Genomic DNA, 72,089 nt, shown 5'->3' on the forward strand with positions numbered 1-72,089 from the left:
ACTGGTACAGTTATGTCTCAGCCTCAAAAATTGGCTGAACGGTATGCCATCCTTCTGACTGGGAGGGTGAAAGCTCTGGTATTGTAAAAGCTTGTTTCGAGCAGTGGGTTTAACGTAGAGTGAAACTTCAAGCACTCCATTTGTGGCTTGGATCCAAATGTCCAAAAATTCAAAGCAGCTTTTGCTGGTGTTAGTGCTAAATTTGAGATGGGGGTCACATAAATTGAGCCATAGAGTGAATTCCTCAAGCTGTTTTTCCGGTCCCCTCCAAATAAAGAAAATATTGTCAATAAAACGATACCAATGAAAGATGTTTTAAAAAAAAAGGGGCAATCTTGTTGAAAATAAACCTATTCTAAAATTCCCCCATGTAAATGTTAGCCACATTTGGGGCGCAGGCTGCGCCCATGCTTACACCCTGGATTGTTTGAAGATAGATTTGTTGAACTCAAAATAATTCTCTTGTAGGACTGTCCCTAGACATTCCAGGATAAACAGATTATGCAAGGAGCCACCGCACCGTTCAAGAGCTTTTTTGGTAGATTCTAGTGCGCCCCTTTGGGGGATCGCAGTATACAGTGCCTCTATGTCCATGGAGACAAGAATGTCTGACTGATGATTAAATGGGAGTCCCTCAATGATGCTAATTAAGTGCCCAGTATCCCTGATGTAAGCCGGGAGTGCCTGAGCAATGGGTCCAAGAAATTTGTCCCCAAACTTCGAAAATGGTTCAGTGATCGAACCAATTGTCAAGACAATGGGCTGATAAAGAGGATGTAAGAGACTCCTGTGTGTTTTCGGGAGACCGTAAAACACAGGTATACTCGTGTAGGGCTTATTAAGATAATCAAATTCCTATTGACAAATACCCTCTATGCAATGCTTCTCGTGTAAAATGAAGTATATCTTTTTTAATTCTTTTCCCTGGATATGATGTTACTCGATGGTAATGTTCTTGAATGCAAAGCATCAAGTCAATTTGGGTTACATAATCCTCAGTGTTGAGTGCCACAATGCCCCCTCCCTTAACGCAGGGCTTAATAGTAATCGACTGATTACTGTGTAAGGTTTTAAGGGCCTTATATTCTTCGAACTCTAGGTTGAAAATAGGTTTGGGCACAAACTTGGTAAGGTTCTGAATCTTGGAACAGACCACCCTCTCAAAGATTCCAACCTCAGGGCCCACCTCATCTAGAGTGGGAGTGAAGCTAGAATCTGGACGAAGGCCGGAGGAATTAGGAACTGATGGAGGGTCACGATTATCAAAGTATTTCTTGAGTCTAATTTTTCTGAAGAAAAACTGAATGTCCCGATTGAGTTCAAATTTATCTAGGCCCGTACTCGGAACAAATGATAAACCTTTCGACAGAAGGCTCAGAGTATATGAATCAAAAGTGGATTTAGATAGATTAAAAATAGGAACAAGGTCCTGTTTTTCAATGACCGTCATAGTCTCAGTGATCAAATCAGCCGGACCAAAACTACCTGGTCTATTCAGGGTTGAAGATTCTACCCTAGCTGAAGTCGAGGGAAGCTCTTAGGGTAATATAGTTTCCCCGTGAGTGGGTGTCGGTCTTCTTCCGAGTTCAGAAGAGATACATGGTTCCATTATAGGGATCAATGTCTCCAGTGTTAATTCCTCCTGTCTGGATAGAATTGATCCTCGGTGTGTTGATACTGGCCTCTGGCCTGAGTTCTGAACCTGATTCTTGGGGTGAACTGTCTGTTCCCTAAAAAAAGATTGCCTCTAGGGTACTGGTCAAAAGCTGGTCTCCTATGGTTGTTTCCCCTATAGTAACTAGGCCAAGCCTCTCCCTCGGAGTCAGAAGAGTCTGAGAAGGTCAGAATCTTCTTATTAGGCCATTAGGGATACTCGCCCTGATATCCTTGATCTCTGGGAGTATTATAATATTGAGCCTCCAAATACGGGTAGACTCTCTCTTCAGAGAAAAACCGGATGTCCTTCTTGAGTTTCTCAGTTTTTTTCTTTATCAGATAATCACTAAAGGAAGAAAGATCTACATTAACTTCCTCTAAGTTTTTCTTTGCCTCTTCTACTGGATTATCGTTACTAAGTTTTGCCTCAATATCTGCTAACTCCTTCAAGAGAGAGTCAACCATCTCACGGGCAGTTTCAATAATCAAGATCATCAGGTCTCTCGAACACCGGTTGGCGATGAGAGACCACTTCTCCAGGAATTTTCTAATCTCAATAAAGAGCCCTGGAATATTTCTCACAAGGAGTCTGTTAGGGATAACCTTCGCTTTCAGATAGGCTAGCATAAACTCCGCATGGGACTCAGTTCTTCTTGCTTTCTTTTTGAGATTCAATAGTTTAATCCATTCCTCATTATCTGTTTTATTTAAAGAAAGGGGTCGTTCCGCAGATATATTCAATCCAAGAAGTTTAGAGAATTCCTCATCAGAGAAACCAAAGGTTTTGATGTTATCCATAGAGCCCCCAACAGTCAAGGGAAGGAGGAGAAAGGTGATCAAGTGAAGGAAAATAGAAGACCACAAATCAAGTAAATAAAGTGGAGATATTTCAAGACAGGGGGCAGAAAGGGGGGGGGGGGAATCACCAGCTGAATTTATAACATGTGCATTCCCGGAGTTGTGAGTTGCATGATTGTGGAGTTGGGGTTTGTGATGTGTTCATTTGCTACTTACGAAGGAGCAGTACATTTCCGTAGGTGTCATCCTGGAGGAGCCGGATTATGATGGATTGTCGGAAGATCTGCGGATTCATGCACACATCCCGGGAAGTTGGCAACGACATTGTTGCAGAGGCCCCAGTGGTCCACTATTGCCTGCACATTGATGGAATGCATGTGCTTTCTGTTGCGGTAATTGTGTGCAGTGTCGGCAGGGGGCACAAGTAGGACATGTGTGCAGTCAATTGCCCCCAACACGTGCAGGAAGCCAGCTATGGCGTAGAAGCCTGGGTTGGTCTCCAGCTGTTCCTGCGCAATATGGGGGTAGTGAAGGTGCTGGGGTACCAAGCTGATGATGGCATTCAAAACAGTTGTGATGAACTTTGATGGCCTAGCTGTGAGACTCCTCTGACTCAGGCAGTTGTTGGTTGGAAGGTACCAAAGGCCAACAAATGCAGCACAGCCAGCAGCTTTATCTGAGGTGGGATGTTGGTTGTCCACTGTTTTGTGCCATCAGCTTGTGGGCTATGATATTCAGGATGCGGACGATGGTTGTCCTTTTGAGCTTGTGGTAGGCAATGACATCCTCTGGTGTTAGGTCTGTGAGTCTGGTGCGTTTTCTGAAGGTCCGCTATCTTTGTCTGTGCTGCCTCTGTGGTACTCCGATTGGGGGGAAGAGAAGAGGGGAGTCCTGGGGGGCGGCTGTGGGTGTGGTGGTGTTGGGCTTTGTGGCCCTCTTGGGTGTCCAAACTGCATGTTTGTTGGCTCCATGGCATCTGTGGTTTTTCATGTGTGGCTCTGGGCTGGGCTCCCTTTTGTGGTGCAGGTTGTCGTCCAACTTTACACCTGGTCAGAAACGTCGACGCTTTTTCTAGGTCAAGTGCCCCCCGGATTCTATACTAGGATAGATAGGAATCTTTGGAATGAACTTAATATCTGACCTATTCCAACACCTGTATATATATGGAAATGTGTTTACTGTATATATTGTTCACCACTTGAGCACCTTGCACAATCGTCACCCATTCACACTGCACATTGATGTTTTTGGTTTTGACAGTCTACATATGGAATGTATATATCATTGAATGAAGTAATTCTGATATAAAAATAACATCATCATATATTTTTGATCTCATGTCTTATTCATTAAGTGCTAAGACTCTGTTTGTTGTGTATTAGAGAGCCTTCCCTTGATAGCATTAGAAGCACCATAAATTAATCTTGTTCTACCCAACAGAAACACTTTTTTCTTAAACTAAAATTACCCTTGCCAGGCCAAAACCCCCCTGCACACCCTAATCCCTAAAATGACCCTTGCCAGCCCAAAACCCTACCAACCCTTAATCCTAAAATTACTCTTGCCACTCCAAAACCGCCACTTCAAAACCCCTACCCACCATAAAACCCAAAATTACCTTTGCCACCCCAAAACTCATACCCTCCCTAAACCCTAAAATTACCCTTGCCAGCACAAAATCCCTACCCACCCTAAACTCCAAAATTACCCTTGCCACATCAAAACCCATACCCACCCTGAACCCTAAAATTACCCTTGCCTCCCCAAAACCCATACCCACCCTAAAGCCTTAAATTACCCTGGTCACCCCAAACCCATATCCACCCCGATCCCTAAAATTACACTGGCCACCCCAAACCCATACCTTCCCTGAACCCTAAACTTTCCCTTGGGACCGCAATACCCATACCCACCCTGTACCATAAAATTACCCTTGCCATCCCAAAACCTATACCCACCCTGAATCCTAAAATTACCCTTTCCACCCCAAATCCCATACCCTCCCTAAACCATAAATACGTACCTCATACTTACATGTAAAACACATATGCCTTTACCATTCATGCTTTCACAGTGAAATGTGTTGTAAAGGCTTGTGTGGTAAAGGCATGAGCGTTGTAATGGCATGTGTTGTGATGGCATTGCATTGAAATGCCACCTGCATTGTAATGGCGTGCTATCTAATAGCATGCTTTGTGATGGATTCTTTGTAATGGATGTTTCCCACAGAAATACACTTGGGCTCAATCCCAACAGACAAATAACCCAGAAAATGGTAATACGTGTTCCAGGTTACACTGTCTACATTCTACTACAGTGTGATCCAGTTTTAGCTGCTATTTAATACAGATATCTTAACTTGAGCCAGGTTCATCATAGTGTTTTTTGCCATGAAAATACGAAGTGAGCTAAAGAATGATGATGGATTCTACCCAGACCTTTGACTGGGGGTGAGTGTCTGAAAAGTTTCAGGGCTCCGGCCCTCATCTAATTACGATTGCTTTGTTCGCCCTAAGTTGGCAGGGTATGCCCAGACATGGGTCCCCTGCTCACTTTGCCACTGGATTCAAGCTAGCCTGGCTGATGAGGGCTGTTAGCCCAAACCAGTCCCAGGATGCTTGCTTCTGGTCCAGGGAAGACATGGCTTGGCAGTTTGGGCTGGCCTGTTCCCATGAGGCACAGGGCCAAGACTGATTTGCATATATCTGTGTCTAAACTGGGGTGGCGAAGTGAGCTAAAGAATGATGATGGATTCTACCCAGATCTGTCACTAGAGGTGAGTGTCTGAAAAGTGTCAGCGCTCCGTCCATCATCTTGTGTTTACTAAGAAAATACTAATGGCAGTATTAGAGCTTCCCAAAATATCTCTACAGCTCTACCTAAAGTCCACCCAACCGCAGTTTGCTATTGATGCCGAAATCCCTCATCTCCGAGGTACACATGTTCCCTACTCCATGTGGGAAAAGATTCTCCCAACTGAAAAAAATACTTATGCTCTAAGAGAACAAATCTCGTAACTGAAATTAACAGGGTAGGAAGGGTGGTGTGTTTGACAGTTCTTTCCTGAGGCATCTTGTGCTCTCACGTTTGGACCCTCATCACCGGGATTTGGCATAGGAAAGCCAGTAAGTCATCCTTGCTGTGCTGCCGTATGCCGAAGTGAAAGAGCAGCAATCATATATGTTGCATTCCTGTCCTTTCCCCCTTCGCTGGTGACATTTTGGCAGCCAAGTGCCAAAGCAGGCCCCCTTGCACCATGGTGCATGGGTGCCTCTGTTGTTGGAATGATTGTGTTTGTGTAGTAAGGTATACCTTCCTGCACAAAAACAATCCTAAAAGGCATTTTTCTCTTTCTATGGGTGCTGCAGATTGCAGCACACATAAAAAGAGGAAAACATTGGAGAAATAAAGTTATTTCTCCTTGTTATACCTCACCTCAGGAGGCATAAGGATTTGGTGCTTCCCCAGGTTTACATGATCTTGTAAATCTGGGACAGCATCAAGTTCCATGGGTGTTGTGTGGGAAAATTCACTGCAACGCCCATGGAAAGCTTTTCAACCACAGAGTAAGACTTGCCTTTCTCCATATCTATGAGACCCTCTTATGTCACAAATAGTGTTGCGTGGCCTCATAGACATGATTTTTTAATCTGCGCCGCCAGAGCATCACAAGCAGTGAAGCTCTGGAGGAGCTGAGGGCGCATAAACAGGCCCCTTGGTGTTTAGCAATTGGCTACAATGCTACATAGATGACATACAGCTGTTTGGCTATGCACAATAAGCACGTAATATGATAGACCAGGGATACTCAAAGTACGGTCGGGGGGCCGCATGCAGCCCTCCTGACCTCTAATTGCAGCCCCTTGGTGACTTGCAGCACTGGGCTATTGTTCACTTGACAGAGCAGGAACATTCAGGAAGCTGTTAAGGGCAGACTTCACAGCTTTATTTTGTTTACATCTTTCTATTAATTTTCAATGTTTCATTTCAATCGGTGTATAACACATTATTGACATTCAAGCACTCTGTGTGCATTATCTGCTTATCGTCAAGAGGGTTTCCGGCTATCAAATCTAGAGGGTACATTCAATTGTCGAACGTAACCATTTTGCGCCTGCAATAACTGTTTGTGATGGATGTCTTTCTGCATACTAACCACATGCATATCATACATTTCTTCATGTTGCTGCAACACGTTGTTATTTCCAATAATAAAAATAAACAGGGGGAACTTTTCTGTGTTCATATCATTTACGTCTAGTTTTGTCTATACATCTTATTTCGCAGTCTTTAAATCTTGCACTGCATCGGGTCATTCATTGCCTTGGTCATGCGTCTTTAACTGCAGCATTGACTTTCTTTCTGCTTCTTACGCTGTGTAATTGCTTTATGCGTATGTTGGCCCTGGTGTGTCCCTTAACTGTGGACGGGGATTAATATCGAAACTGTGGCAAAATAATTCCCAATGGGTACTGGGTCTGAACTGTGGGGCTGGCGCTTAAGAACCCTGGGAGCCACTGTGGTGGCGCTGGTGTCTATTGTGTATGCACTGGCACTGGCTTCTAGTTGGGCCTGTGGCGTGCTCATGGCTGCTTCCATGTGGTGGCTGTTACCTTGTACCTCACTGCTTTTCTGATTCTTACTTCAGTTAGTTCCCCTCTGTGGTGAGCGCTCTTGCAGATCGACTGCTGGAGCTTGAGAGCGGTTGGTGTTCTCTTGTGCCTGGATCAGTGCGGCTAGAATTGCATCCCAGCTGGCATACAGGGGGATCTTGTGGAACTCAAGTGTGTCCTCTCGCCTGAGTGCTGTGCTTTCTGCTTTGGCCCAATTGAGCATGGTGGGTCGGGTTCTTTCCATCTTGTTGTGATTAGCCTTTGCGCTAATGCCATTCCCAGCTCTAAGAATATAGATGTGATTCTATTGTTGCGGCTTCTGCCTGTGTAAATGCAGAAGGTATATATGCCTTTCAGAGGGGAGCGTGCGGCCTGTACTTTATGCTAGCGCATCTGCCACTGCCAAATAGTAGTCTGTCAATGTGGGGCACCCCCACAGCATGCGTATTAGATCTATGTCTGGGTGCATGAATCTGGGGCACTCACTATCCTGGCGTTTGAGTCCGGTGGCTTGGTTCTAGAGCATGGGTGAAATATCGCCGCTAGCTCAGCGGAATGTAGGGGTGTTGTGTAGTTGCCGTATCTCATCTGTGTCGGTCTGCTAATAGTCTGGCAACCCATTGTATATGGGCCACCAAGTAGTATTGCTCCAAGTGAGATACCGCCAGGCCACCCTGGTCCACAGGTAAGTAGAGCCTGCTGATCGCCACACTGTGCCTAGAGTTTCCCCATATGACATTTTTTACCAGTTTTTCAAGGGGCTGAAAGAAAGCCGGGGGAATGTACTGGGGGAGATTCGTAAAATAGTACAAAATCCTGGGTAACATCACCATCTTTACTATAGCCACTTTACTTGTTACTGATAGTGGGAATGTGTCCCAGAACGCCATCTGGGAGCGGATTGCAGTCAGTGCCCTACCCAGATTGCCATCTTTTATGGCCTGTGGGCTTCTGCATATGCAGATGCCCAGATAGCGGAATGTGTCTGCGCACCAACTGACTCGCGTCCCGCCTAGTGCATACTGTGGGTCTCCACACTGTGCAGTGAAGGGATACAGGCAGGATTTTGCGATATTTATTCGCAGTCCTGATATGGAGGTGAAGTGCTCCAACATGTTTGCTAATCTCCGTGGAATAGAGTGAATGTCTCTTATGTATAACAGGGGATCATCCGTGTACAGATATATTGTGTGCGTTTCGTCTCTGAGCGGGATGCCTTTTGATATCTCCGTGTGTATTGCTTCTGCTAGTGGCTCAATTGCTAGTGCAAGCAGCAGTGGGGATAGGGGGCATCCCTGCCTAGTCCCTCTATGCACTTCGACTATTTGGATATGTAGGGGCCCGTTTTAACCCTCACAGAAGGGGCGCTGTATAGTAGCTCCACCTTTTGATGAAAGAGTCTCCCAGATGATATTTATCTAATGCTGCAAATAGGAATCCCCACTCCAGCGAACCGAATGCCTTCTCTAGATCTAATATAAGGCAGCCCAGCGAACCGAATGCCTTCTCTAGATCTAATATAAGGCAGCCCGCTCTTGGCCATTGGGTTTGTGAGTATTCGCCAATCCTGAAAAAACGTCTGAGGTTTAAGGAGTTGTTTCTCAAGGGTACAACCCCATTTTGGTCGCGGTGGACCAGGGTGGGGACCGCTTGTGCCACTGTGTCCACTAGAAGCTTTGCTAGCACTTTGTAATCTACATGAAGTAGGATGAGTGGCCTGTATGAGCCCAGTACTGTGGGGTCTTTACCAGGTTTAGGCAGGGACACCAGATTAGCCTCATTCATGGTTGGGGGGAGGAGCTGCGTGTATATGGCTGCTGTGTACAGTTTGTGTAGGTGGGGAGTGAGGATTGTGGCATACGCTTTATAGAACTCTGATGGAAATCATTCTGGGCCTGGAGTTTGCCCTCTCACCTGCTCCATGATTGCACTACCGATTTCCTCAGGCGTGAGGGGCTCATTAAGCGCCTCTCTCTGCTCTGGCGTGGCTACTGGCAGGTGTATTAACTCCAAGAATGCAGCAGTTTGGCTCTCTCTCTGGGGCGCCCTGGATTGGTACAGCCTGGCATAGGGTTGGATCATTACTTAGTGTATTTTGGGTTGCGTGTACACCATTGAGCCTGTTTTTAGGGCAGTTATTGATTGATATGTCTGGTCTTGGCGTAGTAACCATGCTAACATTCTGCCTGGTTGATCTGCGGTGGAATGTTTGCGAGCGGATTGTGCCGCATAATTATGGCATCGGAGTTGCTCTAGCAGGTCTGCGTGTTCCGCTCTCAGAGTGTCCACTGCACTTGTTTTTCTACTTCCCTGCGAATTTTGTGTTTCTTATCTCAATAGTCATATTTATTTTCATACTGCACAACAAGGAACTTTAAATTTTCCATAACTAAATTAACACCACAGAAGTTAGAGAAAAATGTTGCACTTTAAAAAACATCCTCTGCAGAAAGCAAGGGCAGTTGTCTATGTTACCTTTTTGATACAAGTACTGAACACTAAGCAGCTGTGCAAAATGTTTTGTTACACATTTACAGCTGAATTACACAATGTTAAATTTTTACTCCTCATTTATACGGTGAAATTATCTGCTGCCAGTTGACATCTGAGAATAGATCTTTGGGCTACTTGAGTCACTTAGGTGCACTTGAAGCTGACCCATCAACATGTCACATATGGCAATTTAATCCCAAATAATTTTGCCATCATTTTTATGGGGTGTCCCGCCCATTGGACACCCCGCTCTTGCCTCCCAGCTTCTCCTCCCTCTCACTTCACCATTAATGGAGGTCGCCGCACGGGAGCCCAGCGGACTTTCACAGCGGGCGCGCCGATTGTGCGCCAAAGGCGCGCCAAAGGCAAGCCCGTCTGCACCCGTCCTCGCCTGGACCGCGCCCAGCGCCAGGACCCCTGGCCCCCGAGGACACCAGCCCACACGACGGACCTATAATGCCACCACCCTCTACGCACTCAACCCCGGCCGGAACCCCGCCTGCTACCGAGCTGCCCCAAAACGCACCCACGCACCCTTCACCTGCCAAGCATGCAAGTTCACCTGCTCCTGGACCTGCACCTCACCCGACAAGCCAAGCACCAGCAGCAAACACCTCAAGTTCATCCTGCTCAACACCCACTCCATCCACAGACACACCATCGAACTCTGGAACCTGCTCGACACAACATCACCAGACGTTGCCTTCCTTACAGAAACCTGGATGCCTCCTCGGCACCTGACATCGCCATAGCCATCCGGGATGGATACAAGATCACCCGGAAGGACCGTGTCAACCAGACTGGAGGAGGCATCGCCATCGTACACAAGAACACCATCCACATCACGACCAACCCTGACGACACCTTCACCGCCGCTGAACACCTCCACTTCCAGATACACACCGACCCCAAGACCACCCTCAGAGGCACCCTCATCTACTGACCCCCGGGACCACGCACACAATTCAACGAAGACATTGCAGACTTCATCAGCCCGAACGCACTCCCCTCCGCTGACTACATCCTCCTAGGGGACCTCAACTTCCACCTGGAGAACAACAAGGACAGCAACACCACCACCCTATTGGACAACCTCGCCAACCTCAGACTCAAGCAACTGGTGAACACCCCCACCCACTACGCTGGCCACACGCTTGACCCCGTCTTCTCCTCCAGCGAGCACTTCTCCTTCAGCCACTCCACCGGACTCCACTGGACTGACCACCGCTGCATCCACTTCAGCTTCAGAAGAACCACAACCCACCACCACCCGCATCAGATTCCTCGCAGAAGCTGGAGCAAGATCACCACCGAGCAGCTCGCCACCTCCCTCCGCCAGAACCCTCCCGCCAGCACAACGGACCCAAACGAAGCAGCCAGCAACCTCACGCAGTGGCTCACCAACTGCTCAAATGACCTTGCACCACTGAAGAACCCTCCCAGCAGACCCGGCAGCAGAAAAGCCTCCTGGTTCACCGACGAACTCAAGAACTCCAAGAAGAACTGCTGCACCCTCGAGAAAGCCTGGCGCCACGACCAGACCAAAGACAACATGACTGCCCTCAAGCACGCCACCCGCAAACACCACGAGCTGATCCGCACCACCAAGAAGACAGTATTCACAGAACGACTTGACAACAACGCCCACAACAGCAAGGAACTCTTCAACATCGTCAAAGAGTTCTCCAACCCCAGCGCTGGAAACAAAAACATCACCCCCTCGCAAGACCTCTGCGACTCACTCGCCTCATTCTTCCACCGCAAGATCACCGATATACACAACAGCTTCGGCGCACCTACCACGCAACCAACCACCGAACCAACGCCACCCACCACCACCCTCTGCGCTTGGACCCCGGTCAGCACTGAAGACACAACCCGCACGATGAACACCATCCACTCCGGATCACCAACCGACCCCTACCCCCACCACGTCTTCAACAAGGCCGACTCCATCATCGCACCCCACCTCCGGGACGTCATCAACACCTCCCTCAACACGGCCACCTTCCCGGAGACCTGGAAGCACGCCAAGCTCAGCGTCCTCCTGAAGAAACAAACTGCAGACCCCACCGACCTCAAGAACTACCTCCCCATCTTGCTCCTCCCTTTTCCTGCCAAAGTTATCGGGAAGACCGTCAATAGCTTGCCGCCTTCCTCGAGATGAACAGATCCCTCGACCCCTCTCAGTCCGGTTTCTTAGCCAACCACAGCACCGAGACCATCCTCATCGCAGCCACTGACTACTTCAGATCCCTGCTCGACAACGGGGAAACAGCGGCCCTCATCCTCCTGGACCTCTCTGCAGCGTTCGACACTGTCTGCCACCGCACCCTAGCGCAGTGCCTCAACAACATCGGAGTCCAAGAGAAGGCACTGGATTGGATCATCTCGTGCCTCGCCGGAAGAACCCAGAGAGTCCGCCTCCCCCGTTCAGATCCGAGGCCACCGAAGTCATCTGCGGAATACCACAAGCAGAAGCACTCAGCCCAACCCTCTTCAACATCTACATGAGCCCTCTCGCAGCCATCGCACGAAAACACAACCTCAACATCATCTCCTACACCGCCCACACCCAGCTGATCCTGTCCCTCACCAACCAACCCGCCATCGCCAGAAACAGCCTGCACGAAGGGATGAAAGACGTCGCCGAGTGGATGAAGAACAGCCGCCTGAAACTGAACTCAGACAAGGCGGAAGTCCTCATCCTGAGATCATCACCCTCCACCTGGGACGACACCTGCTGGCCCTCTGCCCTGGGCACAACTCCCAAACCAACGGACCATGCACGCAACCTGGGCTTCATCCTGGACTCCTAACTCTCGATGACCAGACAAGTCAACGCTGTCTCATCATCATGCTTTAACACCCTGCGCATGCTCCGTAAGATCTTCAGATGGATCCCCACTGAAACCAGAAAGACGGTCACCCAAGCACTCGTCACCAGCAGACTGAACTACGGAAACACCCTCTACGCCGGAACCACAGCCGACGGTCACCCAAGCACTCGTCACCAGCCGACTGAACTACGGAAACACCCTCTACGCCGGAACCACAGCCAAACTTCAGAAAAGACTCCAGCGCATTAAAAATGCCTCCGCACGACTCGTCCTGGACATCCCCCGACACAGCCACATCTCCGGCCACCTGTGAGACCTGCACTGGCTCCCCGTCAGCAAGAGGAGCATGTTCAGGCTCCTCACCCACGCACACAAGGCCCTCCATGACCTGGGCCTCAAGTACCTCAACAACAGCCTGACCTTCTACGTGCCCACCCGACAGCTCCGGTCGACCAGCCACGCCCTCACCACCGTACCTCGCATCCGCAAAGCCACAGCCGGGGGAAGATCCTTTTCCTACCAAGCAGCCAAGACATGGAACGCCCTCCCCATCCACCTTCGGCTGATCCAGGATCACCTTTCCTTCAGGATGCTCCTCAAGACCTGGCTCTTCGAGCAGTAGCGAACCCCTCCCCCCCAGCGCCTTGAGACCCTACCGGGTGAGTAGCGCGCTATAAAAATGCCCATGATTGATTGATTGATTGATAGAGAAGACCGAATGCTCCTGCAACCTATTTAGTCGATCTAAGCTGCTTAGTTGCCCAAATTCCAGCTATCCAGAGTTCTATTATGATACTAAAAATCAGTGAAAAAAGATGACATTCTGGAGTGTAAGGTAAACATTACACCTTCCCTGAGGTCCTTTTTCAAGGTGTTTTCCCCCATAGTGACTCTGCAAGAGTAACAGCAAGTTGTGGTAGGGAAAGCTGGAAATAATTTATATACAACAATAGAGGTGGGAGAGGTACACCTCAGTGCAGAGGGGCTTAGTCAGGAAAAAGCCTTAAAAGTTGCTGATACCTTAGAAACTGAGTACCAGGCATGCACTACTATACAAGATAAGGATGGGGGGCACACCTACCGGATATGGCATTAAAAAACTCAGGAGAAGGAAAAAACAACATCGAGACCTTAGTTACCTCCCTAGAGTCTATGCTCTTGTCACTCACTATGGATATTGAGAAAGGGTTTGCAGTATCAGAAGCAAACCAGGAGGGAAATACATGGCTTCTGTGAGGCATTGGAGAAAAAGATGGACACTCTGTCTAAAAGGATGCAAACACTTGAAACTAAAGTGGAGGAGTTTTTCAAAAGATTTAAACAAGAGCAAAATGGAGCTTCAGGTGCTGTGTCAGGATGAGCAGGGGTGGCAGGAGAAATTGGAACAGCTGGAAAATAACTCCAGAAGGAACAACTTGAGGGGTTTGAATATTCCTGAGGGGACGGAGGGGGATAACTTGAAAACTTATGTGGTGTCATTGATAAAGGCATCAGTTCATTTCAAAGAGAGTAAGGCTGACATTGCGAAAGACATCCAAAGAGTACACAGAGATCCCTTTAGGAAAAACCCAAATAGAGCTAAGCCAAGGAAGAGTCTCATTACCTTTCAGACATATGCCTTAAAGGAAAAAATCCTCCTATGTGCATTAAGATTAAAAACTCTAAGGGGGGACGATTTCCTACTTGAAATTAGATCAGTTGGGAAAGCATCTGGGTGAATTTAAAAAAGTAGGAGCAACTGTGCAGCTCAAATTCCCTGCATCCCTAAGAGTAATGCATAACAACAAAATGAATATGATAAGAAGCCCAAGAGAGGCAGATGATTTAATAGAAGCCATTTAGAAGGGGAGGAGCAGGTAGCTGAATGAGGTGCAAATAAAAAGAATCTATAGCTTAGGATGATCTTTACTTCCTCTCCAATGCTTTCTTTTATTCTTAAGGGGTACTGCAGAGATGTGGAGGGGATATACATGGACATGTAGTTATTCTTGGCGCTGGGAGCCCGATGGTGCAGGAAAAGAAATGAGGACTAACATCAGGTCCAGGAAGAAGTACGGGAGGGTTCTCAGGGAAGTGTGGTGGGAGGGAGCATGTGGGAAAAAATTATAAAAACTTCCTCGAAAACCTCAGAGAGACATAAAGGAATTAGTAGGGTAGGGACACATCTATCCAGATTTTAACTTGGAATGTTATTGAGCTACGCACAAAGGGGAGGAGTGACAAGATATTACAATACGTTATAGATTCTCCTGTGCAGATCCTGATCTTACAAGAGACACATTTGATAAAAAAGGAATGTGTGGAGTTATTTAGAAAACAAAGATGGGTACAACAGATAATAAGTACAGATCAGAGTGAAAACATAAGAGAGGTTACAATAGTGGTGAAAAAACAAGCAAAAATATGGATATCAGATATTAGAGCGGATAAAGGGGGTAGGTGGATCCTAGCAAATATAAAAATAAGGGATATGCTACTAAGATTGGTAGGATATTTTGGCCCAAACCATGAAGATTGTGAGCCACTTAAAAACATGTGTTCAAATTTGTTAGAGTTTTCGGGTCCGGTAAGTGTGGTAGGAGACTTTAAGGTAGTAATGGGCCTAAAATTAGATAAGTGAAATAAAAGTAGAGCTGTAACTACGCCTAAATCATGAGCCTTTTTGAAAGCAATGATGAACCAACACACTCTGTGTGATCTTTGGAGAGCGAGAGTTGGAAATCTGCAAGGTACCTCATTCTATAATAAGAAATATGGGCACAGATGAAGGATAGACTATTTTTTATTTGGAGACTTAGGGGTCTGCTATTACAATGGCGTGTGGATAGCTGCTGCCGGTCCGGCGGTGGTAACCGCCGGAGCGGTGGCGGCCATCCACCCACAATCAAAACCCGGAAAACTGCAGGTCCGATTAGCGTTGTGGTCGTGACCGCGGCGGTGTGATTTTCCACCCCCCACTTTTCCACCAGTTGCAGCCCGCCCGCTTGCCTGGCGGGCAGAGCTGGACCGCTACAATTGTTGCGGATCAGTTCCAAACATGGCTGACACGATTATGCTGTCGGCGGTAGCCAGCCTTTATGCGGCGGTGGAACCGCCATGGAAAGGCATGCAGAGACATGTTCGGGGAGCCCATTGTTTGTGGGCCCCCAATGCATTAGAGGGGTGTGGGTGTACTGGGGGGTACCCATGATACCCCCTTACATTTCCCTGTGCAAGGTGGCAGGCACTGTGCAATGCCTGCCAATCAGTGCAGGGAGATGTAGGACATGCTCCTTTTAACTAACCCTGGGCAAAGCACTATGCTACGCTTGTGTAGTTTGTGAAGTTTGCACTACTTCGCACTACTCGAACTGCACGTAGCACAATGAAAACATGTGTAGCGTAGTGCAGCAGTCATGTTTTCCTTGTTCGTGGTCCTCAACTTCAAGTTGGCGACCTCGAGCAAGCAAAATGACATCCCGGCGAGACTTTTTCCTTGTTCCCGACCAGCAACATCAAGTTGCCGACCGCGAGCATGGAAAAGAAACCTCCCGGCGAGATTCTCAACGCGGGAAGGACAGGTTTCTCATTGCGAGGGGTCGCGTCTGCTTGGGACTGCTCGTGATGAGAAACTACCAGTCCACGTTGAAAAAGCTGCTGCTCGAGTAAAAATCGACTCGAGCAGCAGAAAACTACAGCTCGCACTGTGCAAGATTCCGTTTTCAATGATTGCACAGTGCCGGATGCTTGTCCGCACTGGGCAATCATTGAAAACGGCATCAAGCACAGTGCGAACAGGGTACTATGCATTTCGCTTAGTGCTACGCGTAGCTCACATAGTGCGAAGTGCACTTCACGTAGCTAGGCGTAGCGCTACTTCGCGAACTACGTCCAGCTCTACTTTTAACATCGCAGCGGTGCTGCTGGCAGCAGCGACCGCCGCAATGTTAATGACCAGAATTTGTCCACCGCGGTCGGATTCGACGGTTGAGCATCCTAATGGGGCCATCAGTTTTGCTGCAGTCCTTGCGGGCGACATTCTACAGCTATCATGTTGGTCTGGTGAGGTTTTCCGTCCGCCATTGTAATAGGCCCCTTAGAGAGGTTATCCTAGATATTGGGTATATGGCTGCCCATTTATTCGATCATTCGGCAGTATAATGGCAATTAAAGACACCAGTAAGTGTATAGAAAGGAAGTGGACATTAGATTGTACCATACTGGCAGATATGGAAATAATGGAAAGTTTAAAGGTAGAAGTTAGTGAATTTATCAAGATTAACAGTGGCTCTTCTCCTACCGGTATAGTTTGGGACACATTAAAAATATTTATTATAGGTAAGATCCCGAGTGCAGTTTGCTACAGAAATAAATGGTATAGGAATGAAATCTCTAACCCCGGGCATCGTACTCTGCTCCGCCAGAGGAGTTTGCGGAGATTTACCAACTCTGCGCTCTGACGGGAATGCAAGATTGGGCAAAACCCTACCCCTGTGGTGGAGCGGAGTACGAGGCCAGCCCCATAACACTTTTTTTTTAAACACCACTTACCTTTTCTTCTGCCTTCCCTCCTCGCCGTAGTGTCACCCTTCTTACAGCGTCCTCCTCCTCACATCCCTGCAGGTATTACGCCATGCGTGAACTGTGCATGCACAGTTCACAGAAGCCGTAATACCTACAGGGACGTCAGGAGGAGGACACAGGAAGAAGGGAGACACCGCAGCGAGGAGCAGGGCAGGCAGAAGACAAGGTAAGTGGTGTTTTAAAAAAAAAGTTATACAGCTTTATGTGGTTCCGAGGCGGAGCGAGCTTGAGCTCCGCATAGTTCCACAGAGGTTTTTTTTACTACGGGAACTACGCGGAGCACCACTACGCATACTCCACCCAGGCCTGGATATCTCCAGATAAGAGAATGAAATGGAAAAAATTGAAATTGAAATAAAGAGAACGCTAACAGATGATGCTAGGATTTGGTTAGAAGAAAAATAGCTCATTTTGAAGAAGCAAATGAAGGAAATATTACAAACTCGGATAAAAAAAGATGGAATGCTAGTAAGCTAGGACACTTCGAGAATGGGAAGGGGGCAGGGAAGCTTTTAGCTTGGAAAACCAAGATTGACCTGAAAAGGAACCGGATTAAGGAGATAAAGGAGGAATATTTTGGGGATATTCTGAGGAGTGAGACTGAGATAGAAGAAGAATTTAAGGAATATTTTTGGGCTTTATACACTGAGGAGGAGATAACTTCAGAAAATGAGATTGAGGGATGGTTAGCAGACTCTATCCAACCCTTAGTTGCTAATCAGCAAAATATCTTAAATTAGGATATCACACAGGAAGAAGTAACTATGGCCATTAGTCAAGTAAGGGGGGTAAAGCTGCTGGGATGGATGGTATACCAGTGGAGCTGTATAAAATCTTAGGAGAGGTGCTAAACCCATTTATGACAGTGATGATAGGAGAGATATTAGATCAATGGGTGCAACTACAGAACTCCTAGAATATGGCTATTATCACTCTAATTTTGAAATCAGGAAAGGCCCCTGCTAGATGTGAATCATATAGACCAATTTCGCTCCTGAATTTGTATTATAAAATATTTACAAAAATCTTGGCAGGGAGATTAAGTAAAATAGCTGCAGAAGTGATACATAAAGATCAGAGGGGGTTTGTTAAAGGAAGGTATCTACATAAGCTAACATATGGGTTAATAGGAGCTATTGATTTTGCAACAACCTATGCGTCCCCTTTAGCAATAACAACATTAAATGCCTCCAAAGCCTTTTATAGGGTGAGGTCGTCTTAGTTGTTCTCTGCTTTAAAACGGTATGAGCAGGCAGGTAAGTTTTGTAGAGCAGTACAACTATTATATCAAGACCACTAATCAAGAGTTTTGGTGAATAGGAACTTATCTTCATCTTATAAAATACTCAGAGGTGTAAGACAGGGATGTTCCCTATCCCCAGAAGTAAACTTGTGAAAAATATTAAGAGAGATTATGCAAATAATGAAGGGATGGGCACATCTTCCCCTAGCGGTTCTAGGGAGGGTTAATGTGGTTAAGATGGCGATATTGCTAAAAATCATTTTCCTATTTAACACTATACCCCTGCATTTCAAGAAATCTACCACAGATAAAATTCAGTAGGCAATAAATGCCTTTATTTCGGCATGTATGGGGATCAGGATCTCTTGGAAAAAGCTAATGAGAAAAGGAAAGAAAGGAGGATTAACCCTACCAAATAAACAATATTCTGGCAGATGCATTAAAGTAATGTTTTACGAGTCCTTAATAGCGAATTTTAAGGAATCGCTATTAAAGACTCGCAAAACGGGATGCATGTAGGAATCGCAAAGTTATTAGCGATTCCTTAAGATTCCTTATTAGCGATTCGGTAATAGCTAATCGCTAATAAGGAATGGCTTCCCCATTCATTCCTAGGGGCCTAAAGGCCCATAGGAATGAATGGGAAAGCCATTCCTTATTAGCGATTAGCTATTACCGAATCGCTAATGTTCCGCTATTTCAAGGGTGCCAGGGTGTCCAAAGGACACCCTGTTGCACCCCTGAAATGGACCTGTGCACAAATGTTACACACACACATGCCCTAAGGGCATGTGTGCCCGCAACATGTAACTTTGAAAAATGCACAAAAGTGCATTTTTCAAAGTTTTAGCAAATTACCACGAAGTTCAACTTCATGGTAATTTGCTCCCCCTATTAGCGAAATCGCAATTTTTTTGGGTTTCATGCATTGCATTTAAGGAATCTCATTTTGGGATTCCTTAAATGCAAGAGCAATTTAAGGAATCTCTATTTAGAGATTCCTTAAATTGCGATTTCTGCATTTGGGATGATGCATCCCAAATGCAAAAATACCGGGAGCAAACGGGCAGATTCTGAGAATCTGCCCGTTTGCTCCAGGTATTTTCTTTGATGCATCTGCCTGTACATGCTTGGGCCTTCCAATTGTCAAACTCTAGAATGCTTGTGAAAACTCCAGTGGAATCAGAAATAGGAATTATGTTCTTGGTAATGCTCAAAGAAAGTAAGGTGGATGTAAATGGTCTCTTTTAATCTCAGGAACCCAAAGTACTTTAAAACAATTAAATTAAAGGCCCTACAACCAATGGCGAGAAAATGGCACTACATCAGACAACGTTCAAAATTAGATTGCTATTCCCATTATGCCCTTTTTAGGGAATTAACAGGGACCAGGAGTGTCTCAAAGACAAATTGGAATTACCTATAAGAAATGCAGGCGTGAGGGTCTGGGGAGATCTGACATGAGACAATAGTCTTATTCCCTGGTGAGAGCTAAATGTGATGATGGAAGGTAATCTTTCAAAGTTTAAATATATACTACTAAAAAGTTGGGAACGAAGCTGAAAATTGCCATTGGGAGTGGGAAACGGTTGAGAGGAGCAACTGGTTGTAAAACCATCAGGAAACAAGGAAGTCCCATTCTGGTACTGGGAAGTACAAGACATCATGGATGGAGATTTTACTCTGGCAGAAGATCTGTGGGGAAGATACTTGCCGAGGAAGCAGTTACAAAATATATGGCAACTATCGATGAGTACATATAACACCTGAAAAGCTGTCAAAGATGGGAAAAGGAAGACCTACCATATGTGCAAAATGTGGCATTAAAAAAGCGAGAGATGTCCATATGTTTTACCAATGCCCTGAAATCAGAAGGTTTTGGGATGAAGTAGAAATAACAACATCAGGTAATTTGGGTCTGCAAATCAAGGTAAGCCTACCACTGATTTTTTTGGCTGTAGTGGAAGGCCTAATGGGCATTCTTAGAGACCTGTTGTTCTATGCAATTCTACTGGCCAGAAGAGAAATTATTTGCAAGTGGGTGAGAGGTATCTCACCTCAGCATTTGGAGTGGTTGGAGTCTCTCTTCTATATGTCTAGGATTGACTTATCGGGGAAAGACTCTAAGAGGGAAAGATTCTGGAAACGTTTGCAAGTTTGGGATGTTGGTCCTTGTAGGGTGTTGCGAGGTGGAAGGGGTAATGAGGATGCATGAAATATAGATCCGTCTAATGATTTCACATGTAAAACTCTCTGGTCTGGCTGCAGGGCCCCCCGTTTGTACTTAAGGCAGTTGCTGGTGTGAAACAAACACCTTGAGAGAGATATCTCCAGGGAAGGAAATGCTTATTGCTGGATGCCTGCAGGTTGTTGGTCTCACTTTCGTAAAAGGGCTAAAGTAATGGATATTGATCCTGAGGTGAATGAGGACAAAAAAATTCTACAAAGAAAAAAAAATCAATGCCTAGCAAAGTCATGAATCAGAGTGGCGATATCCAGTGTCTCTTTTTTCCTTCTTATCCAATCGCCTTTCCCCAGGTCTACTGTCAACCAGAATATTTCTGTTAGGTATGATTGTCCTTGGTGTCAGAGAGGCAATGAAATATTTGTCTATAGTGGTGGATCCTGACTACAAGATTAGTGTTTTCTGACAAAATGAGGAAGAGGTGGCCAGGGAAACATCAAAACAATAAAATCTCACTTTGAGATGATTGTAAATAGTGTCTTTAAGCACAGTCTTGTATTTCAAAATATTGTGGAGGCAATTGACGCAGGCTCAATTATAAAGATTTGTTTTATTTGACTGCCACAAATAGGGTTCAAAATGGTAATATGCTGATGATTTTTAAAATGAGATACTACATACCCATAGAAATCGAATATATGACAGCACAACGTATCCCATCACAATGCATGCCAATATAACACGTTTGTAACATCGCAAGTGCTGTTACAATGCATTACCATCACAACGCAAACTTTTACCATACATATGCTTTCACAACGCATGCCTTTACAATGAATTTTGATAGTAATAGCATGATTGGTAAATGCATATGTTGGACCAAAAGTGACACATTTCTGGAGTTGTGTTGCAAGCAGGACACAACTCCAGCAATGCATGGGGAGGCCTATACTCATTGTACTGAGTCACTCCTTGCGCCTTCTTCAAGCAGGCGTAAGGTTTTGATGCAGTGGCATCCTAGAAGTGGTGCAGTGAAATTGTGTAGATTTCACTGTGTCATTGCTACAAAGCTTTCCTGCATGGGAACGCCCAGCCTGCATACATTATACCTGATGCAGGTATAATGTGATGCAGGGCTTTGCAGCGTGTCGCATCTCCCTAGATGCGTCACGTTGTAAATTAGACTTATAGTTTACACTGTTGCTGCATCACTGAAAGTGACGCATTGACAGGGAAAAAGTGTAGCAAGGGCGTATAAGTATGCCCCTGCATACTTACATTTTCATACTAAAGCATATAAATTGCAATTACCTACTGGCGGTCGCCAGTAGGTAGTTATAGTTAGGACCTATTTTCCATAGGAAATCCGCAGTATTCTATTTGGAATAACTTTGGCGCCGGTGACAAATCTTTGTGAAATTTCCAAAACTGGTGGGGTGCTCCTGTCCGCTCCTATCCTGAAAGTCTTTGGGTGATTCGTCAAGCGGGGGCTGAGAAAAAAGGGGGTCCCAAAACGTGTTTTCCCCATGCAGTTTTCCATAGGTACTGTTCATCGCGGCTACAGCCTGAACTGCTGAATGGAATTACACCAAATTTGGCAAAGTTGGAGTCCTTGGTTCAGACTCGTGCCTATTGCTTATATGGTGTAAATCTGTTCCGTAGTTCCTGAGAAAATGACAATTAAAAGTACATATATATCCATGGCCTCGGTGGATCCGCGCATCTTGCGTGGATTATAAGCGCACCGTCCCGATCACATGCAGAATGCTGATTGGCTATTAAGTGGCTGTCAACATTCGAAACCAGGAAGTGTTGGCAGCCTATCTGTGCCTCTGTAGAAGCGAGCATCTAGAAATTAGTTGGACAAAGGGGCAGGTAAGAAATATGTTGACCCTCTAGACCTGCTTAGGGGGTCCCGCAAGCACCCCTAGGGCCCAAAAAACAGTTTTTTTGGGGGGGGACTAAGAAATGTGCCCTGGGTGCATGGATCCGCCGTAAAAAAATAAAAACGAAGCGTGGGCTACTGTGCTTGTTTAAAAATTAGCTACGTGGAAAGGAGAAATCCCGGGGTCTAAAATATTGCATTTGAAGTGAGGGCGGAGAAAAATGGGGTGTCCCAAAACATTTTTCCCCATGCAATTTTCCATAGGAACCGTTCGTCGAGGCTACAGCCCGAACGGCTGAACTGAATTACACCAAATTTGGCAAAGTGGTAGTCTTTGGTTCAGACTCGTGCCTTTTGCCTAAATGGTGTTATTCTGTTCAGAAGTTCATGAGAAAATTGCAATTAAAAGTTCATATATATCTATGGCCTCGGTGGATCCGCGCATCTTCCGAGCACTCTAAGTGCAACATCCCGATCACGCGCTAATTGACTGTCAAGTGGTTGTCAACATTCGAAACCAGGAATTGTTGACAGCCATTTTGTGCCTCGGTAGAAGCGAGGACAAGTGTTCAACACATATAAAGGAGGCAAAATATCTTGATCATCTAGACCTGCTTAGGGGGTCCAATTTTATTTTTATTTTTTGGCGGGAAAAAACTGAGAAATGTGCGTTGGGTGCATGGATCCGCTGTAATAAAAATAAAAATAAAAATAAAAACAAAGCTGGGGCGCCTGTGCTTGTTTAAAAATTAGCTAACTGGGAGGAACAAATCCCGGGGTCTAAAATATTACATTTGATGGGGGTCCAGAGGGGCCCTGTAGCCCGGGGACCTCCATTCCTCAGTGCAACAAAATAAATGGGTGAAGGAGTTCAAATGTCCGTCTAAGCCCAGGGGATTACCACCCTCTGGGGCTTTTTATATTTTGAGAGTAGGGTTGTGTGGTCTCCATTCTGGAGCAGTCGAAAGCCTTGGGAAACACCACCCCCCAGGAGCGGCTGCTGCTGTGTCTCGGGGTGTCTATCCCCGGGACACTGATGGTTGCTATGGCAGGGAGGAGTCGAGGTTTCCGCTGTGTCATAGCAAACTTGAGGGCATATTAACAAGTGGCATTTCGCCGCAATTTTTTTTAAAAGCCAAAAATACAGTGAAAAATATATTGCCCTATTTACTAGGTGACGCTAAGATGCATTAATGCATGTTAGCAGCCGGTTTGCTAAGTGCTTGCCTCCTATCTCCAATGAGTTGCAATGTAGGTGTTCTCAGTGGAAAAGTAGGTGTTTCTATAAGTATATAAAAAGGAAGAGGGAGGTATGACAATAGCAATGTATTTACAAGGCGTCCCTGGATTTGTGGACCAATAGCAAAACTCTTGGTAATTGCGGTTTATGTCAGATCCTAACATCTGTTCTGAAGTAGACTTAAGCATGTTTAATATGCGAGGTGGATTGATATGTTAAGTCCACAGTCTTATATTAACAAGCTTTTCACTTGCGAACATAAATTATCGCTGTATTTCTTGTGATATTGGGGACAGTGTTAAAATTATCGTTGTTTTAGTGTTAGGAAAGTGTTGTTAAAGCGGCCATAATGGCTTTATAATAGGCTTTTGAGAATTTGTGAGAAATCCAATAGAAGCCCAAGTTTACACCAGAACATTTTAATGCTGTCCTTAATAATATGCCTCCAAGTTTGCTATGGCAGGGCGATAGCCTCAGCTCTCACTCTTGCATAGCAAACAGCAATGTTGAATTTTTTTTCCGGTAAGATAACAAAGGATTTTGAAGTCCATTATCGCCATTTTAGTTGTAGTTTGCTGCCGTTAAAGCGGCGTCAATTTTAACGCTGTCCTTGTAAATATGTCCCTAGGTTTTGTAATGTCGATAATCCTGTCTCCCATTTAAATAAGCGCAAAGTATTTAGTGAAGTGCATTGTGAATCATGAAGCAACACTGTCTAATTGTGATTGATAAAAATTCGAAGAGTTGTGTACTTTTTTTGCTCGTAATGTACATAGGGGCAGACTTACAAGACCCTTGCGCCACAATTGCATCACTTTTAAAATGGGAAAAGTGACGTGAAAGTGGCGCAAGGGGCTTTTAAATCTGCTACACAGTATTCTGTCTTAGTTTGCTTTCCTCTCTGTCATGTAGAGGATCCTGGGTAAATATAACAGTTTCTGTACAGCCTGCACCTTTCAACACTACCCCAAACTGCTTACTGCCTATTACCATAGTAACAGTTCATGGAACACTTAAGTGAGCACACAGGTTACAAGTTCACCACACAATGTTGCTAATCCAAACAGTTACTGTGCTGGAGTTCTTAAAAGTTTCCATAGGAACCGTTAATCACAGCTACAAACTCTGGTAAATAGCTGGTAAAGAGTTAGCCTCAGTAATATACTTCTATTTATAAACATCATTTCTATTTTAAATTGTTTCATGTTTTCTAAGCATACGATTATCACATTAAATAATAGTGAAATGATGTCAGAAAAAGAAGACATATATATATATTTTTGTATTAACTTTTATTAAAATAACAATAAATAACTAGAAATGTAACTTTAAGATAACAATATAATAAATAACTAGAAACATAACTTTCACATAACAATATAATAAACAAAATGTGAGATGGACTCCAATGGAAGGAGGGTAGGTAACTTCCAAAACAAAAATGAAAATAAGTGTTTCAAATTAGATTGATGTGACTGAATGGGGTCAAAGATCACAAATTAAGGTAACACCTGGCAATATTTGGTTATTTGCATGTCTGCAGTGTACGTGATACATTCCACCTCTCTTATAGGCTTGCATTGAAGAGGTGTCTGTAGGGAAGTGCCTACTGCGTCAGATTTACTGTATGGACCAACAGGTCTTTAAAATGATTCAGAGATGAGACAGAATTAGGTGAGAGATCTCGTCATTATGCAGGACTATATTGTTTATTTCGAACGCATTTAATTGGAGGCATTGTGCATTTAGGCTGCTCTGCTAACCTTGTGTAAACACTTTGGCGAACAGAGTTCACAACTTGAATTTTTCTTTGGTTCTACACTGCAGACTGAATTAAATTCAGCCTTGATTTGTTTATCAGAAGAGTGGACAGCAGCGTCCATAACTTTAAAAGAAAAAGAGAAACAATGTGAGAGAGAGTGAGATAGAAAGAGAGATGAGGGGGGATCTCTCTCAATCTCATTCACGCTGAAGTGTAATGTTGCGTACCTCGTGGCAGTATAAGTCGTGCTAGATCGTCAATCAGTGTATTGAAGAGTCCCAGGCTGCCCCGATGAAGTACGAATCTTAAAAAACCGAGGTACGCAACATTACACTTGAGCCTGAATGAGATTGAGAGAGATTCCCCCCGCATTTCTGTACATAGTACAATAAGTACCAACTCAGGAATCATGTTAAAACACCATAATCCTAGTAAGAACCTAAGACCCGATTGATCTTAGATCACAGAGATACACTGATCTCCAGCACATATACCCCCATTTCCCTTCTTTTGTATACCAGGTCCTGAAAAAAGCCCACCTGACCCACAAGGGCAACTATAGGGGCTTAAACATGTCGACCTTTTCATGGACATTTTTAAAGTGTGGTTAATCCCTAATATATCTCCCTACGCACAGAACATATTTTAACATTTACTCTGAGGCCAGATGAATTAAAGTTAGTTGTGTTTCTAGATATATGAGTTTTTATAGGAACTTTTTTTTGTGAGATCCAAAAAATGTCCAATCACTACTGCCCTAACTAACTGTTACCTCCGGGTGGAGGAAGCATAACCACTAACCCGATGATGATGATGCTATCACCTCCCTAAGGGGTTTGGCGGAGAACCAACATATACCGCCACCACCAACCTCCGTACGTGAATGAGGGTTTTTTATTTCCACAGAGCACGATAATGATACCCTAAGTTATGCAGGACAAGTGATCCACCACCCCATTGATTTCTTGATATTTGAATAAAGAAGCCGTGTGGATCACAATTCTTCCTTCTCCTCCCTCTGATTAAAAAGACAATTAGTTTAGAGTAATGTTTTCCATCCGGTTGTGAAAGCAAGTAGTGTACAGTGATACATGTGGTTTCAATCATCACGATCCACCACCATTTGACCGATTATAAAAACATTCCTGCTATTGGAAAAAAAAATACAACTGCAACAAGATACGGTATATAGGACTGCGTACGCCTAAATCGCTGCTTCACCTTTTTGTACGCAGTCTGCTGCACCCCATCTACCCCTCTGCTGCGCACCCAGGCCTCACTGCTCACCTTTTCATGGACAGGGCACCTTCTACAACATGCAGTCTCGCTCTGCCACCAAGAAGTCTCACATATGGTGCTGAGTCTTGATATCGCTTTGGCTAAGGACATACTCGTGCTCCCATCATCATCGCAGGTTACTCACCCGCTCAGTCCTTGTGGTACCACTAACTCAGTGACCAAAGAGGCTATGCATGTAGTGGTGGGCCCCCCTGCTCGGTGGTTTGGGCCTACATGAGGCATCCGAACTACTAGGATGGGCCATCACAGCGCTTGCGATAGGAGCAACTCTAAAATGGCATAGAACACGTGCACCATGTCTTTTTTATTTGTAGGGTCACATGTGTAGTGACGTATGTGCTGGATGGGTGTGGTGTGGGTGTATACCAGCCATGAGGGAGTGTGTGTGTGCTGTTCTGACATCTAGACCTGGAAGTAAGAAATCCCTACAATGGAAATCTGGGCCATGTAGCGTTCTTGTGTTTTCCTAGAAGCTTAAGCGGAGTAGGCTTGACCTGCATATGCCAGTGCTGCGCGAGGCTGTGAATGATGACTCCGGAGCTATGGGCATGGTTCCATCGTGAGCTATAGGAGAAACAGGTGTCCGTGTTGTAGTGCTGCTGTCACCCGAGTCTTATACACAAATGTGTCTTTATGTCTTTAATATCCCACAATATGGCTAACATAGAAGGTACAGGGCATCATTGACCTTATATTCATCCATAGTTGCACACATAAAAGATGGTGGACATGACTCATTTCTGAGAATATGAATGTTTGTTGTACATTCAGTGGAGTGTTGTAGCTGTAGTAATACAGGGCTGTGAAAAGTTTAGGTTGCAGTTTTAGGCACATGAAGGGCAGATAATATATATATGCATGTGGTCATTCAGGTATACTGTCGAACTTGGTACTCGAAATCAGTGTTCGAGGCTCGGAGTCGCGTCCACATCCTGGTATTGTAGAGTAATGAAGTAATCTACGCCTGCCTGAAAATGTACTGTAAATACGGTGCTCATGTAAATTGTTGATATAGTTTTGGGTCTACTCCTTGCTATATAAATATGCAAAAAAAAATTTAAACAAGAAATAGCACACACTTATAAATTGACTATACAGTTTCTTAGTTGTATTGTAATGATCCACTGTGTACATTCGTATTTGTAGAATGAGCGAGAGAAAGTTATATAATCAAATTTTTTGTTATTGGCAGAGGTAAGATGGTTGCATACGCTGTTTACAGCACAATTTAAAGTGGTAGGGTGCAGGAGCAGCATTTTACAAACATAATAAGTACACAGACACAGATAGATAGTTGAAGTGGGTACGGGCACGTGTGCTCAACTCCATTTTATTACGTTGCTGTTGGTAACAAGTAGAATAGTAATTATGATATCATACACAGATATTCAATCATAAACGGTTTATGACTTCTGCTGTACATAGGTAGGAGCACTATATGTGAAATATTATACAGAAGATTCTATCGTAAAGGGTTCATGAGTTGTGGTGCACTAAGGTAGGATCGGTTTCTGTGGAGCCTGCGATGATGCGTGGTTCAGGCAGAGCGAACTGGTGAGAATGTCTTTTGGCAACTGAATTTTGCCTTAATAAGGCCACTTGGCGATTATTTATGGTGCACCAATTTATTGGTACATCTGGTGTAGGAAGGTGGATACCTGACTATGGTTACCCCAGATTTGTTGCCTAGTGTTTTAGCTGGTTTTTGACTTAGTTGGCCTGGGATCCTGCTAATCAGGACCCCAGGCTATCTGCTCTCTCTGTAAAATGGACTCCATATACCTTAGGTACATCTCCAATTGGATATTGGGTTACCTTATGAGCCCCTGTACAGTGTACTATAGGTACCCAGGGCATAGGTGCATCCAAGCCCTACCAGGGGCTGCAGCATATATTTTACCACCCCTGGCTGGCCATCCAAATTGACAAAACTTGCTGATCACTCAGCTGGGGCAAGGTGGTGTAATCACCCCTTGTTTAGATATAGTATTCCTATATCTAACCTTATATCTAGACACATATATACCTATAAGTCACTCCTATGGCAGGCCTTAACAATCCAGGAGGCAGAGTGCTTGGTTTTATGTGAGATGGTGCTCTAGCATGAGCTGCGCCTGTCTGCAGCTTTCGGAACCATGTCCTTATGGCTGTTCTAGGATATTGCCATACCATATACTCTTAAGTGCATTATGAACCTCGCAGTTAAATGCTAATTCTGGTTTGGCTTTATCAAAACATGTCGAGTAAGGTGTCATATCATTTGGAATACCACCCCCTCACCAGTTCTGGCAATGGGGGTAGCATTCCACCCTTCTAAAGGGAGAAGACGTGTTGTTCCTACTATTCCCGGTTAAAGTTAACCAGAGCCTCAGCATCACAAAATGGATGCTGCTGCCACAGACACAAGTCTAACCTCCTGCTGCTGTGAGTCCATCCAGCGAGGGAGGCTTGGACAAAAGGTTACCTACCTTGGGAGGTGCTAGCACCACCCGAGACAGGATTTTGTGTATTGGGACAGGGAGGGCTGAAAGGAATGAGGCACTGCCTGGGGCACACATGGTGTCCCATGCATAGTCCAGTTCAAACCGGTGCTAGGACACTCCAGCCCCAGCTCTGGTGTGAAACTGGACAAAGGGAAAGGGGTGTAACCACCCCTTCCCTGGTCCCACCCATAGGAGGGACCTAGTAGGTAATCCAGTCCCTAGATTTGGTATAAAGGTAGGAGCTGAGTCTAGAGACTTTAGATTAATCCTGACTGAAACTTTGAAACAAAACTCTGGACCTTCGACGATCTACTTGAAGAAGACGACTGAAGAATCTCCCATGTGGTCAAGGAGTGACCATCTTGCACAAGCAGGCACCATCCAGTGATCAATGGCTTGCTTTGTTGCCACCTCCCAGTGGAGCTCGAGTGCAGAGCCTGACAAGAACCAGATTCCCAGACATCCATCAGCCCAATCCATAGTCCCTGCAAAGCTGAGACCCATGGAGGCGACGAGAGTCGTGGGATCGGCCATCTTGAAAAGTCTGCGACCTGCTAACTGTGCAGCCCCCGAGGCCTCCTTGAAGCTGTGCATTGGGGATTGAAAAGCCCCAGCCCAGAGCAGCATCTGCATCAAAGACCAGCTCTGCACCCTCCCCGAGTTCTGCGTGGGGCCCTCATGCATTTTCCTGCTCGACGCGTCTGCCCGGTCATTTGCCCATTGGCTAGTGGCCATCTTGGCAACGATCCTATGAAACTACACTGCTGGTCTGGTTGCTCTAGACTGGCCCTTGCTTCCCTCAAAAAAAGCAGCTCCTCAGACCTTGCTGGTCTGAGTAAGAAGCCTACTTCGTATCCTGTGTGGGTTGCCTTTGCCAAGGCTTGTTGACTCCAATCCTGAAGCCTACACCTCCGACAGCGAGAGCCTTTGTGGGACAGTCCGAGCCTGCCTCCTGGTTGTCATTGACGCCTCCCGGTCCACGTGGCTGTAGAGACGAGCTCCCCATCAGCACCTGATTGCTTCGCGACATCAGCTGGTTCCGTCCTGGTTCATTCCTGGTCACTGACTAGTGACCCAGACTCTGTCCCCTCTGCTTTCAGGTCCTCTACATCTTCGATCCACCCTTGGATCCACCCGGACTTCTCTTCTGGCCGCCTGCAGCATCTTCTCTTCAAGGCTCCATAGAACTCGAAATACACTTTGGGACCTATGCACCCGTTTCCTGTGGGTTAGGTAACGAGAGTACTGCGGTGCTTCTGTAAAGAGTAACACTCCTAGTGTGCTAGTATCAAGTGGTTAGCTTGTAGTCCAGTCGGAATACTCCCAAACCTTTAACTTTCCATTTTTATGCACCCATTGACAGTGTGCCTTTAGACACTGCACACGCATCCTGTGGGCCTCCTGCTCCCTAACCATTGTTAGCCCAGTGTAGCCCCAGCGACATTGGGATAACAATGGCCCTAGGCCTTATCATTGTTCGTGACGTGGTACTTATACCACTTTTTTAGTATATGGTTTAGCGGGCCACCCGGCCCTATCCATAATTGTGCAACTTTCGTATGTTATATTAAGTTACTTGTTTTGCGCGTGTGCTTCTGTGCTCATAAAGAGTTCAGGGGATTGAATTAGAAATAAATACATATATATATATTTTGAATATATATCCTGTGTGGTGTCCTTTCATTTGGTATTAAAGGGATTGCATATGGCAAAAAACAGCTGGCTTCACATGCCCTCTTCAGTTTAGCCTAAGACTGCTTTTTCCATGCTACCACTAGGATAGCTGGTCTATAAGATTGACTTTACAACCATCACCATAAGGGTTGTTTGGACTGGTGCAAGGTGCTCACTAGAATAGTGAACATCATATACCAGGCCAACTTCTCACATTGGTGTGCAGCGGTTGGGATTTGAGCTTGCTGTTGTTTTACCAACTGTAATCTTTGCAATATCATTTGAAAGATCATACAGGTACCTATAGGTACATATAACAAGACTTAGAATACTTAAGTTCTACTGAACTTAGTTGTTGTAGAGCAAAGGGCCTAGCATACCCTGACTACAACTCCTAGAGAGGTCCAGTAGGAAAACACTTAGTGTAAGTAGGTGCATCACATCCACCTCACTAGAGAATGTCTGGCACAAGAGAGCCCAGTGGACTCCAACATGTGGAGAGTAACCCTCCCAAGGTACCCTTCAGATTTTCTATCCTCAGTTTCAAGGAACTGAGACACTTATGTACAACAAGAAAGCTGAAACAAGGGGCTAACCCTACCCTTCAGCAACTCCTAGACCTCTTAGATGAGTCTGAAGCTCTAAAAACCTCAGGTACAGGCCCTACAGGGAATGCAGATGAGGTCCTACCCTGTTCAGATGATGCCACTGACCTCCCTGTCATAGAAGATGATGAGGATGAGGTTGAGGAAGAATCTGAGGAAGAGGTAGGCAGTCAGGTACAAGTCAGAAGACTTAGCCAGGCTAACCTAAGCCAGTTTGGGGCTGAGGATGGGACTGCCCCATTCAGGCCTCCAAGTAGGTTTAATCAGAGGTACAGGAGATAGAGATCCCACTCAGGAGATTCTCATCACTCCAATGCTCCTAGGGGTTCTAAGAGGGGAATGACTTCTCCTCAGAGGAGAGAACATCAGGCTAGGATGAGTGAAGTAAATCTCAGAATTGAGAGAGAGCAATTTACCCTAGCAAAGGAAAAACTTGCTTTTGAGAAAGAAAAGAAGTTAGGTGGGCTAGAGCCCACTGGTTGCAGCAATATCCCTAAGGATAAAGACAGGCCCTATGACAATAGACACCTGAGTAAGATTGTGCCCCCCTACAAAGAAGGGGATGACATCCACTAGTTGATAACTGCTTTGGAGAGGGCCTGCAAAGTACAGCAGGTACCCCAACGTCAGTGGGCAGCAATCTTTATGGCTCTCCTTTTCAGAAAAAGGTAGAGATAAGCTCCTCACAGTTAGTGATGGGGATGCTGATAACTACAAAGTCCTGAAGAGTGCTCTGATTGATGGGTTTGGCTTAACCACTGAACAGTACAGGTTGATGTTCAGGGATACCCAGAAGACACAGTCTCAGGACTGGACTGATTTTGTAGATTGTGCTACTAAAGCTCTGGAGGGTTGGTTGTTGGGCAGCAAAGTACATGACCATACAGGATTGTATAATTTGATTATGAGGGAGCAGATCCTTAGTAATTGTCAAAACCAGCTTCTACACCAGCACCTGGTGGACTCAGATCTGACCTCTCCACAAGAATTGGGTAAGACAAATGGGTCAGAACCAGGATTAGGCCTAGAAATCAAGGTGGTGATCAGAAGAAAGATTCTACCAAGCCTCATGAAAAAGGTGGGGATGAATCTAAAGACAAAACTTCCCCAGGGCCCCAAAACGCCAATGATGGGGGTGGGTCCCAAAACACTTCCCCTAACCAGAAACAACCTTATTGCCATGACTGTAAAAAGCCTGGCCACTGGAAGACTGACAGCAGTTCCCCAAAGGCCAACAATACGGAGAACATACCCCCAAGTAATACTCCCAGGGCTCCTGTTACTATTAGTAGTAATCCCTCAGGTGGTGGGAGTACCCCCAAGAATTTGGCTGGGTTTACTTTGGGAGATCAGGTGGACTCTGGCCTAACCAGGTTCCCTAACTTAGCTACTCTTGTCTGTGAAAATGGCATGGGTTTTGCCAACTTCACTGCTTGCCCCAACACTTTGGCCAAGTAAAGGGAGGAGCCCCGCATCAATGGCCAGAAAGTTGAAGCCTACAGAGATACAGGGGCTAGCATCACTATGGTGACTGACCATCTAGTTCCCTCAGGACAACTTTTACCTGGGTTCACCTATCAATTGATCAACATTGATGGAGTGCAGAAAGATCATCCCATGGCAGTAGTAAATCTCAGCTGGGGAGGTGTCACCGGCCCAAGAGAGTGGCAATGTCTACAAACTTGCCTGTTGATTGTCTACTGGGGAATGATCTAGAGATCTCAGCCTGGGCTGAGGTAGAACAGGAAATCCATTCCAAAATGGTAGGCCTTCCAAAAGAGGTTATCGGGGCTGTGATAGCCACATCTCCAGCCTAAGCAGAATTCCTTCATAAAGAGGTTAGAAGGGCTGTGATGGTCACAGCCCAAGCTCAGGTAGACTCCCCTTTAAAGGTTAGCAGGGCTGTGATGGTCACATCCCAAACTCAAACAGATTTTAGTGTTGTGAAGCCTGAAACTATGGATCACTCCAACCAGACAGAGAGCATTGGGGAGGAAGAGAAGTCTCCCTCCCATCAGACATTAGGTGAGAGTCAGCCTCCTCAGGGAACTGACCCTACCCCTTGTGAAGGAACTGCCCCAGAGGTAGTCAGTCCTAGCCTGGCAGAGCCTCTGATGTCAGTGGACCCTTCCAAGGTGGGACCCAGTCTGGAGCAGGTAACCTGCCCCTCTCTACCCTGCCTCAGTCAGCCCAAGGCGCGGAGGTCAGGGAGGCCAGTGGTGGACCCCAAAGGGCCCCCTGTCCACAAGAACCAACCCATCAGCAGATTTGGGGAACCAAAGCTAGCAGCCCTAGCAAGGTGAACATTTAAAAAACTCCTGAGTGATCTCCCTTACACTTAGTTAGGAACCTCCCCCAGATGGATTCTGTTGGGCACAGCCAAACCTGGGACCCAAAGGCCCCAAACCTGACCTGTCCCTCCAGTAAGCCAACAACATGGACCCAGCCTCCAGCTTTAGGTAGCCAGAGGTTGACCCTGAGAGCACAGTGCAACTCAGTCAAGGAAAGAAAGACCTATATGGTGGAAAGTGATTGGAGGAAGCTGAGCCCTACATTAGAGGAGCCTCACTTCAGTACTCCATCTCAACACTAGCCTTTTACTTTGCCAAAACACACCAAAGATAGAGATTCCCTATGGTGGAGACCCTATGATACCCTTAGGGTCAGGGATTGCTTAGTGGACCATGAGACAGGGGGTAACCATGCTAGTGCAGGTACTTCCTTATATGGCCACTTAGGCAATATAGGCTTACCTGGTCAAGGATAGCCTTATCTCCTTTCGTTTGGGGGTGTGTGTAGGAAGGTGGATACCTGACTATTGTTACGCCAGATTTTTTGCCTAGTGTTTAGCTGGTTTTCGACTTAGTTGGCCTGGGATCCTGCTAATCAGGACCCCAGGCTATCTGCCCTCTCTCTGTAAAATGGACTCCATGTACCTTAGGTACATCTCCAATTGGATATTGGGTTACCTTATGAGCCCCTGTACATTGTACTATAGGTACCCAGGGCATAGGTGCATCCAAGGCCTACCAGGGGCTGCAGCATATCTTTTGCCACCCCTGGCTGGCCCTCCAAATTGACACAACTGGCTGATCACTCAGCTGGGGCAAGGTGGTGTATCACCCCTTGTTTAGATATAGTATGCCTATATATAATCTTATATCTAGACACATATATACCTATAAGTCACTTCTATGACAGGCCTTAACAATCCTGGAGACAGAGTGCTTGGTTTTATGTGAGATGGTGCTCTAGCATGAGCTGAGCCTGTCTGCAGCTTTCAGAACCATGTCCTTATAGCTGTTGAAGGATATTGCCATACCATATACTCTTAAGTGCATTATAAACCTCGTGGTTAAATGCTAACTCTGGTTTGGCTTTATCAAATCATGTCGAGTACGGTGTCATATGATTTGGAATACTACTCTCTCACAAGTTCTGGCAATGGGGGTAGCATTCTACCCTTCTAGAGGGAGAAGACATGTTGTTCCTACTATTCCCAGTTAAAGTTACCCAGAGCCTCAGCATCACAAAAAGGATGTTGCTGCCACAAACACAAGTCTGACCTCCTGCTGCTGGGAGTCCATCCAGCGAGGGAGGCTTGGACCATAGTTTTCCTGCCTTGGGAGGTGCTAGCACCACCCCAGACAGGATTTTGTATATTGGGACAGGGAGGGCTGAAAGGAATGAGACGCTGCTTGGGGCACACATGGTGTCCCATGCATAGTCCAGTTCAAACCGGTGCTGGGGCTCTCGAGCCCCAGCTCTGGTGTGAAACTGGACAAAGGGAAAGAGGTGTAAACACCCCCTTCCCTGGTCCCACCCATAGGAGGGACCTAGTAGGTAATCCAGCCGCTAGATTTGGTATATAGGTAGGTGCTGAGTCTAGAGACTTTAGATTAATCCTGACTGAAACTTTGAAATGAAACTCTGGACCTTCGACGATATACTTGAAGAAGACGACTGAAGAATCTCCCTTGTGGTCAAGGAGTAACCACCCTGCACAGCTAGGCACCATCCAGTGATCAATGGCTTGCTTTGTCACCACCTCCTGCCAGAGACTGAACCCAGCGCCTGACAAGAACCAGATTCCCAGACTTCCAACAGCCCAATCTACAGTCCCTGAAAAGCTGAGACCTGTGGAGGATACGAGAGACATGGGACCGGCCATCTTGAAAAGTCTGCGAGCTGCTAACTGTGCAGCCCCCAAGGCCTCCTCGAAGCTGTGCATTGAGGATTGAGAAGCCCTAGCCCCGAGACGCATCTGCACCAAAGATTAGCCCTGCACCTTCCCCGAGCTCTGCGTGGGGCCCTTTTGCATTATCCTGCTTGACGCGTCTGCCCGGTCACCTGCCTGTTGGCTAGTGGCCATCTTGGCGACGATCCTTCAAATCTACACTGCTGGTCTTGTTGCTCCAGACTGGCCCTTGCTTCCATCAAAAGAAGCAGCCCCTCAGACCTTGCTGGTCTGAGTAAGAAGCCTACTTCGTATCCTGCGTGGGTTGCATTTGCCAAGGCTTGTTGACTCCAATCCTGAAGCCGACACCGCCGACAAAGAGAACCTTTGAGACCCAGTCCCTGCCTGCCTCCTGGTTGTCTTTGATGCCTCCTGGTCCACGTGGCTGCAGAGACAATCTTCCCATCAGCACCTGATTGCTTTGCGACATCGCCTGGTTCCTTCCTGGTCACTGGCTAGTGACCCAGATTCTGTCTCCTATGCTTTCAGGTCCTCTACATCTTCGATCCACCCTTGGATCCACCCAGACTCTTCTCTTCTGGCCACCTTCAGCATCTTCTCTCCAAGGCTCCATAGAACTCCACGACAAAACCCGACAGACTTTGGGACCGATGCACCCTCTTCCTGTGGGTTAGGTAACACGAGTACTGCAGTGCTCCTGTAAAGAGTAACACTCCTAGAGTCCTAGGCTCTTATTTATGAGGCCTTGCATCAGTTTTGCGCCGCCGGTGCGTCACTATTTGTGACGCACCAGCGGTGTAAAATATGCGCCTTATTGCGCCATATTTAAAAAGTGACGCATCTAGGTAGATGCGTCACTTTATAAACCCCTGCACCACATTATACCTGCGTCAGGTATCATTTATGCAGAGGGGGCGTTCCCCCGCAAAAAGCCTCGTAATAGTGACGCAGTGAAATCAATGAGATTTCACTGCGTCACTTTTAGGATGCTGTTGCGTCAAAATCTTGCGCCTGCCTCACAGCAGGCGTAAGACTGATGCAAGCCCTTTCACATGGGGCTTTCCCCATGTGAAAGGACGCATTGCTGGAGTTGCGTCACTTTTGTGACACACTCCAGCAATGCGTCACTTTTGCGCTTACAGATACGTCAGAAATACTGACGTATCTGTTAGTCCTTGCGACATGATGCGTCATACATTAAATATGACGCATCATTGGTGTCGCAAGGAGTGCGCAGTGAAAAGTGACTCATCGCTGTTTTCATGTAGCGATGCGTCACTTTTCATAAATGAGGCCCCAAATTTTGAGTGGTTAGCTTCTAGTTCAGTCGGAAGACTCCCAAACCTTTAACTTTCCATGTTTACCCACCCATTGACTTCTATGTGTGCACACGTGTGCCTTTAGACACTGCACAAGCATCCTGTGGGCCTCCTGCTCCCTAACCATTGTTATCCCAGTGTAGCCCCAGCCATTCCCAAGGCCCTAGGCCTTACCATTGTTCGTGACATGGTACTTATACCACTTTTTTAGTGTATGGTTTAGCGGGCCACCCAGCCCTATCCATAATTGTGCAACTTTTGTATGTTATATTAAGTTACTTGTTTTGTGCTTGTGCTTCTGTGCTCAGGGGATTGAATCAGAAATAAATACATATATATTTTGAATATATATCCTGTGTGGTGTCCTTTCATTTGGTATTAAAGGGATTGCATATGGTAAAACAGCTGGCTTCACATGCCCTCTTGAGTTTAGCCTAAGACTGCTTTGTCCATGCTACCTCTAGGATAGCTGGTCTATAAGGTTGACTTTACAACCAACACCATAAGGGTTGTTTGGACTGGTGCAATGTGCTCACTAAAATAGTGAACATCATATACCAGGCCAACTTCTCACATCTGGTGCTCAGCTTGTGCTCACCCTGCGATGATGCAAGATTCGAGTGGTCTGTACTGAAAGCATTGAGTGTTGCATACTAGACTGCATGAACTTTGAGGGGAAAAAAACTACCATCAATGGTTAACAATTGCTCTGCAAACTAGGTCTACTGATTGTTCCTTATAACAAACTAAACTATTGCATTTCACGCAGTGCATTTTACCTTTCTCAAAATGGGGACGTATGTCTGGTGGGGATGTTAAAGGTGATGCTTGGTATTGCTGTTGGTGGAGGTACATTTTGGCACTGTGTTCTACATTCTTTGTGACCATAGTTCACAGGATGCAGGGATTAAAGGTGCTTGCGCATACTAGCAGTGCCACACGAGTATTTTTTATCTCTGCCTTAAATAAATCAAGGCTAAATTCCCTACTGTCTATAGTGTAGATTCAAAGCAGAATTCAAGTTGTAAACCCTGCTGTTCGCAGTGTAGATCTTAGGCTGGACTGCATTATCTGTAATCACAATTGGAATAAATGATGTAACATGTATGGAATACATTGTTGAAATGTGTATGTTTCAGGGACATTATAGTTCAAGTTGTGTCCTGTGCTGTTCATAGTGTAGACTGCCATTGAGTGTGACTTTGTCATCAGTGATGTCACTGACTATGTCATGAATGATGTAATATGTGACATCATCACCAGTGGATTGTGAGCGCGAGAGTTACAGTTAGTACAACTAACTATAATGGAGGAATGTCAATGGTTTTGTATGAGTGAAATGTCCAGCTAACTATAACACCCCTGAAATCTATGGTTTTTTTTTCAATGAATTTCTAAGGTTTTTTAAATGATAATTCTTAACTATAACCTGCTTGAAACCTATGGTTTTTTCAGCGAATATGTATATATATATATTTATTTATACACTGTTAGAAATGGGGGTCTCTAGTTGGCAGAGGTAGGTACCACTGTCCAAATAGGGACCCTTGATTCTAGTCAGGGTAAGGAGGAAACCCTCTGGGATAACCCCTGCTCACCCTCTAGGTAGCTCGGCACGAGCAGACAAGGCTAATCAGAAGGCAATGTGTAAAGTATTTGTACCAACACTCACAGTAACACAGTGAAAACACCACAAACCGACTCCACAACAGTTTTAGTAAAATAAAGGTATTTAAACTAAACTACACAAGACCAAAACGACAAAAATCCAACATACACACTTCAAGAATATGGTTTCAAAAGAGTTCTTACGGTTGCGATAAAAGCTCTTTAGGTTGCGATAAAATAATCCACAGATGCGTGAAAAGTTCACAGTTGCGTCACGTTTCAGACACAGTAGCTTTAGTTGTGACAAAGTTCCAAAAGCAGAAGCTGGTGCTGTGGAAAACAAGCGATGCGTTGCTCCTGAGACCCTGGGGAGGAGTTTGCGACAGTCCCGCTGCAGCTGCGGGCGTGTTGCGATGAATCCGGTCTGTATGGGGAGGAAGGCCACTTGTATGGATTCGGGTGCGTATGTTCCGTAGGAGTTTGTTCTCGCAAAGGCATGATGGGACGATCTTTAGTGTTGCGACGATCTCCGGGGCGACTATGCACGGACCAGCGGTGATCTTTTCTCTCGCAGCTCCTCGATGCGATGGCTTCAGCGATGACTCTCGCAGCAACGTGATGCAGTCCGCAAGCAGGCAGTGCCGTGATCTCACCCTGCGACGATAGGCTCTGCAACGACACTCACAGCGATGTTAGACTTCTCGGGTGTGTCCTGCAAACGAAGGATGCAACTGCTCTGACAGCGGCAACAGGCGCTGCGACGATCTCGACCTTCGTAGCGGCAGAAATTTCCTTGCATTGTCGGGGATGCGCTCCGCAGCGAGCGATGCAATAACTTTTCTGTAGCAAAGTTCTTTAAATCGTGATTTCCAGCTTCCCAGCATAGGTACAACTTCCAGAGGCACCACACATGGGCCACGCACTTCAGGAAGGACAGAACTCTCTCAGTAGAGCTCAGGGGAAGCTGGGGGTGAAGTCCTTTTGTTCCTGGGACTTCAGAAAAAGGAGCCAGCTCTTCTCAGGCCCTTGAGACTCCTTCAAGCAAGGGGACACAGCACAAAGCAAAGTCTTTCCCCTCTCCTTGGCAGCAAAGCAACAGCAGGGCAATCCAGCAGAGCAACAGCTGGACAATCTACCTTTTTCAGTGTAAGCTTTCTCCTTGGCAGAGGTTCCTTCTTGGTTCCAGGATGATCTAATTTTCTGTTGTCAGGGGTCCTGTACTTATACCCTTAAACGTTTTTGTTCTCTTTGCGCAAGTGGGCCCGGAGCCCGTTCTGAACAAGTTCTGGGGGTTTCTTGAGCACTTTGTTTTCCTGGTTTCTCCTTTCCTTTCAGAGTGAGGGGCAGGGTCGTCAGCCGCCCAGCAAGAGGTGGAGCCAGCATTGTGGAAGGCAGGCACAGCCCTATTCAGGCCCAGGTGCTATCTCATCCCACCACTCAAGTTGCAAATGCAGTCATTCAGCCTAGGGCTGACTCAGCCAGCCTCCTGGGGAATCCCCAACCCCTGTCACTCTCAAACCAGACAGTCAATACACAATCAGCCCCACTAAAAACACTATTCCCTTCCCCAATTACACCACTCTGACCCACATCCCAGATATTTCCATTGACAGCCTCACCAAACTATGTCGTAAAGTTAAAACTGGCTCTCCGTCAGACCCCATGCGCCCGGCTCAATTCTTAGAGTCACTTAATTTTTTTCTTCCTTCTCTGACCTCTATCTTGAACCTCTCCTTTTCTTCAGCGAGTGTACCATCTGCCTGGAAGCAAGCGTGGGTTTCACCCATCATCAAGAAACCCACCCTAGACCCATCTAAGCCGGAAAATTTCCGACCTATTTCCCTGCTCCCATGGCTGTCCAAACTCGCTGAAGTCCATGCAAACAGTATTCTGTCCCAGCACATGGTCCAAAACAACATCCTGGACACATCACAAAATGGGTTCAGACCAGGCCATAGTACTGAGTCTGCTCTTTTGGCCACCACCGAACACCTCCGGACGATCTTAGATGCCGGTCATAGTGCTGCGCTGATTCTTCTCGACCTCAGCGCGGCCTTTGACACGGTGTCCCATGACATCCTTCTTAATCGCCTAGAGACATTCGGAGTTTCTGGCCTTGCATTGGAGTGGTTCTGATCTTTCCTAAAGGATAGATCCTTTCGAGTCTCAGCACCCCCCTTTCTATCTAAATCTCACCCCATTGCACAGGGAGTTCCGCAGGGCTCGGCGCTGAGCCCATCCCTTTTTAATCTTTATGTGCAACCTCTTGCGACAGTGGCCAAAGAATGGGGCCTGACACTAGTCTTGTACGCCGACGACACACAGCTGGCCATTACTCTGACGGAAGGCCCTTCCATCTCGGCCTCCAGATTTACAAACGGTCTTTCCGCAGTAGACCAATGGATGACAGACAACTGTTTACAACTCAATGCTGGTAAAACAGAAGTGCTACTCCTTGGCAAAAACACCAGCCTTTGGAATGAGCACTGGTGGCCGTCCTCCTTAGGCACCATCCCACCCCCCAAGTCCCTAGTTAAAAACCTGGGAGTGTGGATGGATGCCTCTCTTAGCTATCAGACCCACACCAAAAAAGCCGCGGGCACCTGTGTCGGCCTGCTCAGAAGTCTTAGCCACATACTTGGCTTCTTTGATGCCAAGGTCCGCCAGCTCATCATTCAAGCTACCATCCTATCGCGTTTGGATTACGCCAACGTACTCCTTCTTGGCGCTAATAAAGGAGAGATAGCACGACTACAGCGAGTGCAGAACTCTGCGGCTAGAGCCTTAGTCGGCCTTCCCCGCAGATGTTCGGGCAGAGCTACAATCCAAAAATTACACTGGCTACCTGTTAACTCCAGAATCATTTTCAAAACCCTCATTATGACCTTTAAAATTATCAAATCTGGAAACCCAACACTGCTGCGACCTCTTCTCACCCCTTACACTCCATCTCGTAATTTACGATCTTCTAATCAGCACCTCCTATGCGTTCCCCGCATAAAACTCTGCCGCATGGGCGGCCGCTCCTTTAGGGTCCTAGGAGCCAAACTATGGAACGATCTGCCACAAAACATCCGCTCCATAGAAAATCTACCGGCCTTTCGAAAGGCCATTAAAACGCATCTATTCCCCCTTCCTTAATTCTTCTCTCCATCTTCTATTCTCTGACCAGGTCCGTGGTTTTCTAGCGCCGGGACGCCTCTTCGCTGGAGCAGCTGTTTTGCGCTTTACCAAATATAATAGAATAGAATAGAATAGAAACAGGCCAAGGCACACAGAAGGGTCAGACAAGAGAATAGCAACTTTCTGAAAGTGCTGTTCTCAAACACAGGATTTAAAAACAACCTTTCCTAAAAGATGTGTTATTAAATTCTGAGTTCAGGGATACTAGACTCTTATGTCCTATCTTGTTCCTATGGGAAGAAATGCTGGTAGCCACTGTAGCCAGCATCCCCCATGTTAGCCTATGGAGCAGGATAGCCTTGCAGCAGTGAAAAACGAAAATGGTTGTAATTCATTACCAGAGCATGTCACCTGCAAAAGTACATGCTCTACCGTTCACATACACTGCACCCTGCCCAAGGGGGTATCTTGGGCCTTCCATAGGGGTGGCCAATGTGCACAAAAAGGGAAGGGTTAGGCCTGGTCAGTGAGGACACTGACCAGGAGGACATAGCAGTTCACAGATTGCACACAGGCACTGCAGTGGCAGACCTGAGACACCATTTTGGGGCTACTCCTGTGGGTGGCAAAATCAGCGCTGCAGGCCAAAGCAGGCCCCTGGTGCCTATGTTGTTGGCAGGATTGTTTTTGTGCAGAAAGGGACACCTTCCTGCCTAAAAACAAACCTAAGAGGAATTTTCCTTTTTCTATGCGTGCTACAGAATGCAGCACACATTAAAAGATGAAAAAGCTAGGAAAAATAAAGGTATTTTTCATTGTTACACCTCTCCTCTGGAGGAGTAAGGATTTAGCACTTCCCCAAGTTTACATGAAATCTGGGACAGCATCAAAATCCATGGGTGTTGTGTGGGAAAATTAACTGCATCGCCCATGGGATGCTTTTCGAGCACAGAGTAAGGCTTGCCTTACTCCATATCTATGAGGCCATCCAAAGTCACGAATAGTGTTGCGTGGCCTCATAGACATGATTTTCTAATCTGCGCCGCCAGATCATCACAAAAAGTGAAGCTCTGGAGGAGCTGAGGGCTCATAAACAAGCCCCTTAATGTTTAGCAATTGGCTACAATGCTAAGTAGATGACATACAGCTGTTTGGCTACGCACAATAAGCACGCAATATGGGATACTCAAAGTAGGTCCGGGGGCCGCATGCAGCCCTCCTGACCTTTAATTGCAGCCCCTTGGTGAATAACAGCACTGGGCTATTGTTCACCTGAGAGAGCAGGAGCATTCAGGAAGCTGAGAAGGGCATACTTTATTTGAAGGTTAATTAAACTAAAGGTAAAGAAGCAAATCATGTTTTCTAGATAACTTATTTTTATCTTGCATCTGCTTTGCATCCCCCTGCTCCCACCTTTCAACACACTGACCCTCCCATGCTGGCATCGGCGCGAAACCACAGACATAACTTTGTGGCCTCCAGGGAAACGTTTGTGAGTACCCATGTGATAGACTAACAGAAGTCATTTCAGCATTGTAAATACATTCAGTGATTATTTGATTTTTAAACACGTATTTTGCTACATAATGCACAACTAGGAACTTTAACATTTTCCAAAACTAAATTAACACAGCCGAATTTAGACAGAAATGTTGCACTTTAAAAGACATCCTCTGCAGAAAGCAACGGCAGTTGTCTATGTTACTTTTTTAATACAAGTACTGAACACTAAGAAGCTGTGCAAAATGTTTCGTTAAACAACGTTAAATATTGCATTTTAACTGTAAAACAAAATCCTTTGAAACATATACCTAAAGCCATGTGCTGCTTTTCAGTTCATGTTATTTTTACTCACATTTATGCGGTGAAATCATCTGCTGCCTGTTGACATCTGAGAATAGATCTTTGGGCAACTTGAGTCACTTAGGTGCACTTGTAGCTGACCTATCAACGTGTCACATATGGCAATGTAATTCCAAATAAGGTTGCCATAATTTTTAGAGAAGGCCAAACACACCTGCCACCTATTTAGTAGGTCTAAGCAGCCTAGTAACCCATATCCCAGCTATCCCGAGTTCCAGTATGAAACTAAAAATCAGGAAAAAGAGCAACAAATCAACTTTCAAATGGTACTTTAGAATGTTAGCAGATGTAAATTATTTTCTTGAAGGACCAATGACCTATGAAATAATAGCAATTGGTCAGCAATTTTTGAGTTTTAGGGTCATCTGATAAAGATATGATCTGCGGTCCAAGATATGCATTTGAGATGCACCAGATTGTTTAATTATTTAGGACTAGTTAAACTAGTAATGTGTGCTGATGCCAATTCAATCCAACATGACCATGGGTGAAGCTTTTTATTATTTTTAATCTTAGGTCAGGTTGTTCTTTATCAGAGTGACTGGCAGAACAGGTGGGTGCAAACCACTCAAGCAAGGAGCTTGCTGTTATGGACCCATCATGGTATTTTCTCTATAGCAATCATTGGGCTATTTCGATGTAAAAGATCAACTTCCAAAAAATGCAAGCTGGAAAACAAATTTAAGAATTTAAATTTTTTTCCTAATCTGGTGACTAAGAAATGTGTCTTACAGAGAGGTTTACACAAAAAAGAATTTTCCAAAGGACTCTCTTGATTAGACGATGAGGAGGAATATCTTTTTAAAGCTACACTCATCAAAAGATTCCTAGCACTAAGATAAAAGTAAGTAATATCAAAGACTAAAGGTCGGATTGGTTGGGGGAAAGCAAAAGCATCTTAAGGAAGAAAATATTAGTACAAATCAGTCGACATTTAAGGATAAGTTGGTTCCAGATTTAGGAGTAAGAACAGAGAATATTTTTCCCCATGTTCTCCTGAACCTCAGGAAAATAGGAAGCTGTGGCAGTGCTTATCCCGAAGAATGCAAGCGAACACGGACCTTTGAAGATGCGATTTAGTGCCCAAAAGGGGAAGATGCAACATACAAAGCTCCTTAAATTCACTCTATGGCTATTTGCCAATTCAGCTAGACTGAGAAGACACATAGTGATAGAAATGATAATTTGAAGCCTGGCTACAAAGTTTAGGAACCGGCCCAGGATGAAGCTACCAGGCACCATGTGTTTCCCCAATGACCTGACAGGGTGTGCCCGAATTTCACGGCAGGGGGTGAGGGTGAGGGGCTGGATGTGTTGCTGGGGACCGGCCAAAAGCTTTTCCTGACTGCTGCGCTTATAAATAACAATATAAAACAAATGGCGTTAAAGCATGCTTCAAAAAAATTTTTTGTTTGCATTCGGGTAGTTCCTGTCTCCTGCAGGGTCGCCAACAGCAGCGCTGACCTTCAAGATTTAAAGGGATTATGGGGTGGGAAGCTTGCTGTTGGTTGGCTGAGAGAGAGTAATTATATGGTAAAGACTCTTCAAAATTTAAAAACAGCGTTTTTCTCTATAATGTATCCTTTGCAAGCATTTCGATGTAGTATATTACACTATATTAAATTAAAAACACTGCATGACACTATCTTGACAATTGACTTATAAAGTGGGAAACGGACCCTGAGCCTGATAAAATCCCTGGGGATTTGTAACTTTCTGAACCTAAGATTTGGGCCCCATAAATAAATGAGGTATCAAATGCCATCACGACTGGGGCACAGATACCTGCTAGTTTACAGGGTTGGTAATTGTTCTGATTTATAAAAAAGAGAATAAAAAGGATGCAGCTAATTCTCACCCAATTAGCTTAATTGACACGCTGCAGAAAGTCTTTTGTAGCCAGGTATTAGACACACTTCAGGGATGTATGACCGTGAGTAATGTGCTCACCCATTTGCAAACTGGGTTTAGGAACAAAGTGAGTACAATTTAACAGATCTTCCCATTTCTATGCATATATTAGAAGAAAGGGACTCTGCAATGGGGACAGCTGTAATTGGCATGTGTCGACCCCCAGTCTGCCTTCATCAGGATTTTTAGACCTAGATTGTGGTCAGTTCTCAAAGTGATAAGGGTACCAGATATTATTTTGTCTATACTGACCTGCCTCCATACTGCCAGTTGTGCCCAGGTGAGATTGGAAAAGCGTTAATGTTTCGCCACATGACTCTTACTGCGTAAGTCATGACGTAACCTTGCTGAGACGATATGGATCCAGGGGGCATATTATCAAGGGGGTTTATCTCCGCTTTTTTGGCTTTAAAAGCCAAGAAAGCGGAGATAAAATTATCTCCCTATTACCTAGCTGTCGCTAACACCAGTTAGCGACAGCTAGTAGGAGATAGCGATCATCTTGGGCCCCACTTTGCATGTCAGTGATATTTATCACTAATGACATGCAAAGTGGGCGTGCCAAGATGTTAGCGACTGAAAACAGTCGCTAACATCGCTATCTCCTATTACCACCTTTTGGAGATATTCGCGCTAAGCGCGAATATCTCCAAAAGCTAACACCTGCCCTGAGCAGTTCTTAGCCATGTTATCCAATGGGAGGTGGATAACATGGCTAAGAGCATTAGCTCGCTAATGCATGAATATCACTGACTTTTCAGCGATATTCATGCATTGCGGCCGATTTTTATCGCATTTGCGATAAACCTTGGTAATACCAAGGTTTATCTGCGATAAAAATCGCCTCAGCTCAGCGTTAATTTTTTCACGCTAACCAAGCAATAGCGATAATTATCGCTATTGCTTGGTAATATGCCCCCAGGTCCTTCGACCTGACCACACTGCCTAGTCTTTTATGCATGTAACAATTATTGCTCAAAAGGTTCAACACAGTATAAGTAGTCACATTCTTACATTGGATTGCATTTGTTGAATGTTCCTTCACATCCAACTCCTTTACCTAAAATTTTACAATGTATCTCTTTATTATAACAGTCTTTGGTAACTGTGGGGCATATTACCAAGGGTCATTATCGCCACATTAGCGGGACTTTTTCCCGCTAATGTGGCGATAATTTCATCGCCCTATTGCCAAGCTGTCGCTAACACCAGCTAGCGACAGCTTGTAGGTGATAGCGGGCATTTAGGGGCCCACTTTGCATGTCAGCGATAATTATCGCTAATGACATGCAAAGTGGGCGTGCCAAGATGTTAGCGACTGAAAACAGTCGCTAACATCGCTATCTCCGATTACCAACTTTTGGAAATATTCGCGCTAAGCGCGAATATCTCCAAAAGCTAACGCCTGCACTGAGCAGTTCTTAGCCATGTTATCCAATGGTAGGTGGATAACATGGCTAAGAGCAATAGCTTGGTAATGCATGAATATCGCTGACTTTTCAGCGATATTCATGCATTTCGGCCGATTTTTATCCCTTAGGAGATAAACCTTGATAAAAGCAAGGCTCCTAAGCGATAAAAATCGGCGAAGCACGGCGATAAAATTATTGCCGCTAACCAAGCATAAGCGATAATTATCGCTTATGCTTGGTAATATGCCCCTGTGTCTTTATTCTAAAACAAAAAAGAGTACCCTTGATGGTGCTGTCTTTTATCGTGCAGGTACTTGTTTGTTCGGGCAACGGTTTGGTGATGCGGGCAGGGAACAGAGCGATGAGTGGAGAAGATTACTCACCAACTCCTACAAATGTGCTGACATTGCGAGCAGGGAACAGGGTCTTCAGCTGCTAACTCCATTGGTCTTGAAGTGCAAAATGCTGTAATTTGAAATACGTTATCCTGGAATTTAGGGAGGCTGTGGGCAGGGAACTTCTGTTTTTGTATGTGCGAGGCAAAGCAAGCATCAGGAGCCTGGGTGTGGTCTAAAAATCATAGCCACACCCAAGAAGGCTGCTGAGATTTGCTGAGATCTTGTGAGATCTCAGCAAATCTCCACGAGCAAGGCACATGGCTCAGAACAACAAACTCAGGGGCTGAAATGTGTGAGGACATGGCATGGGCATTGAGATCGCAAACATATTTTTTTATTGAGTTTTAAGTATATAAAATCAAAACAGATACAAACATAGTATCATCATGAGTGCTGCATCTCTTCATGGTATATGCATTAAAAAAGTCAGTCATGGTATTGGTAGGTGTTTCATCCATGCGCCCTTAGCCCTCTTTTCTACCCAGACCCAATACAATAATCAACATGACACATCCTATTACGATATGTCAGGCAATTACATTAGATAAGTAACCAGCGGGCCCCATATATCCTTTGGGAAGATATGGGCAATTCCTCCACATCTATCTCCAGCTGTTCTTTACAGTACACCATGTTGTCTATCCAGTGTTGGTATTTAGGGGATCGCTTTTGTCTCTTTTCTCTTAGCAAGAAGTAATGCTATAGCAACAAATCTATGTCTGGGTAGTTGCAACAATCTTACAAGACCAAGTAGGCAAAGCTGGGGGTATTGGAATAGACTTTGAAAGCATGTTCCCGAGGGCATCTGTCACCTCATTCCAAAAATGGTCTACCAATAGACATGCCCAGGTCATATCTATGCAAGAAATCCGAAGACACAACCCAACATCTTGTGCATTTTGTATACATTCACAGACCATATCTGTGTAACTGAACAGGCGTTTAATACATTTGTTGTGGGAACTTGAAATGAATAATACATAAAATGCAGTTCAGGGTTAGCATACCTTTGAGCATGCAACAGAAACCCCATTCATCTAAAGGAAGAGGCAAGTCCAGTATGGCATTCAATCTATCTATGGATTTTGTTTGAATCAATATGTTGGTCTCCCTGTGCAGCGTTATATAGTTTGGTAAAGAGGCGCCCACGAGTAGGACTGGCAAGCAATATGAGCAGGGACCCGAGGGCAGGGGGCTCTAAGGGGAAGGACGGATATAAAGCTTGTATGGCCATCCTCAGCTGCAGGTAAGTGAAGGCTAAAAGTGCAGTTAGAGGTGTGTTAGTGGAAAGAGTCCGTAGAGTAATAAATAGGCCCTCTGGGAACATTTCACCCATTGTAAGACAGCTCTGACCAGCAACTCCAGAGCCTTTGATTCCTGCATAACAGATATGTCAGGATGGGGTGCAAGCGGAAGTGCAGGGGCATATAGTGAGAATTTACCGCTTCATGTGCCCAGGGTTCGCCATACGTTAATAGTGCATGTGACAGATTGAATCTCAGGGAATAGAAGTTATCCTTTGTGGAATAAGAGCTAGTAGCAGGAAGAGATATGTGTCATCCAATTCTATAGCAAAGTGAGGTATAAATTCATGAGGGTGGTGCCAATAATATGTGAAGTTTGCTTGAGAGCATACATAATATACATGAAGGTTTGGAGCTCTAAATCAACCCCCCTGAGCATACAATAAGATAAGCACTTCCCATCTAATCATCTGTTGCCTCCTGGCCTATATCAATGTTAGCATGTGGGAGCATACTGTTTTGAAGAAGTGTAGAGGCAGAATTATGGGAAATTTAATGAATAAGTACAGAAAGTGTGCGAGGGCAATCATTTTTAGGATCGCTATACCATCTGCTAGTGTTAACGGTAGCCGAATCCATCGTGCCACTTGATCTTTCAGCTTAAAGACTGCCTTCCCCTAATTTTCTTGGATTACCACCTGTGGGCCCCTATGAACCCATATTCCCAGATATTTATTTGGATCTGCATGCCAGTCCAGAAGGAATTCCAGTGGGAACTGCTGCATGTGTGGCATCAAGTGAATAACAACTGATTTTGACCAATTAATACTTAAGCCAGCATACCACTCAAAATGTATATATTCTCTGATTAACTGTGCCAAATGGTCTGCAGGGTTTCATACATAGAGGACTATATCATCCGCATAACGAAATATGCTAATGGGTCACAATCTAAAATGGAGTGCTGAGTCGACATGATGTTGCCGTATTTTACACGACAAACGCACAAGGGTGATGGTGAGTAACAATGGGGACAGGGGGAAACCCTGTTGCATCCCTCTTTGTAATACACCTGGGCAAGGTATTTAACAAATTAGGCTAAAAAAAACATACAAATAACACCATACTTTATCTATTTTCCATTTTTTTCAAACTTATCAAAAACATTTCATTTTTATAAATAGATTTTTTTTGTTATATGTAAGATTTTATGTTGTCATATTTCCCAGTATCCATCAAATACAGTGATTATTAATATACACGCATATATGGACTACTGGTAATTCATTACATCATATAATACATAATCATTATTCAGACATGGTATGTGAGCAGAAATATCTAGACAATATCCCGAGACTGGCGGTTTGTTGTCAAGCTACACACATTTCGGCAAAAGCCTTCGTCAGGACACTGTCACAGTAATCACTGTTTCTAATGGTCCACTTTTATCACAACGAGAAAGGATAAAGATCGACTAAACATACTTTCTGGATAAAATGGGGTAAACCAATCTTGAAAATGCTGCCTTGGAATGGAGAGATGGATATGTACGAATGGCTGGCTGGAGTAAGTGATTCTAGGTTCTGGGCCAAGATGAAATAGGCAGCTGTGCACTGTACATTTTGTTTAGCAAATATTACTGTTCGCATTGAATCCTACTTCTATAGGGTTTGTCCAGAGCTTGTGTGGATCATGCGATAGGGCCAGAGCAACTCTAGCAGCTTCTAGCCAAGCACCTTGAAGGAGCTAACAAGGGCCTGCAACATCTGTGACTGATGTTGTACGTTTCCTTCTGGGAATGCTGTATGAATTGAAGCATCTCTCTTTGTATAAACAGTGGCTGGGCTTTGTAGCCATTAATGCATAGTCTCGCAGCCGGTTTAGTGTACGGGAGACAGATCCATTCAACAATGATTTGGGCATTCTCTTTCTCCATAAAATAGTGAACATAAATGCTGATTCTATTGAAAATCAAAAGCTTTAGCTGCGTCTAATAATTCCACCCCTGCCTGAATGTTAGGATCTTGTTGATGAAAAAGGTAAAAATTGTGGCCACGTTATGTGTCGTAGAGCGCTGGGGATGAAACCTGATTGATCTGGTAGTATCAGAGTCTGCAACAGTTACTGTATTCTAGATGCTAGTATTTTTGCTAGAATTTTGGTATCAGTGTTAATTACTGAATGTTTTCTATAAGACTCACAATATTATGTCTGCTTATCCCGCTTAAGTAGCGTGACAAGTAAAGCTTCCCTCAGAGAAGGGGGGAGTATGCTTGCCTCATAAGCCTCAGCATACTTCTCAGCAGATGTGGCATCAAGAGGTCACCAAATTCTTTAAAGAATTCCTCAGTTATTCCATCTGTCTTAGGTTTCTTTCCAATGGCAAGTAAACAAATCTCATCACAGATTTCTTCTTCTGCGATAGGCTGTGCCAGGTACTCTTGCTGTCCCATTGACAGCCACACTAAGGCTGTGTCTCTTAAATATTCCTCAATCTAGCTATCTGAGACTGTAAAGTTGAAAATATTATTCAACAAATGTGCAAAATATAGCCGGTGTGTCATAACATTCCACTCCATGAGGGTCTATTATCTTCATAACTTGTGTGGACACCCAAGGTGTTTTCAACATATTGGCAAGTACTCAGCCAGGTCGGTCAGCCTCACCATACCTGCACGTCACAAGGTGGCATGAGAGATATTTAATCTTGTGGTCTGCCATTTCTTGGTAAGCTGGCACTTTCTCCCAGATATTCGCTAGAAGCACTGGATTCAGTGTCCACTTGTGATCCTGATCTAGTTCCCATATTTCCAACTCTAACATGTGTAATTGTTGGTGAAAATCTCACAGGATTCCCAACTGTTTGCTAATACAAACCCGGCGCACAGTGACTTTGAAGGCCTTCCACAGTGTATGTGCCCATGTTACGGTGCCCACATTATAGTTAAAGTAATCTGTAATGGCCGTTCATAGTTCAGTCCTGAATAGATGATCTAACAGCACAGTGGCAGGGAAGTGCCACATAAATTGCACTAGATGTGAGAGGAAATCAACAACATCAGTTTGATAGGAGCATGATTGGGTAGGGTTTTTGGCAAGTGGACAACCCTCTCTATCCACCCACTAACTTCATGATTGGCCAACCAATACTCCAGCCACGACCAAGAGCTATGCTCTGAGGAGAAGAACATTCCCTCTCGCTGGGAGGGGTTGCGCATCCTCCAGAGATCCAGCAAAACATCCTCCTCCAATCTATCTCGGAGCACCCTGGCAGCAAGTCTGTCATATTGTTCATTTAGGTTCAATCTATCTAATGTTGGATCTATGCACATATTAAAATCACCTCCCCAGACACCTGCAGATCCGTGTATTGAAGTCAGAATCATCGGTATTAGGCCCATATATTTTTACCAGTGTCAAAATAGTACTGCAAAAATTGCCCTGTACTATAATGTACCTGCTCTGTGTGCCCATGTCCGTGTGCATGACCACAAAATAAATGCCCTGCTTGGCCAGCAGGAGCCCCCCTAGAGTACGGCAAGTAGGAAGAGGCTAATCGTATAGATGCCCAACGAGCACTTACCTTGTGTTCCATGTGCTGAGTGAGATGCATCTCTTGTAACAGGGCCACCTGGATACCATGTCAGTCGGGATAGGCAATAACATAACACATTTTCCTGGGATTGTTAAACCTGACATTCCATCTGATGAAGGACAAATTTCTATGTATATGTGTCATGTCCTTCTGGGATGAATATTCCTTAATATACAGAACATTTACAAGCATGTGATGCACACCAAGATGATTGCAGCATTAACTGTATCTGAAACATTAGCAAATGTTTCCATCCAAATTATACCCCCTTCCCCCTCCCACTTCAACATCCCAATTATGCTTAAGACATCCCATTCTTGTGTAAATCCCCAAAACAAACAACAAAGCAAAACGAGGCACACTCAAGTGTGTGCAGAGAAAACATTCAAACGAACCATCAGGATATTCCCCATTGTGGGGCGCCTAGAGTCCCAGTGGAACCTCCAGAAAAGACAAAGGTGGCCAGGTTTGTTTGTTCACTGCCTAAAATTAAAATCATGTGAATGAGCAGGCCACTGCTGTCATAGTTGTCCATACCAGATTGAGAAGTGGAATACTCTTGATGCAAAAAGCAACAAGAACAGTAATAGGCGTGACTCTCAGTGCAGCACATCATCATGCAGACCGATTATCCAGAAGATTCATAGTCACCATACAGTCTTCATCATCTGGCAGAGGGGGGTTGATTATCTCTGAAGGTCAATTGCCGCTGGCAGTTTCTTTATCTCCCTCCTGTGGTCGCTTGCAGGGTGTGAGTTTTTTTATATAGTCCATAACCTCCTTAGGGTCGTGAAGATCCTAGATGTACCACAGTGTCAATTTAAAGGCGGGCAGGGTAGAGCATACAATAAGGAATCTCTTCCTGCTGAAGCCGCTTTTTCAGCCAGAAGGAACTCCCTGTGGGCAGCAATGACATGTTGCCTATTTTTGAAGACATCTGTGGAACTACAGTCCGTGATGGAAAGGTTTGTGGTTTCTGAAAAGATCGGGGTTGGAGTGGAATTCACAAAAGACTAATTATATCACCTTTAGCCCTCAGAAACTGCACAAATCACAAAGGTGGAACCTGACCTTATAAAATACAGAACTCCTTCTCCTGGATTTTATGAGTCATAGGTGATGTTCATCCCTTAGGGGACGTTCACATTAATGGAAGGGATTTGCAGTATTGTACGGGTTACCAAATTTACAACTAAAAATCTATAGGGCCCAAAAGTACCATGAAAACTTCATACACACGGACAAAAGTTTTTGTAAAATGTCATTCATTCATTTTATAAAAGTTAAAATTCATAATAACACAATTCTGTTATATGAAACAACAAGAAATACACTTTCAATTTTTGCAAAAATATCACTCAATGTTAAAAAAGGGTTTTGAAAATTAAAAGTATAAAGAAGAATGGGAGAGAATCCTTTAATATGAGCCTGAAGTAAATTGTATTAGATCAAAATACTGTAGGGGGTAACTTTTAGCTCTATATATTCAGTCGATATCCACATGACTACTTTTTCCTGCCAGAACTGAACTAATCTGTCCTACTGGACAGGCTAATATGGAAACTAGTTGACTGACTCCAAATACATAACCAAAACATCCATTTTGGGATAATTAAAGAGGTATAGACACAAGAAGAAATAAAAAGTTTAATAAAACAACTTCCCTCCAATTTTTAAATTGCCAAATAGAAGGGCATTATTACCTTAGGAGTAGTGCAGACCCCCTAGTTAATTTCACCATAAATATTAGATAGGAGCTAACCAAAAAAGCAGTGATGAGTTGCAGATGCAATGATACACGCCCCACTAAAATTGACAGTGTACCTGCTAAGGAAACAGATGCCGTCAATGAGAGCTAATAGTGTTTAAACAGGAGAAATATTGATGATTTTTAATAAATTAAAAACACAGTTCAATATCAAAACTCAAATAATTTAATACGCGCGCAATAATATTCTCCAGTTAGGAAGATGGGACTGAATAATGATAGCAATATTGTAAATGATGCCTACTCAAGGATTATCAAGCATGGAAGCACGGCAATATGTAACACTGGGGGGTGGGTAAACAAGGGATAATAACCAGTTCTCTTTCCCCAAACCAAGATGGTGCACTCGTTTGGGGACACATCGAGTAAGACTAAGATGCACAAGGGAGACCCACTATGAGATCCGAGCATCCATGACAATTTTTTTTTAAATAAATGCCTAAAAATGCCAATCATTAAGCGCGAGATGGTGAGTTAACAATTATATTATCGAATTTAAAGAATTAATTATGCGCGAAATAAATAGTTTCATAATAGATAGGAGGTCCCAAGAAGGAAGGATAATTAAAAACGATTCTTCCCAGGCATCAGTAACATCGATAAACTAGAATAAATGAAAGGGGCAACCATCCCTTCGCTTTCCCCAAACCAAAATGGCGCGCTCGATAGGATACACAGCGAGCGTCACCCACAACGGGACACCGGGGCATATTAAAAATACGATATACACTGAATAACAATAACAATAATGAAACGCGGGTCAATGACATAATAACTAAAATATTTAGAAGTTTACACGCAGTTTAACAATTGCCGTGAGTAAACACAAGGCAATCGCCCTATTCAAAATGGCGGCCATGCGCAAGGTCCGGTTCATGAAACAGGGCACACAAAGGCTATTCAGTGACTGGGTGGCAGTGAATCCAACAGTACATGCGCCAAATGAGAGAATAAATAGCATGAACACAATGGGAAAATATGAGCAGATAAGTCTCAATTATAATAATAGCGAAATCTGACGTCCAAGGTTTGACCAACGAGTAGGCATCCACAATTAGAACTGGATCACTAAAAATCAGAAAAATAGAAGATCACAGGAAGAAAGAGTATAATATGAACAAAAGAGGTTGGCTGCTACTTTAAGTATAAATAAATGGACACACTACAAGATGGCGACCGTATAATCTACTCTAAACAACTGGCTAAAAACAAATATATTCCAGGTGGTAATAATGAACCAATTAACAATGATATATAAACCGGAGACAGGATGTGGGTTGATCAGTTCCAAAAAACTCGGAGGAGAGGAAGACGCCACGCAGTTCAGCTACCATCATCAAGTAAGTAGGACAAAGAGAGGGGGCTCTACTTAGAAAGAGAGTAGGCACTAACAAAACATAATCCTCCTTGTTTATTTATTTATTTTGTTTTTTCTAGAGTTGTCAGCTATTTTAAAAAAAGCTTCAACTAAGAAATTGCCAAATCCCAAAAACTGGACAAATAAAAGAGTGAATTAAACAGAAAGTAACTCCTTTTTTTAACCAGTGAGGTAAGATTCTCAATATAAATATGAGACATTGTATCAAACTAATGGAGAATGATATGGACTAACAATATACACTGTCCTTTAGATAAAGCAGCGAAAACAAAGAAGAAAAGGTAGCTCCCAGAGGCGTTCTTCCCACCATGCAAAGTAATATGGAAATAGGACCGGTAAGGACTGTGAATATCTGTACTAGTGACTCATGGAGGGAAGAGTATAGAACTATAAAAGTATGTCTTTTCCCCAATAGGATTGAAGTGGGTCCATCTCTATATAACCCGAGTGACAATCCGAAAATACCAATATATAAGGTAAAAATCAGTATCATAGGAATTCCTATTAATGACTATGCAACATAGAACTAGTAATTAAACAAAAGGGTTTTTGTTCTAGCACAAAAAAAGACAAGTGAAACGAGCAGATAGAAACAGGCTCATAAAGACTGACACAACAGATCCGGGATATTAATTCACCTGGGTAAGTCGAAGAATACCTGAGGGTGGGACTGTACAGTAAAGAAATTAAACAGCCTCTGATGTTAATTGAGTAAACATCAAATATGTATCTACAGTATAAGATCATGGCATATGTCCGCCCACCAGACAGATTACTTAAATCTTAAATGATAACAAAAAGATGCAGAAAACCAGAGATGCATAAGAATGATAAAGTAAACCTTGGATTGTAAGGTGTGAGGGTTACCAAATATTAGGGCACAATCGAATATACGTAGTAATCTAAGTGCACTTGATGTTGTAACGGAATGGGACCTAATGAAATGTACTGTGATCTTTGTAGATGTGACAATACAGGGAACGAGTCCTGAAGAAGGTGCAAGACTAAAAGGGGCACCGAAACGCTGCGTTGACAGTTTGCTCCTATATAATTGTTTGATCAATAAATATGATGTTTTAATATGTTGGTGTAGATAATGCTATAACAGCATTTTTTAATTTTCAAAACCCTTTTTTAACATGGAGTGATATTTTTGCAAAAATTGAAAGTGTATTTCTTGTTGTTTCATATAACAGAATTGTGTTATTATGAATTTTAACTTTTATAAAATAAATGAATGACATTTTACAAAAACGTTTATCCGTGTGTATGAAGTTTTCATGGTACTTTTGGGCCCTATAGATTTTTAGTTGTAAATTTGGTAACCCGTACAATACTGCAAATCCCTTCCATTAATGTGAACGTCCCCTAAGGGATGAACATCACCTATGACTCATAAAATCCAGGAGAAGGAGTTCTGTATTTTATATGATTGTTGACCCAATCCTTTTCCTGTTAGAAAGGGCAGCTCCCTATTCACAACTTTCTAGAGGAACCTGACCTTAACCTCTTTCAATTATAGAAAGAGTTATGGATTTTGAATACCAGGGTTAAAACTGACTCCTACAATATCTAGATATGTCTCACCAGCATTGCAGGTATAGAAGGTAATGGCCTTGGATGCTGCACTACATGAAGTCGAAGTGTTAGGTTGTAGCAATGTTCAAAGCTTGGCCAAATCTGAGAACAAATTGTTAAGATCATTGGTACATTTTATGCAAATCTCTCCCATATTGCTACTACACGCTGACACAGAGGAATATAGATGCTATAATAAAATTTAGAGCTGTCTCACACTGGTGTAGAATTTTGCATAATGAATAGTTTGAATCATATAGGTTGTGCCTGCAGGAATACATAAACTGAATCATGCTTATACTTTTCCCTTGCTCAAAACCGAGAAAAATTGGTTGGTTATCCTGTGGATTACTGAATTGTGGAATAACCCCAGCTCTGTAAACACAGAGGAGGGGAATTTGTTAAAATACAACCTACTAGTCTCATGTTAAGGAGTCTTGGTACCAGTCAGTCTACTCAGGAAGCAGTACTGACTACTTCTTGGACAACAAGCTTCAACTGGAATTTGAGCCTTTTCTAGATGAAATGACTTCACTAGCTGTAGGATAACTGTAAAATAAATTCAAGTTCAAGTTTATTGACAGTTCGAGCATCACAGTTCATCATAAAACAGTTAAAACAAACATAGAAAAATAAATGAAATAAAAATAATTGAAAAAAAATTAACCAGATCAAAAGTCCTATGATAATAAAGTTAGTAGTAAAACATCAATAAAATCGATACAATTGCAAAAAAAGGAAAAGCTGCACTCCTGCATCACAATGCAATTAAAATAGGTTAAAGCACTCTTTTCAATAAATAAATTACTTGGATAATTCTTTAAATGAGGTTGTCTTTGTTAGTCAGGCAGTTATTTTATGTATAATGGATCATGAAGCAAAAAGATATTTAGAGATCAGTCACTACCGTGCTAGTTGAGTCACTTTTACAGATTCTAAAAGCATTATTCCAGTGTGATATCCCCAATAGGCGACATTATGGCACTGCCCACCTGGATCTTGGTCTAGAATAGTTTGGACAAAAGTATAACAGATGTTCATCTTTCTCATCAGAATTGCTAAGTCACTTTTCGATTTTAAGAGACAAATCTCCAGGCCTGGCCCTTGAGGAACTTTCTGATTCCTTAGACTTTACAAGGATTAAAACCAATGGTTAAACTTTCCCCATCATGCATCAGATGTCATTACACTCCCCAACATCAACAACACTACTCAGGAAAACCATATAAAACTCAACACTCTAAATAAAACACAATTCTCCAATCCTGAACCCTCTGCCATGTGGCACTCTCCAGAATAAAGACAATAAAGACAAAAACTGAAATGAAAACAGGCAAATCTTACAGCTGACTTCATCCAAATAAAAGCACTTTTCTCTGGAATCATTTCCCTAATCTCCAGAAGTAAATCCACTTTTTTCAAGATCACCATCAATGAAGCAGCTAACAGAAACGAAGTGCTCTTTAAACCCATCAAGCTCTGTATCAATGCACAACTAGATCCTCCAAACCCATATTTAGTCTACAAATGCAATTGCAACGCCATTGCCCACTTCTTCACAGAGAAGACATAAATCCTAATCGATAATGCAAAGCTAAATCCGCATTACCCACTGCATTCCTCTAATCCATGCCTAAGTAGTCATCCTCAACCTCTTTTCTCTCACTGAACTCGCCAATACCCTGAACTTTTTTAAGGCTAACACCCATTAAGGGGCCACCCACCTTAGTCAGTCTATCCTCACATCCCTCCTCAACATCATCACCACATCCTTCAAAAAGGACCTTCCCAGAAGTTCTCATATATATATATACTGTTCTTATGTTAATATAGATAATATCACTAATCTCTGAAACATAGATTACCTGATATTCTGAGTTAAACTAATTGAAAAAGCAGTCTTGCAACAAATGGATTTTGCCCAGGATGTTTTGCTTATAACTTCAATTTTTTTTACTTTTTACTGTGAGTGAATCTTACTACCTCAGTCTCACTCACAGTAAAGTATTGAAAATTCGACAGAACATGCTGACCACCGGTGTCTGTCTTTTAAGATATGGCTGCTTCTGGCCAACTAGGGAAAGGGGCAATGGCTGGTTACATTTGAGCATGTGTGCACACACATGTATCATGTGTGCGGGCTGCACACGTGAGGCAACCATCAAACACAGTCCGCACAGGTAGCCTGGCACAGAGGGGACTCTACAAGGAATATTACTGATCTAGGGAGGTCTTATAATATACTAAGGCATTCCTAGTGTAGGCATTTAATGCTTATTGGAACATATATTATGCTTTCACTGTATTATAAACGTAGGTGAAATCAGCTCTAAAGTACAGTTTTGCTCTACTTAGGCCTACATAATCCAGAAAGTTCTCAAACTGGGGTAAAACTTGAATGCCAAGATTTAATTTACAACCTGAAGAAAGGCTAGGACCTGTGGCTAGTGGCAATGTAGAGGGAGCACAATATGCAGAAACATAGGCTCAGGCAGTACCTGGCAAGGTTTGATTCCTCCACCTGGTTCATCAATTGCCTGTCAGTAGGCACAGCAATGGTAGTAAGGCAGACTGTGAACATTCAGACAGAAAGTTTTGCCCAAAAGCAGCTGCAGGGGACTCTGACAATGTGGATTTAAGATTAACAAAGCATGTGAATAAGTGTCTCCTTTGCTGTATCGCCTTTTCAGCTTGAATGGTAGGAACAGACAGGTTTGTAACTGACTTTATGTCTGATCTGAATCCAGTTTGTGTTTTTGGAATAGATTTTTTCTCGTTGACCCATGTAGAAAGGTCATGGAGTATAATGGACGCAAATATGTTGGCTTCTACGTCAATAAGAGCTATTAACCTGCAGTTTAAAGGAGATGATTGACTGCCTTTCTTATATATGGGGTAGAATGCACTCCCTTTCCATGAAGCCGGAATGATGTTAGAACTGTAGATTTGGCTAAAAAGGGGTGTTAAATAACTAGCCCAGAAGTTGACATCATACTTAAAAAGATCGTCTGGTAGGCCATTTGGGCCCGGTGCACCCCCTGACTTCAACGTCTTTAATATCTTCTCTAAATACTTGACATCAGTTAAGATTCCTGCGATATCTGTTTGGGAGGTGGGTGTGTGCAACATATTTACATTGATTAGATCTGCACTGGTTTCTGTTTGCTTGATCTGTTTTCACTCATCAACATGCTGACTGGTAGAGAGTACATGGCACGTATGTGGGACTCCCAAGGCTTCTCAGGGATTCCTGCATTTTGGTAATGAACCTGCCCTAAAATCAATCTATTTTTCACACCCCAGATTTCTTTGCTTTTTGGTAGCTTAATGGTCAGTAGGAGCTTATTCCATATATCTTGTTGCTTCATCTTTTTTACTTTCCAGCATTCTTGGAAATGGACCTCATCTGATGAAGAGATGTTTTGTTGGTCGCTTCTTCTAGCTTTACATAGGAATTCTTTTTGCTTCTCTTGCAATTTGTTTCTTTAATTCACACAGCTCCTTTTTGTATCAACTCTGTCTTTCTCAAACCAAGGTAATTGGACTTTTTCTATTTTGGAGTGGACTGTTGGGCTGATTGGGAATGCAGTGAGTGGATTTCTTAGGTATTCCCAGTTGAGTTGTCCCACATCTTTGTATGCCTCCCTTTTATCTGTCTCCAGGGGTGTAGACCAAAACCATAATTTGGTCCATGTCCTAACCATGTCATTTGAGCCATTTGTATTATAACTGATGGGGAGTGTGGATAAGCCATTTGTTGTGGTCAATTTAAAGGGAACAAACTTTATTCTAAATACTTGAGGGAAATGGTCACTTTAAGGGCGTAGGTCAATTTGAAGTGACTTGACCAAAAAGAGTGAATCCCCGTTTATTAGCATTAAATCAATGGTTGAGTGAGTCCTGCCGCTGAGGAACGTTACAGCTGCTGGCATGTCCTCCTTAAATGTGCCATGCAAGATTTTTAAATCTTGAGATTCCAACAATTTGCTCGGTTTGGTCCTGAATCATAACTGCTTGAATTTTTGTACTTCCTAGCAGGGTGTGAGATCGCGGTAAGCACATTTTTAATAAGTCCGGTATTGAAGTCCCTTGTGACTATAAGATGTGAATTCTGATATAAATGTTGCAAGGATTTTATTATTTCTGCCATGATTGAGGTCCTCACTGCCTTCTTAGCTTTACATGGGTGGATAAATAGGTTCAGGAGGAATAGTCCCTTTTGAGTGCCTTTTGAATTTTCTCGTCCTTTTGTTTCTATTTTAGTTTCCTGTATCCCCTTGATTTCTAGGTCAATATTTTCTAGTGACCATTTGTATTATGTTCAAAAGAATGTGGAGTGGTCCCCCCTGAGATGTCTATAACGTGAGGTCCTTACAGTAGAGGTATGATGTTCTGAGTACCCTATTACTGGGTTTGGTTTTAGGCTCAATGTTTCTTGCAATAGCATAATGTCAACATTTTAAAGGAAGACCATTAGCTAGTTATCATAGGGTATTTTACTGAAGCAATGGGTGTTCTAAGAACAGAATTTAATGTGGTCTTGCTCAGGCGGGGCTTGATGTTCATCAGGACCAACTAGGGTCTAGGACTTGTGGGAGCAGGACCATTCTTGAATTTTCTCAACTCTGGGAGCCATCTGGGCATATCTCATGTGCCCTTTCTCTATTGGATTCACTCTCATTAGTTTTGGCAGGTTAGTCGCTGGAAATACCGCCCCCAGAACTCCTCCTAAGACACTTCTGTTGATTGGGCCTGTTGACCGGAGCTGACTTCAGTTTGAATTAGTAACGGTTGAGTTGGGGGGGCTCAATGGGCCTGGATATCATGAGGGCTCTACCCTCCTTAGCTTGATCCCCGAATGTTGGAAAAGATCCAGATGGATGAAGACTTGCTTGGCTATTTCACTTGTTGACCATAGCTAAGGTTGCTCCTCAATCATTTGAGTAAGAGTGAGATTGAAATTCTACTGCTTTTGAGTATGAAGAGTTGATATGCGCCAGTGTGCTGATTTCCTTGCTTTGTTTCAAAACTACACCTCTGATTAAAATGTCGAATGCTCCTCTTGATGCATAGTTGGGAATGAACATGAGTTTTTGAATGGAAGTTCCTGGGTTAGTCCCTGAGGCAGTTCCCCCTACGTTTTGTCTTTTCCCAGGGTTTTCTTCTGAGGAACTTCCTCCTGTGTTTTATCTCGTGCTGGCACCCTGACCTGCAACAGGGTCAGCCCCTCTTTTTTCACATGGCATGGTATCGGGTTATTGACTGGACATTTGCTGCTGTCAAACTGGGCTAGTGACTCTCCATTGGAATTTGCTAATTCTCCATCGCAGGATTGTCGGTGGACTTTGGATTTGTGTGAGTTGATCCTGTGTTTTCGATAAGTCAGGCTTCCGCAGATATCTGTGTCACTGGGGTCCTCTGTGGGGTGTCATGTCTTTGTATTGAAGTTGTTTGAGCTTTTGCCACAGTTTGGAGCCGATTAGGATCGCGGACGGAAACGGGTTCCGTCCACCAAGGAAGCGGCCAAGATACTCCCGACCGCCCCGCGGATAAACCTCCGTAGCGATTAGGATAAAAATGGAACAAAACTCCGACCGCAGTGGACGGACCACATCAAACACCGTCCGCGCCGAACGGAGTACACCTGAGACCGCCGCAAGCGGACGGAACCTAAGAAACACTGACCGCCGTGGACGAACATGACCGCGGGAACAGCCACAGCCACCGCAATACCTGCGGAGGCTCCGTGGGCACGATTAGGATAACGCCGCCAGTTCCCCGGAACTCACCTCAATCCACGGCCGCTGCGGAAACAATGCAACGAGAAACGGTGCATCCCAGCTGAAGGCCAACACGAACAACATCCCTACCGTCAAACCAATAACAAAATGTCTGACTGAAGTAAATAAAAAACACACGAAACAGGACAACCACCCACCTGAAACACCTATACCAATCAGAAGCCACAATGACACCCCACCAAGCACCTACTAATCCACACAAGTCAACACACCCACCCAGCACCTGACTGGCAACAACCATTGGGACACAACCACGACAGTATAAAATGACTCCCACCCACTACCACAATCCTTTGCATCACAGCATAGCTGCTAGCAAGAGGCCCACTACGACGGACAGCAGACACAAATTGCACACATACAACCACAACACAAACACACACACCACACAAACACCCACCACACCATTCCTACACACCACACAACAGCACCTCCCAACCCACTCCACCCACACCTTGATCACCACACACCATGGCACCTAAGAAAAACCCTAAATTCACTGAGACCGAGTTGAAGGTCATGGTGGATGAAATCATCCGTGTTGAACCCCACATATTCGGGAAACTAGTCCAGTAGACCACCGTGGCAACCAAAAACCACATGTGGGACAGGATAGTAAGTTGGGTGAATGCGTCAGGGACCGTGCCAAGGACAAAGCACGAGATCCAGAGGCGGTGGCATGACCTAAAAACCAGGGTCAAAGGCATCCGAGCCAAAAACCATCTGCGAGCACACCACACTGGCGGCGGCACACCCCCGGAGCCCATACCGTATACTGATTGGGAGGAAAAGGTGCTGGGCATACTGCACCCAGAGAGCCTGGAAGGAATTGATGAAGGATAAGAGGCTGGTAAGTACAAACCAAGCACCACGACCACACCGACATGGTCTGCCCCACACAACTGAGAAGAAACATCTCCCAGGCCCCAACCCATGCATGTGGGCCACATACTCACAAAAATGTGAACGACTCCCAACAGGCCCCCATGTCCACAGGGAGGGTGGTAGTGGTGTGTGTCGAGAGGTGGGTGGTGTGTGCGAGAGGTCACTACTACAACTCCCAACAGGCCCCCATGTCCACAGGGAGGGTGGTGGTGGGTGGTGTGTGCGAGAGGTCACTACTACAACTCCCAACAGGCCCCCATGTCCACAGGGAGGGTGGTGGTGGGTGGGGTGTGCGAGAGACCAGCACTACAACCCCCAACAGGCCCCCATGTCCACAGGGAGGGTGGTGGTGATGTGTATCGAGAGGTGGGTGGGGTGTGTGAGAGACCAGCACTACAACTCCCAACAGGCCCCCATGTCCACAGGGAGGGTGGTGGTGGGTGGGGTGTGCGAGAGAACAGACTACAACTCCCAACAGGCCCCCATGTCCACAGGGAGGGTGGTGGTGGTGTGTGTCAAGAGGTGGGTGGTGTGTGTGAGAGGTCACTACTACAACTCCCAACAGGCCCCCATGTCCACAGGGAGGGTGGTGGTGGGTGGTGTGTGCGAGAGGTCACTACTACAACTCCCAACAGGCCCCCATGTCCACAGGGAGGGTGGTGGTGGGTGGGGTGTGTGAGAGACCAGCACTACAACTCCCAACAGGCCCCCATGTACACAGGGAGGGTGGTGGTGGGTGGGGTGTGTGAGAGACCAGCACTACAACTCCCAACAGGCCCCCATGTCCACAGGGAGGGTGGTGGTGGGTGAGGTGTGCGAGAGACCAGCACTACAACTCCCAACAGGCCCCGATGTCCACAGGGAGGGTGGTGGTGGTGTGTGTCGAGAGGTGGGTGGTGTGTGCGAGAGGTCACTACTTCAACTCCCAACAGGCCCCCATGTCCACAGGGAGAGTGGTGGTGGGTGGTGTGTGCGAGAGGTCACTACTACAACTCCCAACAGGCCCCCATGTCCACAGGGAGGGTGGTGGTGGGTGGGGTGTGCGAGAGACCAGCACTACAACTCCAAACAGGCCCCCATGTCCACAGGGAGGGTGGTGGTGGTGTGTGTCGAGAGGTGGGTGGGATGTGTGAGGGACCAGCACTACAACTCCCAACAGGCCCCCATGTCCACAGGGAGGGTGGTGGTGGTGTGTGTTGAGAGGTGGGTGGGGTGTGTGAGAGACCAGCACTACAACTCCCAACAGGCCCCCATGTCCACAGGGAGGGTGGTGGTGGGTGGGGTGTGCGAGAGACCAGCACTACAACCCCCAACAGGCCCCCATGTCCACAGGGAGGGTGGTGGTGGTGTGTGTTGAGAGGTGGATGGTGTGTGCGAGAGGTCACTACTACAACTCCTAACAGGCCCCCATGTCCACAGGGAGGTTGGTGGTGGGTGGGGTGTGCGAGAGACCAGCACTACAACTCCCAACAGGCCCCCATGTCCACAGGGAGGGTGGTGGTGGTGTGTGTCGAGAGGTGGGTGGGGTGTGTGAGAGACCAGCACTACAACTTCCAACAGGCCCCCATGTCCACAGGGAGGGTGGTGGTGGGTGGGGTGTGCGAGAGACCAGCACTACAACTCCCAACAGGCCCCCATGTCCACAGGGAGGGTGGTGGTGGTGTGTGTCGAGAGGTGGGTGGGGTGTGTGAGAGACCAGCACTACAACTCCCAACAGGCCCCCATGTCCACAGGGAGGGTGGTGGTGGGTGAGGTGTGCGAGAGACCAGCATTACAACTCCCAACAGGCCCCCATGCCCACAGTGAGGGTGGTGGTGGTGTGTGTCGAGAGGTAGGTGGCGTGTGCGAGAGGTCACTACTACAACTACCAACAGGCCCCCATGTCCACAGGGAGGGTGGTGGTGGGTGATGTGTGCGAGAGGTCACTACTACAACTCCCAACAGGCCCCTATGTCCACAGGGAGGGTGGTGGTGGGTGGGGTGTGCGAGAGACCAGCACTACAACTCCCAAAAGGCCCCCATGTCCACAGGGAGGGTGGTGGTGGTGTGTGTCGAGAGGTGGGTGGGGTGTGTGAGAGACCAGCACTACAACTTCCAACAGGCCCCCATGTCCACAGGGAGGGTGGTGGTGGGTGGGGTGTGCGAGAGAACAGACTACAACTCCCAACAGGCCCCCATGTCCACAGGGAGGGTGGTGGTGGTGTGTGTCAAGAGGTGGGTGGTGTGTGTGAGAGGTCACTACTACAACTCCCAACAGGCCCCCATGTCCACAGGGAGGGTGGGGGTGGGTGAGGTGTGCGAGAGACCAGCATTACAACTCCCAACAGGCCCCCATGCCCACAGTGAGGGTGGTGGTGGTGTGTGTCGAGAGGTAGGTGGCGTGTGCGAGAGGTCACTACTACAACTACCAACAGGCCCCCATGTCCACAGGGAGGGTGGTGGTGGGTGATGTGTGCGAGAGGTCACTACTACAACTCCCAACAGGCCCCCATGTCCACAGGGAGGGTGGTGGTGGGTGGGGTGTGCGAGAGACCAGCACTACAACTCCCAAAAGGCCCCCATGTCCACAGGGAGGGTGGTGGTGGTGTGTGTCGAGAGGTGGGTGGGGTGTGTGAGAGACCAGCACTACAACTTCCAACAGGCCCCCATGTCCACAGGGAGGGTGGTGGTGGGTGGGGTGTGTTCGAGAGACCAGCACTACAACTCCCAACAGGCCCCCATGTCCACAGGGAGGGTGGTGGTGGTGTGTGTTGAGAGGTGGGTGGGGTGTGTGAGAGACCAGCACTACAACTCCCAACAGGCCCCCATGTCCACAGGGAGGGTGGTGGTGGGTGAGGTGTGCGAGAGACCAGCATTACAGCTCCCAACAGGCCCCCATGCCCACAGTGAGGGTGGTGGTGGTGTGTGTCGAGAGGTGGGTGGTGTGTGCGAGAGGTCACTACTACAACTACCAACAGGCCCCCATGTCCACAGGGAGGGTGGTGGTGGGTGATGTGTGCGAGAGGTCACTACTACAACTCCCAACAGGCCCCCATGTCCACAGGGAGGGTGGTGGTGGGTGGGGTGTGTGAGAGACCAGCACTACAACTCCCAAAAGGCCCCCATGTCCACAGAGAGGGTGGCGGTGGGTGGGGTGTCCGAGAGACCAGCACTACAACTCCCAACAGGCCCCGATGTCCACAGGGAGGGTGGTTTTGGGTGATGTGTGCGAGAGACCAGCACTACAACTCCCAACAGGCCCCGATGTCCACAGGGAGGGTGGTGGTGGTGTGTGTCGAGAGGTGGGTGGTGTGTGCGAGAGGTCACTACTTCAACTCCCAACAGGCCCCCATGTCCACAGGGAGGGTGGTGGTGGGTGGGGTGTGCGAGAGACCAGCACTACAACTCCCAACAGGCCCCTATGTCCACAGGGAGGGTGGTGGTGGTGTTTGTCGAGAGGTGGGTGGGGTGTGTGAGGGACCAGCACTACAACTCCCAACAGGCCCCCATGTCCACAGGGAGGGTGGTGGTGGTGTGTGTTGAGAGGTGGGTGGGGTTTGTGAGAGACCAGCACTACAACTCCCAACAGGCCCCCATGTCCACAGGGAGGGTGGTGGTGGGTGGGGTGTGCGAGAGACCAGCACTACAACCCCCAACAGGCCCTCATGTCCACAGGGAGGGTGGTGGTGGTGTGTGTTGAGAGGTGGATGGTGTGTGCGAGTGGTCACTACTACAACTCCTAACAGGCCCCCATGTCCACAGGGAGGGTGGTGGTGGGTGGGGTGTGTGAGAGACCAGCACTACAACTCCCAACAGGCCCCCATGTCCACAGGGAGGGTGGTGGTGGTGTGTGTTGAGAGGTGGGTGGGGTGTGTGAGAGACCAGCACTACAACTCCCAAAAGGCCCCCATGTCCACAGGTAGGGTGGTGGTGGGTGAGGTGTGCGAGAGACCAGCATTACAACTCCCAACAGGCCCCCATGCCCACAGTGAGGGTGGTGGTGGTGTGTGTCGAGAGGTGGGTGGTGTGTGCGAGAGGTCACTACTACAACTACCAACAGGCCCCCATGTCCACAGGGAGGGTGGTGGTGGGTGATGTGTGCGAGAGGTCACTACTACAACTCCCAACAGGCCCCCATGTCCACACGGAGGGTGGTGGTGGGTGGGGTGTGTGAGAGACCAGCACTACAACTCCCAAAAGGCCCCCATGTCCACAGAGAGGGTGGCGGTGGGTGGGGTGTCCGAGAGGACAGTTAAATGTAATGTATGGAAAATAAAACATGTCATGTCCACAGTATTGATCATGAAAATCTTGTTCCTCAGGTGATCGCAATTTGACTGGTGAAACAGGTCCCCATGTCCACAGGGAGGGTGGTGATGGTGTGTGTCGAGAGGTGGGTGGTGTGTGCGAGAGGTCACTACTACAACTCCCAACAGGCCCCCATGTCCACAGGGAGGGTGGTGGTGGGTGGTGTGTGCGAGAGGTCACTACTACAACTCCCAACAGGCCCCCATGTCCACAGGGAGGGTGGTGGTGGGTGGGGTATGCGAGAGACCAGCACTACAACCCCCAACAGGCCCCCATGTCCACAGGGAGGGTGGTGGTGATGTGTATCGAGAGGTGGGTGGGGTGTGTGAGAGACCAGCACTACAACTCCCAACAGGCCCCCATGTCCACAGGGAGGGTGGTGGTGGGTGGGGTGTGCGAGAGAACAGCACTACAACTCCCAACAGGCCCCCATGTCCACAGGGAGGGTGGTGGTGGTGGTGTGTGTCGAGAGGTGGGTGGGGTGTGTGAGAGACCAGCACTACAACTCCCAACAGGCCCCCATGTCCACAGGGAGGGTGGTGGTGGGTGGGGTGTGCGAGAGACCAGCACTACAACTCCCAACAGGCCCCGATGTCCACATGGAGGGTGGTGGTGGTGTGTGTCGAGATGTGGGTGGTGTGTGCGAGAGGTCACTACTTCAACTCCCAACAGGCCCCCATGTCCACAGCGAGGGTGGTGGTGGGTGGGGTATGCGAGAGACCAGCACTACAACTCCCAACAGGCCCCCATGTCCACAGGGAGGGTGGTGGTGGTGTGTGTCGAGAGGTGGGTGGGGTGTGTGAGGGACCAGCACTACAACTCCCAACAGGCCCCCATGTCCACAGGGAGGGTGGTGGTGGTGTGTGTTGAGAGGTGGGTAGGGTGTGTGAGAGACCAGCACTACAACTCCCAACAGGCCCCCATGTCCACAGGGAGGGTGGTGGTGGGTGGGGTGTGCGAGAGACCAGCACTACAACCCCCAACAGGCCCCCATGTCCACAGGGAGGGTGGTGGTGGTGTGTGTTGAGAGGTGGATGGTGTGTGCGAGAGGTCACTACTACAACTCCTAACAGGCCCCCATGTCCACAGGGAGGGTGGCGGTGGGTGGGGTGTGCGAGAGACCAGCACTACAACTCCCAACAGGCCCCCATGTCCACAGGGAGGGTGGTGGTGGTGTGTGTCGAGAGGTGGGTGGGGTGTGTGAGCACTACAACTCCCAACAGGCCCCCATGTCCACAGGGAGGGTGGTGGTGGGTAGGGTGTGTGAGAGACCAGCACTACAACTCCCAACAGGCCCCCATGTCCACAGGGAGGGTGGTGGTGGTGTGTGTCGAGAGGTGGGTGGGGTGTGTGAGAGACCAGCACTACAACTCCCAACAGGCCCCCATGTCCACAGGGAGGGTGGTGGTGGGTGGGGTGTGCGAGAGACCAGCACTACAACTCCCAACAGGCCCCCATGCCCACAGTGAGGGTGGTGGTGGTGTGTGTCAAGAGGTGGGTGGTGTGTGCGAGAGGTTACTACTACAACTTCCAACAGGCCCCCATGTCCACAGGGAGGGTGGTGGTGGGTGATGTGTGCGAGAGGTCACTACTACAACTCCCAACAGGCCCCCATGTCCACAGGGAGGGTGGTGGTGGGTGGGGTGTGTGAGAGACCAGCACTACAACTCCCAACAGGCCCCCATGTCCACAGAGAGGGTGGCGGTGGGTGGGGTGTGCGAGAGGACAGTAAAATGTAATGTATGGAAAATAAAACATGTCATGTCCACAGCATTGATCATGAAAATCTTGTTCCTCATGTGATCGCAATTTGACTGGTGAAACCAGCAACCGGCTGCAACACTCGCCTCACTCACATCCAGGACTCTCTGGGGACGATGCCACAGCCAGCTCCGGTGCAGAGGATGGAGCAGGCCCAAGCACACTCCCAGGGCCATCTGGCTCACTGGAAATCCCTGCCTCAACAACCGTGGCCTGTGTCACTCCTGCAACACCTGCCACAGTGAGACGTACAGCAACCACCACCACCTCCACCACCACCAGTACCACCACTCCTGCCTCTGCCACCCTGCCTGACCCACCGCACGATGCAGGGCCATCTACATCCAGCGAAGCAGGGAGAGTGGACGGGAAAGGAGAGAGCCGAGGCCACATCACCCAAGCAGGAGTACTTCTCACCGGCGAGCTGGGGAAGGACACCCACCCATCCTGGCGCTGATTCACTGGAAGCCCTAGCCAGAGTCCAGGACTCCTATGAGCATGGGCAGGAACAGGCTGATCGTGCCCACCAGGACTCGGTTGAAAACAGCAATCTGTTGCGGTCCATTGACAGCCGCATTGGGTAAATAGTGGACCTCATGGGCCAGCAAACATCACTGTGGAGGGAATGGTTAGCCCGCAACACCCCCCCTCAACCAAGTGCCCAGCCGCCACGGTCACCAACACCACCGCCACCTGTGCCCATGGACACGGATGTGGCCCCTGACCAACCTGCCCCCCAAGCTGACTCCGTTACGGCTCCAAGACGGAGGGGCCGTCCGAGGCTGGAAGTAGGTGAGAGCAGTGGCGATGCTCTATCTACACGCTCAAAGAGGAGCCGACAATGACTCTAACACTGCCTGAGGCTGCCATCCACCCGCAAACTATCCTGTCCCACTACGCCAAGTATTGGCACAGGTCTGCTGGACTAGCTGGACATCACCCAATGTGGTGTCACCACGGTCTTTTCATCTACCATAACCTTCAACTCACACCCCCCCCACCCAACACTTACTTGTAAATATCCACCAGCACCAAACACAACCTGTAAATAAATTTCACTTACACACTCAATGATGTGTTGCCTCCTTTTTTTATTCACATGATTGTCTCACAAACAGACGTTACCAGGTGCAGGGATCCATGTTGTTGAGAATCATGCCTCTGTGGGAGTGACCTAGGGAAAATCAGAGACAGCAAACACACGTCAGGAAACTGAATCACACCCATCACAAGACACTGCAGTGCAACATCCCACAAACCACACTCATCACAAAATCAGTGGATGAGAGGACACACATCATGGAGACTTGCATGTCCAAAGAAATAACCACACACGCATGCAAACATGACATACCAGAACAGCCAGCTGATGAACACCACATCCACACACCACCAGCAAACATACATAACGCATTGTCAACCGGCACAAGAGGTAGTTACTCACATTCAAGGGAAATAGCGATCAATGAGTTGACGCCTCTGGTCCACACCTTCCTCCTCACCACTATCCTCATCAGTCGACATGGGTGGGATGGGAGGCCGAGGAATTTGTTGGTCTTCAGGGTCCAAGATAAGTTCAATGTTATTGTGCAAAGCCAGGTTGTGAGCATGCAGCAGGCAATCACGATCCTGCATACTTTGCCTGGTGAGTAAGGCAGGGCCCCTCCGGTCTTATCCAGGCACTGAAACCTAGACTTTAGCAGTCCAAAAGTACGTTCCACCACTCTACGTGTCCTTCCATGGACATCATTGTATCGCATTTCACCCGCTGTAGTTGGATAACGTATGGGACTCAGCAGCCAAGTCCGGTATGGGTACGCAGAGTCGCCTATGTAGGGGGATGAAAGACACAAATATCACAACCAGAATTGGTGGGTACCCCATGCCACACAGAAAACATAACTGTCCCCACAGCATACTCACCAACAAGCCACGTATGTTCTGGATGCAGATTTGCCATCAGCTGGGGGACAATGCTGCTCCGCATGATGTGGGAGTCATGTGCGGAGCCTGGAAATCTTGCACACACATGGGATATGATGTTGTCGGCCAGGCACACCACCTGCATGTTGAGCGAATGAAAGTGCTTTCGATTTCTATATACAGGCTCACGTGCCCGTGGTGGAATGAGACCGATATTGGTGCCATCAATGGAACCCACTACGTGTGGTATCTGCCCCAGTGCATAGAAGTCTGCTTTGACTGCTGCCAACTCTGCCGGCCGTGGAAAATAGATGTATTCATCCTTGTACAGCATCATGGCTTTTAGAACATCCCGCAGTACCATGCTGAACATGGACTGTGACATCCCCCGGCATGTCCAACTGTGTACTGAAAGGTGCCAGTTGCAAAAAAGTGTAGTGCAGCCATCACCTTTGCTGTGGGTGTAATGAAACCAGGGTACGTTCTTAGTGGCTGCAGATGAGGAGACAATTGGTCTACAAGCTCCATCAATCTACGTCGATCTAGCTGGAATTTCCTGATCACCTCGTCAACCATATCCTCCAGCACAGTGTATGGGCGATGCACATTTGGAGCCCTCCTGTGTGGGAGTAGATGTAGTAGAAGTCAATTTACAAACAACACATAGCTGTGCAACTCCATCACATGTAAGCCAA

This window comes from Lissotriton vulgaris, chromosome 3_1 (genome assembly GCF_964263255.1).
Source record: "Lissotriton vulgaris chromosome 3_1, aLisVul1.2, whole genome shotgun sequence".
Lineage (NCBI taxonomy): Eukaryota > Metazoa > Chordata > Amphibia > Caudata > Salamandridae > Lissotriton > Lissotriton vulgaris.